At 40.0% G+C, this 60,948-nt stretch overlaps 2 protein-coding genes and 1 pseudogene across 2 annotated transcripts; all 3 read right to left on the bottom strand.

Annotated features, from left to right (window-relative positions):
• Positions 1 to 12,749: 12,749 nt before the first annotated feature.
• On the bottom strand, positions 12,750 to 26,817 carry hsf4 (heat shock transcription factor 4). The gene is made up of 12 exons (XM_071923376.1): positions 26,692 to 26,817; positions 23,095 to 23,203; positions 22,466 to 22,593; positions 21,094 to 21,218; positions 19,081 to 19,156; positions 18,888 to 18,955; positions 17,682 to 17,781; positions 16,281 to 16,399; positions 14,758 to 14,988; positions 14,526 to 14,643; positions 13,941 to 14,006; positions 12,750 to 12,809 (listed from the first exon to the last, which is right to left on the bottom strand). The coding sequence occupies exons 1-12, from the start codon at positions 26,815 to 26,817 to the stop codon at positions 12,750 to 12,752; spliced, it is 1,326 nt and encodes a 441-aa protein (XP_071779477.1).
• A 4,106-nt stretch (positions 26,818 to 30,923) lies between these two features.
• Positions 30,924 to 45,229, bottom strand: LOC139930255 (cytochrome P450 2D15-like). Its single transcript, XM_071923374.2, has 11 exons — positions 45,068 to 45,229; positions 42,625 to 42,787; positions 41,739 to 41,891; positions 41,070 to 41,230; positions 40,549 to 40,617; positions 40,348 to 40,452; positions 39,938 to 40,076; positions 39,643 to 39,728; positions 39,370 to 39,471; positions 32,075 to 32,216; positions 30,924 to 31,111 (listed from the first exon to the last, which is right to left on the bottom strand). Exons 1-11 carry the CDS (start codon positions 45,227 to 45,229, stop codon positions 30,924 to 30,926), a joined length of 1,470 nt encoding a protein of 489 aa, XP_071779475.1.
• A 4,612-nt stretch (positions 45,230 to 49,841) lies between these two features.
• Positions 49,842 to 59,634, bottom strand: LOC139930257 (cytochrome P450 2D28-like; annotated as a pseudogene).
• Between the last annotated feature and the right edge of the window lie 1,314 nt (positions 59,635 to 60,948).

A 60,948-nucleotide genomic window follows, 5' to 3' on the forward strand; every position in this document is an offset into this window, starting at 1 on the left:
CATTGCCATGGATGCTCCAGACAATGACTAGTGACATATGTATGACAGGCCCAGTTTCCAAAGTGGTGAATGAATAGAGACAGAGATCACTGTGTTTAACTGTCTTTCAACATATCTATATATATATATATATATATATATATGTATAGGAAAAAGTGTTTCGCTTGACCAATAATTATTTCCCTTTTTTTCCTAGTTTGTCTGGTTGTTGGTGACTCTCATTTGAGATCCCCTGTCAATGGATTTGTTGGCATGCCGAGTGGGCGGCTCTTTTTTGAGCAGATGCCATTGCATTACATAGAGATAAACCATGCTGGAGAGCTTCCACTCTCTCCTGACGTTGTGTCCCTGTGGCCACGGGCAACTACCTCACATCCAGTCCTACCACTGACATGGCAGCCAAGGTTTTTGGGAGTCTTCTCAAAGCTGTTTTGCATCGCTAGCCAAAGGTAAATTCTGATTGTGTTACTTATCCTAAAAGAGAGACTGTCCAAACATGACTGTAATAAGAACATTCAATAAATATTTTACAGTTCACACAATGAATGAAACAGCAAATGTTACAACCGTCCTATTAACTTACGCCCAGGTCAGCACCAGGAACCTATTGTGCAACCCTCACACAGCAAATTTATCTTTTATGTTTGTCTTTGTTCTGGACTTCCCTGGATATCATGGAGATATCCCTCTGAGTTTCAGCTCTGAGAGGAATATCATTGTGTTGCTGCGTTAATGGGAGTCCGATACTTCATGAATACTAAAATGACTTCCTGAAAACAAATTAAGAACAGCCTGTCGCCTGTTTGTAATAAAAATTACATTGTTGCAATGAAAAGTCGACAATGATACAAAGTTTTGTACTGCTCAATCTTATATAACACAATGGGTATAAACTGCTGACTTGAGCATGACAGTGAGACTAATGTAAACTCTCTCTACATTCTAAGCCTGATAACATTAACAGGCACATGTAGCACATGGTAGGGAGTATACCAGATCAACTCCTGATCATCTATCAGGTGCACCACATCCCCACACCACAGAAGCTTTACAGTCAAACAATCATAGAGCAGAACTCTCAGATACAGGGAAGTAATTAGTATTCATGAAGTATCGGACTCCCATTCAAGCTGCAACACGATGATATTCCTCTTTGAGCTGAAGCTGATACTCAGAGGGATTTCTCCATTCTGTACAGGGAAGTCCAGAACAAAGAGCTGAAAATGAAAAAAGGTATAAATTTGCTGTGTGAAGGTTGTACAGTAAGTTCCTGGTGTTAAGTAAGTTAATAATGTTGTCCAGTTGTAAAATTTGCAAGAAGTACAAGAAGTGCCTAATTTTAGTGACTAGTGCCTTTTAATTTGCAGAATAGTGACTAGTAACTAAAAATTCAGTAGTTATTAGTGCCTTTTATCGAGTATAGTGCAAATGAAATTAGTCACTACTAACTTAAATTAAATTGTTACTGGTAAAAATAAAAAAGTGACTTGTACCTTTTAAATTAGAGCTAGTATTTATTATATAGTGACTAGGGTCAATGAGACTCAATGCCCTTACTGACGATCGCCATGAAAACATCAACTGCATGTTTGTGAAAGTCCTGAATAAGGAGCAATACCTTTATGCTGAAGCCTCTAGTTTCTCTGGAATGACTGCTGAGCTCCACTCTGCCCTGTCACCTAACATATGGGAGCCAATAGTCAGCGCAGCTTCATCAGCATACAAACTTCTCTTGGATATGGACAAAGGAGACCTTCCTCCCACAGAGAAAGAGTCTCCTCTCATGACCAAAGACACAGCGTTAGAGTATCCATCCACCCAGCTCAGCATGTTGAGGCTCAGTCTAACCTGCTCCGCCTTGTTGAGGCTCCAGTGACTGATGACTTCAAACTCATTGAGAGATTGAGGCTGCTTCAGCACTCCCCCAGTGGTTTTGACGATGACTACCACCTGGAGGCAGTTGGAAAGAGATACCTCTATGCTCCCCCAGGTGACACATCTGGATTTGTGGCTGACTGCTGCTCACCCTGTGGATCCACTCTGGGCTGCCTGGATGAGTGGGAGCCACTGGTCAAGTCCCACTTTGACTTGGAGAAGGAGGGATTTGGTGAGGAGCTCCTCTACGCTTCATCACAGCTCTCTAGATTTGTAGTTGACTGCTCCCCACAGCATGGGCTGACTCTGGACCAGCTTGACAAATGGGAACCTGTTGTCAGCAGCACTGATTCTCACCTGATGCAGTTCCTCTCAGTCCTCCTGGAGGAGGAACTTGGTGAAAAGCACATGAATGCTTCCTCAACAGTGAGTTCTACAAGTATGGCTGCCTGCGCTGCACACCATGCCCCTACTCAAGATCATCTTGATGAATGGGAGCCAATCGTCAAAGCTGATTCTAAACTGATGCTGTTCCTCCAGGACTTGGAGAAGGAGGAAACGGTCAGCTCTGCACAGACTGAGGCCGCTGCTGAAAGCTCTGTCACCGTCCTGCATCAACCTGAATGTTGTGAGGGAACAAAAGTCACTGTCCTCTCTGCTGGACCTGATAATATCTCCACCTCAGAGGAGGTTCTCCCCGTCTCTCTTGCTGAATACACCCTGATTCACCTGCTTCAGGAAGGATCAACCAACCTGCTTCAGGAGTCCCAGACAGCAGCCATCCAGGTTGAGGTCAAAGCTCCACCAAGCCTTGTGGTTGAAACTGTAAAGGACTCCAAGGATCTGTCCGGTCTGACCCTGGAAACGACACTTTCACTTGTCCAGCTGGTCAAACCTACAGGACCTCAGAGTTCCAGTGCCAAAGACAGCCTGTCGACAAAACCAAAGAAGAAGAAGCGTGGCTTCTTTTCTTGGCTATCCTGCATATTCCGGAGGAAGAACAAGAAATGTGCTGACAACATGGCTGCAACAGCAGAGACGCCGCTCCAACAGACCTGCCAGACAGAAGGAGATGAGCCAAAGCCCTGCTTGACTGCCCTCTCACCTGCAGTCCCCTTCTGAACTGCTGTCATCTTCCTATCCACTTTGAACAACTGAATCATTTTATTTCAATACATTTATTTGCACCCTACTGTTATAGTGTCTTTGCACATTTCTTCAAAACACAACTTTATTCCTGTAGCCTAAAGCAGTGAAAGTGTAATGGAATTAGTAAATATATGTTGGCCACTGACATTTTCTATACCTCTGTTACTAACAATATAATCAATATTTATTCTAAATGTGCCTGTTTTTTCACTGAGAGTCTTTTAATATAGGCTACCACTTATTTTCTGTAAAAAAAATAAAATAAAAATAAAATAAAATAAAAAAACACATCAAATTATTATTATAAGTAAGTACAAGGTGTGCAGACTGTAAAATAAAGCAGTGCTTGTTCCCCTCTTGTTCACTGTAATTATAGAGTAAGTACAAGTTTGCCCCACAGTAAATACAGTTGAACAGAAAGTCACATTCATCCATCTGGTAATCGATGTGAGGAGAGGAGACCCTAGACCAGCTGTTTGGTGACATTTCTGTAACAATATAGCATACACAAAAAATATGGAACTTCAACACACAGTAACAGACTGAATTGAACATACAAGAGCTTTATTGAATGTAATATATAGTATGTTGAGATGAAATATCAAATATGTAAATTTCATAATATAAAATGTAAAATAAAAACCTTCATAATCCTTTTATAAAACAATTTAGAGTCTAAATACTTACTCCATAACTACAGGGAACAAGCACCAATAACATTTGTTTAGTACTACTAATTACATTATTGTACCCTGTAATTATTTTTTAAGTATGCAGTAATTACAAAAATAGTTACATCATAACTAACTTATAAATCTCCCATAATTACAAAATTGTTACCCGTTAATTCCCGGACTTGTTTTGTTACCCTGTAACTACAGCATTGTTATTTTATTAGTAACCCATAATTACAAACTAGTTACACTGTAATTAGCGGGCTGTAAAATAAAGCGTTACCGAAGCATTTACTTGGCCGTCTATTTTCTTTTAATGTCATGTCATAAGTTTCTGAGACAGACAGACAGACAAACAAACAGGGGCAATAACATAGCCTCCTTGGCAGAGGTAATAAAATATGTCAGTTTTACCATCAATTGTTGACACATGCTTCCATGTGCCATTTTTCCCTCAAGACGCCCCGTAAACACCACTTCTTGGCAACATTGGTATCATAGATAACCAACTTCCAACTTTATCAGTCTTATTTACCATGCTATTAGGTTGTTCATGAGTGCCCAACACATAATTACAATACTGGTTTGCTGAAGAGGAACGCTGCTTTGGCTTCAGTGTAGTATGGAGAGGTGCTCATTGAAGCTTGGGTGTTTTCTGCCGAAACATAATTACAATACTTCCAAAAGCACATAAAAAAGCTATACAGTATGGTAAATACAAAAGAAATGAATATTTGTCAGCATATCAGTTGGTCAATGCAAATCATGTTAGCAAATGGTTAATTACTGTTTAGATAGTAAGTACTCACACATTACTTAAGCATTAATTATGGGACTGTAATATAAAGCCTTACTGGCCAATTTATCAGTAATACTAAAAGCACACATTCAGAATATCAAATCTAAAAAAAAATGGTTTGAAAATATCCTACTTTCTCTGATGCAAAATTTTCCATTGTACATTGTTCATTGTAGAATTATATACAATTTTATCTTCTACCTTATATTCTAATACCTGCCTCCATGCGCTCATAACAGTGTAGCCTGTGGTAACTGATGTGGAAGTGGTCTATATTCAGAGGTGGGGGGAATATTCAACGGACTATGCCAACATGTCCATCAAAAACTTCAAGACACTGAACATCAAAGGAGAGAATCCCTGCATGCTCTCTTTGTCTAGCAATGCGTCCCTTTCTTGCCCTCTTTCTCTTTCTCTCTCTCTCTGTCTTTCGTCTTCATCTCTCTCCCCATCTCCGTCTGCTTCACCCTCTCCTTCTATGTCTCTTTCACTTCTCCTTCTCCTTATCTCTCTTCTTTCTTTGAGGGTTGTGTGAATGTAAATGCAAATCCGAGTGGTATCTTTCCCCCTGCTTTGAGCGAGGGGCGCAACAAACCAGCAGTTTGTGATCTGCTGTCTGCATTTTAATGACAGTACTAACCAAGCAATGCAGGATACATTATATGATGTAAAATATCTGTACATTGTTAAAAGCAATATTCCACTTAGTTTTAACATGGGGGTTATTTGGCACTTGACCGCCATGAAAACCAGAATATAAACTAATCCCCAAGATCAGATGCAGCTGGACGAGTTTGAAGTGTTCAGGTTTTTACTTCCAATTCATTTGAATGAGGCCACGAAAATACAATGAAAACTGACAGTTAACATGTTGGTGAACAGATTCAACAACAGATCCTGCTGCTGTGATTTTCAATGGACTGTTGGTCCGGTATTGTAGAACATAATTTCACCAGATAGCATTTTTATTGATAGACGAGAACATAGCGGAGGGATACCATTTAGGAGAGATAGTTCCTGTTTGGGAGACCGGATCTACTTTTATTTTTAAATACTAACCAAGAATAGAAATGCAATATGAGGACGGACCAGTTACTGCTTCATTATCTTAAAAGCAGCCTCTCGTAAAAGCACACACACACACACACACACACACACACACACACACACACACACACACACACACACACACACACACACACACACACACACAGGGAGGGAGAGAAAATGCAGCAGAATGTTGGGGAAAGCAGCTCATGCAGTGTGGTGTGTGTGCATGTGTGTGTTCTTGTGTGACTTTGATGAGTCTCTCTCTTCAGTGAGTGTGATAACATCTACCCAACACTAGATAGCAGCATTTTACAATTTATAACAAACCCCTACTTCAACACGGGACCAACACTGGCTCTAATCATTATGTGTCTCACTTCAGATAGAATCAAATCAGATTCTATTTATAGTCTTCAGTGAAGATAGTAACAGAGAGAAACCATCAAATATGAGTCAGATAGAATCAAAAGTGACTACAGGTAGAATTAACTTTAGCAGAAATTTTAGATTTTGTCTTTTGAATAAAATTTGGTCTTTGCCGTATTTTACTCTAATAATGAATTTTAATTTTCATTTAGTTTTAGACATCAAGATCTCTGGATGTTTTAGTTTTTCCTTGCATCCATTTTTAGTTAACTTTCCCTCCTATTTCTCTATTGTAATATCTGTATTGGCTGAAATAGGCGGACAAAATGTTTCAAAACAGTGATCAGAATCTCTCTGTGCTTAAGGACTTGGGACAAACACTGCATTAGAGATGGGTCCGGGGAAAGGTAGATAAGCAAGGGAGATGGTGGGAGGTAGAGAACATGCAATCATATTTTCTCTGTAAAAGTAAAAACATCACCAAATATAATGCATAAAGTGAAAAACAACCGTCTCATTAAATTGAATGCTTGTTATGCTTTTGTTGACAAAAATTTGAAAACATTTTATTCCATTCTTGGGCTGGGAAAAGTAACACAGGTGTGTGTTGTGAAGACACACAGATGTGTTAAAAATGACACATCCTTTGTAAGAGTGTAGTTTGTAAAGTGTCTGCACTATCATGGTAAGTGTGTAAAGTGGAAAGTGTCTATATATACTGTATATATATGTATATTCTCAAGCTATATGTCATGGGCATGTTTATTGTCATATAGTATAGACTGTTGTGCTGTTTGGACATGATGTGTTGTTCTCCCAGTGAATTTTGGGACTTGCCCTTCGTTCCTTGGCTGGTCCTTGGCTGCCAAGTAAAACTTCAGGATCTTTACCTCCATCCTCGTGTTCTTTTGTTTTGGAATCATACTTTGGCCATTAGATATTGCCTCCAACTCGTCATTGAGAACACATTTTGAGAAAGACCCAGGGTCTTCATGGCGTCTCCTGGCAGGAACATGACAGCAGAACAGGGCTGTGTTTAAATCACTTTCAACTCCATCAACTCAAGAGGTGGATTCACGTTCAGTGTCAAAATGCTGAAAATCTTGCAGGATGAGACGATATTTTTGCATCAAAGCATGCGGAAGGTAATACTATCAGAGTCCTGCAAAACCCTTGCTTTTCGAGTTCTCACTTTGTTCTTATTTTGAAACTGATGCCCTGCTGGTTAAGGACAAAAACATTGTCATATTATATTTCATAGGAGATTAGGTTTGCTGCACACTAAAAACTGCATTTCACATCCCTGTTTCATTAGGTTCGCCCATTCGCTCCATTGGTTCCACTTACTGCTGCAATGAGAATATAATAAATGAGCTAAGACAAGTCTGTATTTTGCCATGCAGCACCTAGAAGAAGCCCAAGCTGTGCAGAGGTCACTTCACGTTTTTGTATGTTTTATATTTATATATAAAATGATGTTTCCCAAAGTTTGGAACATGTCTTTCATTAACACTAACTACTAACTAAACTGCGTAAAATGTGGAAGTTTGCCATCATTCTTTTGTACTGTCAAGCTCTCTCTCTCTCTCTCTCTCTCTCTCTCTCTCTCTCTCTCTCTTCCTCTCTCTCTCTCTCTCTCTCTCTCTCTCTCTCTCTCTCTCTAAAATAACACATTTTTCACATTGAAAGTACAGAGGGTGCACTTCTCAGTAGTTTTTTTTTTTCTGTCCAATTTCTTCATTGATTTCCATAGTAAAATTAGTGATAAGAAAATGTACTGAAAGTGCACTCTCTTTATTTGATACAGGTATTAAAAATCAGAAAGAGCAAGAGGGGATTTATCTGTAGAGGTGGCAAGAGGATAGCTGATAAAGGAATTACCCAGATTACTTGTTTTGTAGGAGAAAATGTGTTCACAGCATTATGCAAAAGATTAAAAATTATTTAATCAGGAACTGATGGCAGTGACTTGCCAAAAGCATTAGGTGATGCTAAGTATAATTTAAGCTAATAAAGTGTAACCAGAGTAACTAGGGCTTTATATAACAAATATTTGATATAATTTTAAACATATTCCATTCACCATAGAAAAAGAAATCTCTAGACAGACCTAGTCATCTGTTCTTGCTCCCTGTCCCACAAAATTCAGATCCCATTGCATGCATAAGGACACGCATGTGCGTGTAGAAAGCGCCCATAACAGCCATGCAGAAACATGTATACAAACTAACCAAGCGTCTCTTTGTCTGCTTTCTTTCACTTTTATTTGATTTTAACAACTTGAATATTGCCATTTCATACATAGGTGGCATACATGTTCAATTCCGTTGACTCTCTGTAACAACACACTGTAGTCATTGCAAAAATCCATTAAAAACAATTCACATTTTCAGCAGCTTGTGGCCCACTTTACCAAAAGCATCTCAGCAGTGCGATCCTCTCAGTCCATTTGCTGACAGCAGAACTCAGATGATAAGCTGAAACTGATAAACTGAATGAGTGATGTATGTGTATTGATGTGTTGATGTATTGACTGTGGTGTGAAACTGCTGTATTGTGTAAAATGATTGTGTGTATTGTATTTGTATCTTATCTTGTGTGGTGGGATCATAGTGCGAAGATGCTTTTGGGATGCCAGGCTTTGTTACAGTAGAGATCTATTCACTCAGTTAACAAAAATACTTCATCGTCTATCTGCAATCCTGACAAGCGTAAATGCCGTTTGAACACGCATCGGATCATTCCCAGTGCAAATGAATGAAATGGAAAACGGAATAAATTAAGAACACAACAGCAACTGAATGTGTGTGTATCACTCCTTGGAAAAAAAATTCACCAACACTCATATTATCGAGAGGAACAAGAATAAATGCTATGTCTAAAATGTACTGTGTACTCTCAAATATCATACAATTATTATTCTTAGTGCAATTTCACGTGTAATACACCACAGTTTGATTATTTTCCGCTCCCTTCTCTCCCAAGCATGCACACTGAAGAAGGTTCTGCCAGAAGAATGCTAACCTTAATAAAAATAAATAAAAAAATATGCACGGGGCAATTTGCATTAGCTTTGAAAGAGAATTCAGCATTATGCAATATAATATTTAGTTAAATCTCAAAAACACAATCATGCTGGCTGGACTTCAAATCCAAGTAGGATTTTCTCTAAATATATTAAAAGAATTGTAATAATGCCAATAAGTTTTGATTATAATATCACATTCTGTATTCATTCACATTCTCCCTCTGCTCATTTTAATGCAAACATCAAAAGCTTAAAGGAATAGTTCGCCCAAAAATGAAAATTCTGTCATCATCTACTCACCCTCATGCCAAATGAAACACAGGTGAAATTTGTTAGTCCATATAACACACAGGGAGGTTGCCAGCACAACTTCGTAGCAGCCTTCTCCAAAACATCTGAAGTCAATGGGGACCAGTTCTTCAGAGTTCCAAAACAAAAACAGCCAAACAATCACACTGTGAATAGAAAGACCTATACACCATTATTTGTTGCAAATCAATCAGCTGTAGTTAAGATTTGCACTAAATTATGGTGTAAATATAGGTCTTTTTGGAACTCTGAAGAACTGGTCCCCACTGACTTCAGCTGTTTTGGAGAAGGCTGCTATGGAGTTGTGCTGGCAACCTCCCTGTGTGTTATATGGACTAAACTTCACCTGTGTTTCAACTGGCATGAGGGTGAGTAGATGATGACAGAATTTTCATTTTTGGGTGAACTATTCCTTTAACTCTAATTCTATCTGTCTACCAGAGGCAATTCGTTTTTTTACATGTTATAATTATTAATGATAATGATAGTAATAGTTGTAGTAATTGCAGTAGTAGTTATACTTGTAATATTTAGTAATAGCAATATTTTCTAGCATTATAATATGTCATGATACAACAAATTCAGCAGTACATCAATGAGAAAATCCTACACTTTTCAGAAAGCTAATGCAAATTGCTGCCTTGATATTTTCTTGAATAAGAGGCTAACATCCCCCTTTTGCAGCGCATGCTTTGCTTCCCATGGGCTGTTCTACTACTCCACCTCCACCACTCACTGTCTCCTACATTCCTATGGTCATCCATGTATTGCAATTTTGTGAGTTCTCACAATTCTGTACAGTATTGCACAATAGAGTATCTTCAGCTCTGGGAAGAGTTTCCCAGAAGAATCGTTAGCACTAAGTTCATCATGAACCATCGGCCTGTAACCAGGGCTGGGGAGTAATGCTTTATGTTCAGTGGAGTTACAGTAATCTGAATCTGAGAAAAAACACCACTGTAATGTTACAGCTGTTGGAGAAAATAGCATCAGAATGAAATTAGAGATGCTTTTGAAAAGTTGAATTTTGGCGGCAAAGTAACCAAAAGTCACTTTCCATTAATGAGTTTTAGTAATCCAGTGGATGAATCTGCAGTTCTGATTCCATTTTCAAGCAGGTATTCAGATTCAGATTCAGTTCTAATAGTAACAACCCCCACCATACATGTAATGGAACATAGTCACTTTTTGGAGACTGGGTTCTGGACGGTTGTCCATTCAAATCCTCTTACTGTATTGTTTTTTTTTCTGTCTGACAAAGGAGTAAAGGCAGTATCTCACTGTCTTGACTCTTCATCTGTTTTTTTGTGCTGTGTGTTCAATCACGGTAGCTCCTGGAGTCTCAGATTATGGTTCGGTACTCAGGATGGGTTATGGGCCCCACATGACAAGAGTAGTAACATTCAAAGACCTTTGGGTCCCAGGGTGAGGGACTAAACTTTGCATTTGAGTCTTGGAGAACCCCTGCTGTCCAGGCCAGTGTCTCTTGCAGACAAGGGAATAGATGCCATCTTATGTTGGCAATGCAGTTAAAGGGTGCTGGCAATTTTCAAAGAGAAAATATATGATCGGTTGTCATAACTATAGTGGTTGTGCAAAAAATGCAGTGTATGGTGCTCATGGTTTTGTCAAATGAGAAGTCCATCTTCTAATATTTCCTCAAAACTTCACATTTAAACGGACAGAGGAGAAGCAAGCCTCCCTAACTCTTTGTCTATATGTCAGGCCTGTGCAAAGATACATTTGAAAATGGGCGCTATGTAAAACTTCCTACCATGATAAGCCTTTACAAAATAAAGGTCTCTTAATGGATTTTGGAGTGGCTTGAATCCATCTTTTTGCTCATTACAAAAGAAGACCCTTTTCATATTCCAAGAGCCCCGACCATTTTTAACACTAGAGGCCAACTATCATTCTAAAGCCTCTCATCTATCTTACCACATTTAAAATGGTTTCAAATGTATGAAGTACTTGAGGAGCCCGTCACCTTTCTACACCCTTAAACAGACTCAAAAATAGGCACATGACTTGCAATATACGCTACAACACCCCCCATGATTCTTTTTTTTTTTTCAGTGACTATTTTGCCAAGATTTGCTCTATGTAAATATCATCTTTGTTACAAATATAGTATTTTTGCTATAAGAATAAGATAATAAAAATCTTGATTTGTATATAACCTTAGTATAGGCTCTTTATAGGAAGAAAAAGTCACCTCCACAAGCAGAAACTCTCTCTCACACGAAGACTAAAGTGCTGGAGCCAGGGCAATAGAACGCAGGTTTTGCATTCTCCAGCTGGCTTAATGGTCAAGAATAATGGAATCTAGATATAATCAAGTTCTGAAATGACACACCCCATGTTTGTGCTTAGAAAAAAAATGTCCATGTCGAGTAGTCATCTGATTGGTTGATTCGTCTGTCCGTCAACACATCACCGGTCCCTCCAGTTGGCTCTGTGGCTGAAGCTCCGCCAAGGCCTTCAGCTGATTGGCCGATCAGGTTGTCCCATCGTCAGTGATGGAAAACAAAATAATTCCAACGATTCCCTGAAACAAGCTAAGCAGAAGGTTCTCGTTTGGGTTTGAGAAAGCAAGCGATAGACGATAGAACCGGGACAGACGTCCTAAAGTAGTGTCATTCTTCATGCAGACGGTGGGCGTGGCCTCAGAGCTGTGAGCTGATAGGTCCAGTGGCAGTCAGCTGACCAGGAAATGTAGGGTTTGATATGCTGAGTTCATTTTACAAAAATTAGATGATCTAAATAGGCTTCTCACTGCTGCATTGTTTGGGTATGCGGACGTGAAAAAAAAAATAGAATAAAATGAAATAAAAACATATAAGAAACAGCCTGCCAGGGCCGTGGAATCAAACTCATGCAGAGTGGAATGAGAGGAATGGCAACTTCTCTGGCCTGAGGAGAGAAACAGACAGTACAGTAGAGTCAACCTGTGGGCATACATCACACCTCCACCTGTAGGTAGGTGAATTCCTACAGGTGTTGTTCAAGTTGTATTCAAGTTGTATTCTGTCATCAGTGACAGTTTCTGTGACAGTTTTAACTTTTCATAGGTGTTTTTTCCACATGTGAACATTTTTTCCAGTTAATTTCACATGTAAAGACATGATTCACAGATGAAAATGTCATTTTTACATGGGAAATTGGAAAATCCACATATGAAAACCAACAAAGCACATGTGCTTTGAATTCACAGGTGGATTTTCACATGTGACTTAGCTTGTTGATGAAAATGTGAAGTTGATTTTGCATCTATGTTAACCTGTCATGATGTTTGCAGTGACATCATTTCGCTAGATATTTGTTTGTGAACATTCAGAAAAGCAGTTCTGTGATAATGACCTTTCAGTCAAATTAGCATTGTAAGATCACAGTATATCCATCTTTACCCACCTATTCTACCACTACACCAGTAACTAAATGGCATGGGATTGTTACCTACTAGGTCAGATAGGGCAGTCTGTGGCTTGTGATTGGTCAATCACTGCTCCTCACAGCCAGTAGTTGGGAAGGCCTCCGCTTCCTGGTTCTGAAACATGTACTGTAAAGGAACACACACACACACACGCACACACACACACACACACATCCTGTTGTTGCAGTACTTATACTGTTTCAGAATCAATTTACTCATGTAGTATCCTAACCGCTGACCCTAAAGGCCATTCTGAATTAACAATTTATTTCATTTCATGATCCAATACCAAGATATTGAGAAAATGTGTGCCTTTGTATGTACACACACACAAACATCCATATATGTACAGTACACTGTGAATGTGGGGAAAATGGTAAATGTTTAAATTCACTGGCAACTTTGTGATATATGTATACATTTAGTGGAATAGTAAATGTACACATTTCCAAAGATAAATCATGTAAATCTGTAAATTGCATAAGTCTCACTCACTGATTTGACTGTGTTTTGTTGTGGGTATTAAAGGCCAGACATTTTGATATGTTGCAGTAGGATTTAATCATATTCATTTTGCACATTAATCATGGGTCTTGTTCATTAATATCTCTTGAGAACTGTGTTTAATAATGCAAAGTGTGGAGAGCAATGCTAAGTTGTCATGCACGCCCTCCCTGTTAAACCCCATCATAGAGTGAGAATGCAGCATAGGCCAGTCCAGTGTGGATACTGCGTTCTACCCATGTTTGCAGTATACTGAATACTGTATCTAATTGTCAAACTGGACTATTTGATCTTCATTGTCTAGTGCACAACTGTCGGCTCTTATTGTGACTATAATCAGAACATTGTAAGCTGTGTTGTCTGGTCAGTTGTCAGACTACGGTATTGTGTATCAGAATCACTTTTGTAGCTTGGCAAAAAACCTCCACCTGGTGGAGCTTTTCCACATTGCATTAGTGTGTGTGCCTCTTAACACATTGGCAGATAATGTGAGTGTTGATAGCCTATGGGTTCAACATAGATTTAGTTTGGTCAATAAAAGCATGCCTGGTTGATTTTATAGGCTTGTCTAACCAAAAGTGAAATATGCAACTCATAGTAAACTGTGCATAAAAAGATGAAGACCTAAGTGCACAAAACCATGCTTCCTTCTCAAAATTAGGCCTACAATTTCAAAGAATCTACAATAACTCAATGAAATGAATAACATGTTAATAAGGCTGAACTGTATCAGTGTCACACTATAGGACTCACTGATTTGAGGTTGGACTCCATCTCTGTAAAGTTCCACTCAGTCAGAGGCAGGCTTAAACTGAAGGGCTGGAGTCGAGAGAGAGAGAAGAAACAGGAATGAGACAAACATATTCAAAATAGGATTACACACCCTAGCCGTGCCTCCACACTGCCAGCAACATCATCAACAAGTCACCAGAAGTCCATTCATTTCCTATAGAGCTGAGCGACCAGGGAAATTTGGCCGATGTGCCAACAAGCTTGTTGGCTGAGAAAAGCTGAAGTCATCGGCCGTGAACGGCCAAGCAGATTTGCGTGCTTCCTTGTTTCCAAACCAATGTGATTTTGCTTCATGAACAATAGTTCTGCTTGGCAACTGCAAATACAAAATCTCAGAGAAGTTGATTACAGCCATTCAAAGCTTCCCAGTTCTCTGCATCTTTTACTTGAAAGACGACAGGCATGAATGTCTCAAAAACGATGCTTGGAAAGCAAATACCAATGTGGTTGTGGTATCAGTTTGCGAGCGTGGTATACACCAAATTTATCAACATATCAGAACATATGTGTGTGTGTGTCCACGTGTGTGTATACAGGCCTACTGACATCCATAACAGCAGTGGTCCCAGGTTCCACAGCGGTCTGTTGATGGCTCCTCAGTAGCAGCTGCTGCAGCTCCTCCAGGCTCATGTCCACATTCTCCACTGCATCAGACACCTCCACTCTACACACACACACACACACACACACACAGAGTAATATATGAACACACAAAGGAAAGGCAGGCAAAATATGTCTCTATGTGTCTCTATGTGTGTGTCCAGGTGTGTGCTCCTACCTGTCCAGGGCGGCTCTCTTGCTCCTCCTCTCGCCCATAGAGGCGGCCGAGCCCCTCCCCTCCAGCACGGACTGGACCATTGCAACGGGGAGGACGGGGGGTTCGGAGGAGCACACCTCGCAGGAGGAGGTCAGCGGCACGGCCTCCCCTCCTCCTACACCTCCTCCCTTCCCTCCGCCTCGCACTCCTGGGCTCACAGGCTCCTCTTTGATGAGCATCATGCACTTCTCTCTGTGGATACAATACATGTACAATTACTCTTGTTCCTGGAATTTAGGAGCTTTTTTGAGTGTGCAATTTTACTTTTACTTAAGTATGTATTGACTGAGGTATTGTACTTTCCTACATTTTAAATAACATTCATAACAGAGTACAAATTGTGCAGGCTCTCCATGTCCATTGCATCAGAAACTGGCCAACTGTGGAGCAGTGATGGCATTTGCAGTGATGGTACAGTCAGTTGAGAAGAAAAGAGTAATTGGCTTTACTTTATTTTGGAAAGTTTTCTTTTTTCCTAATTAAAAGAATCTAGTTTGAACTCTGTCCTCTCAGTATTTTAGAATTGCATGGAAATCGTATCTTATCTTACAGTGTTCTCTATTGTACAAAGTAACTCAGTAATTTTTATTCTGAGTACATTTTACTTTTACATCTTGACTTTTACATTTTTACACCAGTAACTTTACTTCTACTTCAGTAAAACCTCAGTAACAATTCAGTAACAATTCTTCCAATCAAACTTGCATAGGATATGTTCATACTTTTTCCTTATTCACTATCAGTGGTCAAAAGCTGCCTTAGTACCCAAGCATGGGTCACATGAAGATTAGCAATTGTTGAGATTAAACTTTAAAGTTTTTTGTGTTGTTGCCAAAGCATCACTAACTACCTGTAGCATTAGATGGGCTGAAAAAACATTGTATGCTAGTAGGACTAAAAACAGGGTAAATTTTTCAGAATTTTTCAGAATACCTTTCACCCAAGCATACTTTACTTATTTCACTTTTCAGCCTCAGGAAGTCTGCCCATGTTCTATCATGCCTGTGATTAATTTCATGCATCGCCTCCAATAACTATCTCATGGTCCACTGCTGAACACTGACTGCACCTCCTCTAGACAAAGACAGATTCTTGTGCATTTACTGTACTTGGCAAACAAACTGATTCTGATACACAATAGTCTGCTAAATGTGTGTCCCCTGACAAAACGTTTCAAGACTATTGTTCCATATTGTACCTTGTCTAAGAAGTTTTGTGTTACAATATCCTGTATATCATTCTGTTTGGCAATAGAAAGAATAGCTATTGTAGTGAATGATGCAGCACTACTGCAGAGTAGATACAGGACAGACTCTGGGAGAGGGATTCTAAGATGGGAAATGGTAACGTTACACTGGAAAATAATGCATTAAATGATCAAAAACTCTTCCAAAATCTCCATTAAGGGCTTCATCAATCCATTCAGTAAACATTGCAAAAATATCAATACCAATATGTAATTGGTTAATTTTCCAGTCACTCACCTGGTCTCATCAGGCTGCATCTGGAGGGCCATGCTGGCCTGGGACATGTCGGTAACGTCTGATATGATTGGTCCCCCTGTCAGCCCGCTGGTAGAGCAAGAAGCACTCTCGCTGGATGGCTGAGGAAGAAGAGGAGACGATTGTGATACTTTTTTTTTCTTAGCTGTGAAAACTCTCCTGTTTACATTTCCTTCTTTGATCGCCCGTTTTACTCATTTAGAATTTATGAAAATTATTGATAACACAACATTGCAGATATAGATGTTTCTGTAGTGGCACACTTCCTTACAGGCAACAAAGGAACATACAACACCTTTGCTTCAAACATGTGAAGGGAAAGCAATAATTTGCCTTGGAACTGAATGGGGCCTGTGTCAAATTTTCCAAATGATGGCAGGTATCTCATTTGGATCAAAAGTGAACCAGGCATTGATTTCTTTGTAATTGATTGTGTTTATATCCCACTCCCCCAACAGGCTTTATTTCTAAGCATGAGAGTACAATCATGTTGAGGTTTCCATATTTTTGTCTACTTATGTGTATGATTATACTACAGTGTGTATGCACTCATTGTATTTCCTGTATGTAATAATCCTTTTTATGTTATTTCTTTTTTATTTCTTGTTCTTTTCTGTTATTTTCTCCCTGTTATTTAGTGATGTCATCGTATTATTCTCCATAGTCCTTTTGACCTTTTCTTCACTGTGCTGTACTGTTGTATGCTGAATCCTATTTTGTATTCTTTCATCAATAATTGTTCACAAAAAGAAAGTGAAAATGGAATTCTGATAGAGGAAAAAGGAAGACTGGTGAGTGTTGGTATGGTTTGTTTGTACATCCACTCCAAGTCTGCAGCACCCGCTTGTCTACGTGTGTGAGATGTACAGGCTATGAAGTTTACAGTAGTAGTAGTGTACTGTAGTATGCAGTATATGTCTACTTGTTATCTAATTACCATTCAAATCTACAGGATGGTGAAGATTACAGTAAACCGCTCCCAAATCTATCACCATGCACTGCTTCCTGTACATGGGCTTTGATATGAAATGTTTCCCTCTAGTGTTGATACAACAGAACAGCCAGACTGGTGTCAGTATGGTGTAAAAGGAGATATCAACTCAAATAGTGTATTCACTATAATATAGTGAATACATTATGTTTCAAACTAAAAAATAAAACATCAACAACTGCTGATTAATTTTACCTTTGTAATTTTGGGTGCTAAATCAGGTGTCATTTCAGTGTATGACTCTGTACTCTGCCTTCCCTTAGAAATGCATACCATCGGTGTGTATGTGTGTCTCAGTGGGGTATAAAGAAATACAAATTTCTGCTGCTCAATTTTTGTGACTATGGCTGAACCATGTAACTAAACTGTGTAATATGAGCATGCTTTCTTACCGACTGGATGTAGAAGGGCTCATGGAGGGGCTCCATTGAGTGACTATGGCTGAACTTGGAGGCAGGAGGGCTGGGAGAACCATCGTCCAACATCAGGGGCCTGGAGGGATAATCAATATTCAATCAGTTACACATCTGAAGTGAGAGCAGCTGTACAGAGGTGAATGACAGGCTGACCAGGATCGACTAACTAATGATTGTGTTGGTGTTTTCCTTCTTTTTGACGGGCTGGGGATTGAATGGCAAAGATGTTTGATTTTTATGACCCTAAGGTTGTTTTAATTCAAAACACACTGTCACTGTATACTGTTCATGCATGACAATCATTCTAAAGGTTTCTAAGGTCAGCAGCCAATGAAAGTAATCTGTCATTTTAACATTTTTTTGTATAACTTTCCTCCTTTTGGAGCATCTTTGGGTTTAAGAAAACTTCTGAGTTGAATTAGAATGGGGACTTCCTAGATTATCAATTAGCGTGTGAATATGCACATTCATATTGAGATATTATTCAGGCTACTTGAGCATGTCATTTAAGAGTTGACACATATACGTAAATGCTATATCCTGTTTACAAAAGATTAGGTCATTTTTAGACAGCTGGAATATTCTGATATTAGCGTAAATATTGAAGAATATAAATACCACGAGGTTTGTGACACCTTGGATGGTTGCCATAGAAGTTTAATGATATTCTCATGAAAATTAGCACTCTTTTATGGGTGGAGAGAATAGAGATTGCTTAAAATCTATGGTGGACAGTGAATGAGACTTGCTGTGGCAGTATGCTGGCTTTCTGAGTCTTGTGTATCAGGCCAATATAAATTTCCTTACTTATTGCTTTACGGCAAATACTCTGTATCTAAGCATGCCAATCCTTTCTCATGCTGGGTTTGTTCGCACACCACACTCAGCAGTACAGCTGAACCAGCATTTTACACACACAGGCTGTAGCAGGGTCATGCACTCTGCTCTGCCTTCACTGTGTGTGTGTGTGTGTGTGTGTGTGTATGTGTGCGCGCGTGCGCATGTGTGTGTCTGACTGACTCAGCACTCGTCTCCATTCACAGCGTTTGTTGAGTTGGATTGTTCAGTTTGTCAGCTGAGCCAGCCCTTCCCTCTGCCCCACTGTGGCCCTGTTTGTCTCACTTTTGTTGATTTGCTCCACTGTGTTTGCGTGTGTGTGTGTGTGTGTGTGTGTGTACTCACAATTTTCTCTTCAGGCCTACAGAGCTGGGTGTGTTGGACTGCATCTGGCTGAACAGAAACTGAATCAGCTGGCAAAGAGAGAAAAAGCACAGCATGAATCAGCATCCTCTCTCACTCTGTGTCACACACACACACACATATATACATACACACACACACACACACACACACACACACACACACACACACACACCTTGTTCATGACCTTCTGTTGCTGTGTGTGGTTCTGTCTCAGTGAGACCACCTCCCTCCACAGCACCTCATTCTGCCTGGAGAGAGGAGAGGTGGAGGAGGAGGTAGAGAGCAGAAGAAGAAAACAGGGAAACCAGACGTTTTATTGAATTGTATAAATTTAAAGGATTTATGGTTTCTTTCACCTTGTCAAAAATCCCAAGCAGATTTACCTGAAAATAGTTAACTTCATGCTTATACACACGTACATACAGTGCCTTCAGAAAGTATTCAACCCTGTTGAATTGTTTGTAAATTTCTTGAAAATGAAAAATAGAAATACCTCATTTACATAAGTATTCAACCCACTGAGTCGATACATTATAGAAGCAAAACAAAGCAATAACAGCGTTGAGTCTTCTTGGATATGTCTGTATCAGCTTGGCACATCTGGATTTTGCGTATTTTCTCCCATTCTTCCTTGCAGATTTGCTCAAGCTCAGTTCACCTGTATGTGGAGCATCTGTGAACAGCTAACTAAAAGTCACTCCACAGATTTCCAGTGGGATTTAAGTCTGGGCTTTGCTAAAGGACTTTCACATTCTTGTTCTGAAGCCAATCCAGTGTTGGTTTGACTGTATGCAGTTGGACCATAATTCGTCAGTCCAATCTAAGGTCTTTAGCACTCAGGCTCTCAAACAGGTTGTCCTCAGGTATTTTTCTGTATTTGGCTCCATTCATTGTTCCTTCTATTGTTAGAAGTCTCCCAGTCCCTGCCGCTGAAAAGCCCCCCCACAACCTGATGCCACCACCATGCTTCACAGAAAGGAGAGTTGAGAGTTCAGTTTTCGTTTCATCAGACCACAGAATCTTTTCCCTCACATTCTTTCTTCACTGCCTTTTTGTAAACTCCAGTCTGCTGTCATGTGCCTTTGTTCCAGGTGTGGCTTCCTTCTGGTCACTCTGCCAAACAGCCCAGATTTGTCAAGTGCTGCGCTGACTGTTGTCCTTTCAGCAAGATCTTCTGTAGTTCTGTCAGAGTTGTCTTTGGGTTCTTGGTCATTTCCCTGACAAAGGTCCTTCTTACCCCATCGCTCAGTTTAGTTAGTTTAGTTTAGTTCTAAGAGTTTGAGTAGTTGTATATATATATTTTTCCATTTCCTAATGATGGAGTTTAGATGTTGTTTTCTACCCTTTCTACCCTGATCTATGCCTCCTCACAACTGTGTCTCTGAATTCTGTGGACAGCTCCTTGGACTTCATGGTAGAGTTTCTGCTTTGACATGTCATCTGTGGGACATTCAAAACACCTAATATTAAATCCAAAGTGGATAAAAATCCACTTTGACATCATGGGTCGTGCGTAGAGCAATAAGAAAAAAATCAGAATCTTAAACGATTCTGATTTCAGGCTGTAACACAAAAGGTCAAGGGGGTTGAATACTTTCTGAAGGCATTGTCCATGCCCATACACACACACACACACACACACACACACACACACACACACCTGGTCATCCCTTCTAAGGATGTTAGTGGTTGTTGGTGAGTGTGTGTGTAGTCAGGTGAGCAGGTGAACATTCTCTCCACTCATTAGGGACAATACCGAGCACAAAGCAGCAGGGCAACACAATGGGTACACAGCAGCTATTTTCAGCAACAATAGGCTCTAGAGAAAAAGTGAGGTCATCCAGTGGGTGATTTGTTCCAACTTAACAGGGGGAATAACGGACAGGTAAATTGCTGTTCTCACACTTTCCCCCCTAAAATGCGCAGTGAAAATGGGCATTTGAACTATAATGCATCTGAACTCCATTTTCTATACAAAGGCTATAGAACAATTCACAGTATCCCTCTAGGAGATTTTAGGCCATGCAATTTTCATTGGTTTTAACATGACATGGACAAAATCAACTTTCAAACCAAATGAATGTGTGATGTGCAAAAATGGAACAGGGTCGGGGTCAATAGGTGAAATGAATAAGGGCTCACACACACACACACACACACACACACACACAATCGCTCTACTCACTGTTTCATGTCTTGCATCTGACACTCCATGTTGTCCTGTTGTGTTCTGAGAAGTTGAACTTCATACAGCAGTTTACTGAGGTCCTCCTGGCGCACTTTAGTCTCCTCGCTCTTCACTATGGAAACCTGGACACACAAACACACAGTACGAGCGAGATTTGGTCATATAAACACAAACAAGCAGCCATTCCCTCTGTATGTGGTGTGTTGCTGATGTAGTAAGTGTCTGTTCTGTCTCTGTGAGCGGTGTCCTCATGGGACTTTGCCACTGTATACACTGAGTTTATAAAACAACACCTACTTTTTTCCATGAACTGCATTGAACAAGTGAATCCAGGTGAAACAACTGAGATATGGATTGTGCAAAAGAGGGTGCAATTCAATATCAGGTTCCTAATGTTTTGTAGACTGTAGTGTACAGTATGTCTTCAGCTATTCAGTGGTAAAGGATTTTCCCACAGGCAAGCAGGGACATATACTGTACATACACAGGTAGAAGTAGAAACAGGGAGGCAGTCACACACACAAATAATTGGATGTGTTGGATGGAAAATTTCAATCCCTTAATAAGACACAGTGTACAAATATCTATAGAGGCATTGAACTTTGGGAACTTTCAGTGTTCACTTAAGCTATCTCATGATGAAAAACAAAGTAGTTCTACGCTGTAACTTTCTCTATAATGTTTCTACAGTAAAATTCTATCACTATCACAGAAAGGCTGCTGTTTTCAATGTGTGCGTGTGCTTTTTGCATGTACTTGTGTGTGAAGTTGGATTTCTGCCATTATCATCTGAAAATTTCCTTAATGTCTTGGCAACCTTACTGAACCATTCATGTGTATTTGAAAATTCTGTTGTTGAGCCTGGAGCAGCCATTTCTTCTGAGCTACCAAAGTACCCCTAATGTGTACACGCACAAACGTGTAGAAAATAAATCTAGTGTCGTGTAAGTGCGGTGAAGGCGTCATTTACACGCCAATGCGAACGTGTGAACACCACATGTACACTACATCTAAATGAAAGGCATTCTGCCAACACAACATGAGTCTAATGTTTTTGTCTCCATTGTAAGTCTATGTACATTTTTTGCGTAATGTTAAGACGCTTACTTACCTAATAGTCCGTTTGCTTAGTCCGACCCAGTGTGACGTTAAAACATTGTTTACTTGTTTCAATTGATCCAGTTCACTTTCACACAGCTCCAATCCAAGCAGACTACAATTTGTAAACAAAAGTCATGTGCTTGGCGCTGTGCTCCGCTACAGTTTTGGCACTAATCACCCCCCATAATTTTCAGTCATTTTACTTTGTGTGTGTGTGTGTGTCTGTGTGTGTGTATGTGTGTGTATGTGTGTGTATGTGTGTCCATACCTTCCTCTTGATGTGTTCCAGTAGGTGTTCATGTCCCTGAAGGAAGTACAGATGTTGGAACTCTGTATCGTCTCTCTCAGGCTTCACCAGACCACTCTGTTCAATGTTCACTACCTTACGGAAACCATCTAGATACGCAATCACAATCACATTCACACGCACACACACACACACACACACTTATAAGTTGATATACAAACATTTAAGATTCAGCAGCAGAACAATGAATAATATTGTCTTACGCCAATAACTTTACCAGATCACTCTACTCTTACAGAAGCTAAAGACACACACAACAACATACAGGAGTTGACACCATACGGTTCCAATCACCTTCACAAGGTAAATCCACTTACATGAACCTCTGTTCATGTAAGTGGATTTACCATGTTCATAACACCTGAACAAGAACTTCAACTCAGGAAAGGAAGGAACAGCATAGATGCATGAGAAGAGAAGAGAAGTAAGGAGAAGATAAGATAAGAGAGAAGAGAGAAGAGAAGAAAGGACAAGAGAAGATAAGAGAAGAGAAGAGAAGATAAGATAAGAGAAAAGAGAAGAGAAGAGAAGAGAAGAGAAGAGAAGAGAAGAGAAGAGAAGAGAAGAGACGAGAAGAGACGAGAACTCACACATGTTGAGCTGTCGAACGAAGCTGGCCATATTATTGTGCTTGAAGTACTTGGGCAGAACTTCCTTGGCGAACCGTCCCTGGTCAAACACATGGAAACTAGTCCCAGTCTGAAAGAAAGGACACATAGCGTTGGTGTCTAGCAGAAACCTTGTATCACTAAATCGGTCCCTTTTAAATGGTTTTAGAACATTTTATAGCATTTCTGATTATACAATATACAGTGGAAAGAGAAGAGAACTGCAGGAAGTGAAAGAGAGCCTGTGTGTGTTTGTGTAAGTTGGCTGTGACATTCTTGTACATGATACATTCTAAGTTTCCTGACCTGTCTGGTTATCCATCATCACTACTTCTGTTTTAGAAGCTTAATAAATTTGGTTCCCAGTCTGAAACCAAGCAAGCTATTACTTACTGTGAATTAAAAGACAAACTTATGGGGTCGAAAGACCTGTCATGTTAGTGACCCCAAACGGCAGCGAGAGATAACTGTTTGAATTTTGAGGACTTCGAAATTTCTTATTCTTAATGGCTTCTTCTTTCTTTCATCTTCTACTTCTAGGTTTGGCCATTGTTGGTGAAGTTTTGTATTTCACTATTAAGTTTAGAAAAGTCACTTCCTGTGCCTGCAGAATATTTCCTGCCAGTGACCATGCCTGACACCAAAATTTGATTTAGGCAAATAGAGTGAGCGTCTCAATTAGGGAACACTCTTTTAAAGTGGTTCACACTGAGCTTCAGTTGTCGGAGCTCCAAATATTGGCATGGTCTCCTGTTTGGGGCCTGTGTTGGTAAGTCACGACTTGAGCTTACCTGTGTCTGTATTCATTGAATTGGGTTTGAGCTATTTTCACTTCATGGGTCTCATTGAGGGCCCTTGCTACTAAGTGTCCAACTTATTCATCCAGCTTCATCCTGTGTTAGCTACTCCAAATCTGCCTGGCAGACAATATTGTTTGGGTGCCCAGTTTTTAAAGCAATTTGGGAGTATTTCTGCCACTGTTATGAATCCTCAGAGTCCTAAGAACTCTCATTCAGAAGAAAACATCAGTCAAAGACACTAACGCACAACTATAAATGGCTTATCACCTCACTACTCCAGGAATACCAGAAAGATCATCATCTCAGACCCCGCCCCCACCCACTGTGTTTCATTTGGGGTCCCCTTTGTCATCGACAAGAGATGGCCTTCACCCAAACAGATGCTGTCTGGGCACCTCTGGGTGTCCCAAGTGTGGTAGGTAATCTTGCCACCCTTTGACTCCTCATGAAGCATTTCCTATCTACCACAGACCCTTGGCAGCACCATCACTGTTTCACCCTACTGCTGCAAATGCCAAAATCCTGATATCTGTTCCTCGTCTTTTCAAGTTTTTACTCTGTCCCCCGCACCTTGGAATCAAGTCTATTAAATGTGAGATCTCGAACAAGCAAGTCCCTTGAGATTGTAGAACAAAAGACTGCGTAAATGTGAGGCCAACAGACAGCAACTACTTCACAACACCATGGAATGCCTACTGGTGAAATATCACAAAGCAGTCAAAGATGCAAGAGCAGCATTTTTTCCCACCTCAAATCTAAAAATTGTCACAACTCTAGGATACTGTTCAATGTAATTGACTCAGCTGTCAACGTTTCCTCCACATACAGTATTGAAGCTTCACCAGAGAAATGTGAGGAATGTATTTTATTTTTGAGACCAAAACTGCTGTTTTGAACTGTTGTAAACCTATTCCACTAACGTTTCTAAAGGAGACTGCTAGTTATATGAAGTGCTCTTTCTGTCTCTTAGAGGTCTTTGACACAGTTGGACCCAGTTGGCCACTGGTACTTTCCCCTCCAATTTTAGGTATGCAATAGTTCAACCCTCCCTTAAGAGACCCAGCATTGATCGGCTGCCATCTCTATCAAAACAAGAGGGTTATTTTGTTCTCGAGCAAGTCGTTTTTAGTCCATTGATGTTGCATTTAAACAACAATGACAAATTTCAATCTCGTTTTAGAGCTCTACATAGCAGAGAGGCAGTCCTACTTAAGGGAAGGCAAGTATTTTGCGTATTTTCATTTCTGAAGTCGGATTTCAGAAGTTGCTACATCAAAATTATGTCACAAATACTCACACAGTCATTTTGAAAATTACAACTTTTAGGGGATTGCTGTCTGTTGGCTCCATGCCTCTCCCTCTCAGGGGCAGGAACTGTTTTGTTATGGAATGCACAAAATCTTACAAAATCGGTTGGCTCACATAGTAACCAGTTAACTAGTGAACACTGCTTTTTTCCAAGCAGAGTCCACTTTGGCCTTATTTGTATGAACCACCATACATTGCTGAGGAGATTTTATATGTTTATGTTATTCATATGCTGCAGTTAAGAATAGTTTTGATGCCTGCATGGACAACAGCATCTTGGCAATATTCATCCACACAACAGGATAAAATGGCAAAAGAGAAAGACACCAGCTGGATTGAGAGCGCAAATGATTAACAAGAAGTCCGTTCAACTGGTTAAACTTTTCTAAACCTTCTGGGGAGAAACCAAGAGAAACAGAGTAGCCAGCTTCCTGAAATTGTTTAGATATTTCTAATTACCTTTTATACATCACAGGACACTTGTATCCTATCCCCATAGATTTACTGTAAGCTACATTTACACTGAGAGATAAGTTTAAACTCTTGTGACATAAACTGCCTAAACAGGGTAAACTCAGATTCTATTTGTTTTCCTCTATTTAGATGGAAGAGGTCAGGCGTATGTGCCAGGAAGAATTAAAAATAAAATATTTAGTCTTTCGGTGGCTATGGTGTCATTGCAGCTCAGTTGAAAATGAAAGTTAAAGTTAATAGTAAGTGGTCTTCATGCTAATGCTCATTGTAATGTTAATGCTGTACTTTGCTCAGAGTATTTCCCACTGCGAGGGAACTGCTTAACAGCCTCCGTGTGCGCTTTGGCCCAAGAAATGCTTGTTTTCTCTCACAAGAACTTGCCTCAAACATAGTAAGCTAATGTTATTTTTTCAGCTTCTTTTAAATCTGATCTGGCCTATGTGTAATTTTCGTTGAGATTTCTTTAGCTTTTCAACGTTGCCTAACTCAGATGGACCTGTTATAGGCAGCATATAACCTGTTCAGACATTGGTGTGATTATGTTTAAAAATCATTCATTTCAACTTTTCAGTTCAACGTCATTCTAATCCATGTCACTATTTGATTTGTGAAAAGAATTGAAATGTCCATCCACAGTCCCTGTCCTACCCAGCTGACAGACAACAAATTATTTTATAACATCTACAGCAAGCAGGTATTAAATGAAATGTTCCATAACAAAATGGGCTTCTCCCAAATAGAAAACCACAGATAGGTGGTGAACACTCGCACTGAGTGTGTTCACTGAGTATGACAATGACATTTTAACAGATGTAAGATATAGGTTATATTCTAGTTTTGTTTTTTTATGTTATAAACTTTTATAAACTGACTTTATGTTTAATTTAACGTGGTCCTTTGGAGCCAAAACACCAAAACACGCCTGTTTTCTCTGCAAAACCAAAATAAAATTTTCACAGTGTTGCTATAGTATTTAAAAGCCTGAAAATTGACTCACGGCACTCCAGCAGATGAGGTGGTTGGTATCTGGGTCCTCCACCAAGGTCCACAGCTTGGTGAGGAAGGCTGGCACGTTGCTGGCATAGCTGCCATCGACACCCATGGCACCGGGAGACTCCTGCATGATGCCACCGCTCTATTCCCAAGATTGGCCACGACAGGAAAACAAATGTGTCTGTGAGAAAGAATATGTTTGAATATGTATGTATGTGTGTGTGTGTGTGTGTGTGTGTAGGTGTGTGTGTGAGTATGTATGTGTGTGTGTGTGTGTATGTGTTTGTAGGGTCCCAGACTAGTCCATATTTGAGAAACTCCGTCGTTTATGATCCGTTGTTGATAATCCCAAGTTTGTCGCCGTCTCTCTGGTTCCGTTTGGGTTGGTCAAATTCTCTCTCTGTACTTCTTTCTTGATGTGTCTCTCTCACTTTGTTTCTCTGCTTTTCACTTTTGTTTTTCACTTGCTATGTCTCTTTTCCTGACTCTCTGTTCTATGTATCTTTCTTTCTTCTATCTGTCACTCCTTCAGTTTCTCTCTCCTTTCTTTCTCCATCCCCCCTGAAACAGCAGTCATCCAACTGAATGTCATCACAGATCACAGTAGGTCCATGTCAGCACACACACACACACACACACACACACACACACGTACACACACGCACCATTCAAACCCACCCCCGGCCTCCCGCTAACAATCAAGAGACCGCCCAGTAAAACAATACAGTGTCCATATAAAAGCTTAAACAATAGGCCTACACCACTGTCCAACCAACAAAACTATAGGGCTCTGGCCAGTGGCCATGGTGAATAGTGTGGGGATGAGTGTGCATGTATGCCACAGGGAAAAAAAAAGTGAAACAGCTCCCTTTTTATTTCTGAATAAATGTATAAACTTATGGATGTTGCTGTGAAGTGGACATCCGTTTAGAAACAGTTTTTATATACATGTATATAAAAATCATTATCTAAAACCTTATTTTCCTGTGAATGCGTTGCCTCTGGTTCTTTGTGAGTGTTTTCAGAAAGTCAAGCTGCATTGATTGGACCCCTGCTGCCCCCCAGTGTCATTCAGTCCTATTTTTCATCCTCTATTCATTCTCTTTCTTTATTTTCCTCATCCTACATACTATATCCTACCTTCATAATAAGATAATTAGCATTTTATAATCTGCCTGCGTCCCAAAAAGAAAAACAACCAGTCTGAAGGTGTACAGCTATAATGGGTTATAATGTGTGTGTGTGTGTGTGTGTGTGTGTGTGTGTGTGTGTATGTGTGTGTATAGTTTATGCACTATCCCATCCTTATGTCATGTCTCTTTATGGAGCAAAGCAGAATCTACCCCAGGCGGTAATTTATTATTGAATGTTCCTATATGACTTGAAGTTAATTTGTGTTAATAATTACATTAATACTGTATTAATTGTAAATATCCCTGTGATAACTTCTTCAGTGGATGTATTCCTTAAACTGTAATAATGTTGCCCTCTTGCTTTCAGTTAATTTAAAAGGAAATGTCCACTATTTCTGTGTCTAGCCACTGCCCTCCAGTGGGAGAAAATAGCATTGCAAAAATCTTTTTTTTTTTTTTGTCCAACTACAAGTAATGTCTAAAAAGGCCTAAATAGCCTACACAGCATTAGATCACTACCAGTGAGGCCAATCAAATCACTTTCAATTCAGTCCAATCGAAACCTCACAGAAACAGTAATTCTGACAAAGTTGGACACAGCTCTGATCATTTCTCACCAATAGAATCTCCTCCTTTAGTGTCCTCTGGTATCCCAACTGTGCCGCTGTTTCTGTGTCATGGAGAAAATGGAGAACCATAGCCTTGAGTTCATAATAACGATTATAGGCTCCCCTTGTAGTTGTTACACTTGAGCCTCTTTCAGATGCTCATTGTTTGCCTGAGCATCTTTGACTCTGATCCTGTTGGTTGAATGACAGCATAGCCATTTCGTCAGAATTTTATCTGACATCCCCGCAATGTGTTCCAGTGCGCCGTTATGTGTAACTTAAGGCACCATCCTCTCCTCTGTAATGTTATCCTCAACAATGACTGACTGACACAGTACTGTGATAAGACATCCTGTAAGCATGTACACTGCATGTACATAATATTAGGGACACTTCCTCTTTTCATGAAGTACTCCGATGAGGTGAATGCAGGTAAAAGCCATTATCCCTTACTGATTTCCCTTATTAAATCTCTACCAATCACAAAGGAGCAGATGTGGGTAAAGAGAAGTCAGAGAAGGATTTTTAAGCTTTGAGACAACTGAGATGTGGATTGTGAAAAAGGGGGCTGCAACAGTATAACAGAGGTCTGGTTAATATGTTTGGTATAAACAGTTATTGGGAGAAAAAAAAAAGTTAATTTAAGATGTCATTCCTTAAGAATGATGTGAGTTATGTGATACAGCCCTGATGGTGGTTAAAGGATAAGGCTGGTGTTTTTTAATGCATTTCTTACCGTCAACAAATATGAAAATAACAAAATCAGCAATGAATTTGTTTTGCTAACAAGTCTCGTCCATGTAGCCAATGCCCAATAAAGCCATGTCTCAGTAGCCATAGAACTCCATTGTATTAAAAAAACTATTAAAAACACGTCAAAGAGCCATGCGGTTGCTCTGGCAGCATATTTCATCATCACGATGCACCGGGCCAGCCGACTTTTTCCTCAAACAACTTAATAAGCCGACCGTAAACACATTTTCCATCTCAGGAAAGTCCCCGGCGTAATGAAGAATTTGTTCCCATTTGAATTTGATTTGGTAATAACTACAGCCTGACTTTTCATGGTAACAGTTAGCGATTTTTAAAATTGAAACTATGTCTTTGTGAGCTGTATTTCAAGGTTTTTAGCTTACAATTGGAGCCAATGACTTCCGGGTTGAAGGCTAAAAATGGTACGTGGGAAATCGGAAAGTGATGGGAGCAGAGAAAACGCATTGTTGATTTTATTTTCATTATTTTCATTTTAACATGCTTACAATTGTTGGAAGTAATGTCTACCTTTCCCACTAGGTGGTGGTCTAATTACACACCTAGAAGAAGAAAAACACAGAATTCAGTCTGAAAGTGTAGTAGACTAGATAGTGATGAAACATAGTAAATCCTGGAGTAAGCAACCAGTTAACTTATTGCAATGTTATTAGATTGGTCTCTGAATTACAACGAATGAATGAATTGCTCAATGTTTATCCATAGTATCACAAGGAACAAGAGAGAATACGTAAGTTCTTAGTGTGAAATGTGTTTGGGACAGCTGGTGTTGACTGCGTGTCAAACACTGTAAAAAAAAACTTACACTACACTGAAAAAACTCCATCTTAACAGGTCATTACTTTTCTTAAAATGCAAAGCGATAATATCTGACAATGGCATGAGATAATTTCACTTGTTTCCGGAATTTTCTAGAAATGAGTGTCAGTATGTTGAAAGAAGGCAGATCAAACCACTAGCATTAAGATAATGTCACTTGATTCAAGAAAATTCTCACTATTTAGTACTTAATACAAGATTAAATAACTTGTTAATATGGACATTTCTTTGCAGTGTACATAGTCTATAATATTTTACTGTATTGCTTTACTGCCTGATAAAGATTACTTGGGAAGAGAAATGCAAACAGATCAGCTCAGTCTTTGAGTTATATGAGTTATAAATGTCACAAAATAGACTTGAGAAGCTCTTGCACAAAGATGCAGTATATAATGAAGTAAAAGAGCAACTTTAGATTAGTCAACAATGGCAATCTTCCACAAATATATTCATTAATGTGCTTTTACTTGTTTGCTTTGCAAGTTATAGAAGGTGGGAAAGTAGTCACTGTATATTATCAAGTAACTTTACTCTGGTCATGTAAAACCCACAGCTGAAATGCAACGAGTTCACATCCGTTCTCTGGGGGTTGTCGAACGGCATTCTGGGAAATGTCGGAAATCACTTACTGAAGTAGAAGTAGACCAGGCAGGTTGAGGGAAAGTGAGTACACCAAAAAGGTAAATTACAACATTTCATCAGAACATATCTCCTGGAATACATTGAACATCACAGACTGATGATACATAACAATGTAAGAGTATCTGAGGGTGGAATTTTCCTTTAAAGTTAATTTCAGTGGAATTCCTCTCTAAGTCTGTCTTGGGATCACAAAATTATTACATTTCGTCTTATGTTTGAATTTGGACTACGACACAAACTTTCAAGGCCTGATTCAAGACCTGTTATGCACTCTCTCTGAATCGGACCACCATGCTGTAGGGTTTGGGGGTCTGGGTCGTCCCAAAGACCAGAGTGTAGTCTGGCTGTCCTGCGTCCTCTGGCCAGCTGAACTGGAACCTCCTCAGCAGAGTCACCATGATCAGGAAGAGCTCCATACGAGCCAGGCCCTCTCCAAGACACATACGGGGACCTGTGGTTTAAAACAGCAATAACATCAGCATGAAGAATATGAACTACAACCACCTTTTCCCCTAGAAGCATATGCAGACTTGTGGTTTTGTGAAATGAGCACGGACTCTGAAATGCAGATTACGTGTTGTAGACACAAATTATGTGAAGGTTACATTGCTCCATCATGAATTGGATTATGAGAACAGCACGAATTGGACACGCCATTTCCACCTGTGCTGGTCATGTGAAAAGGTAACAGTGAAGTTTAGGCTAACTAAAACAATTTGGTTATGGTTAGGGGAAGCTTTTGGTCATGGTTGAATAAGACACACTTTCACTAAAAATGAAAACTTCACTTGTTGAGGTAGACCAGTAGGTCTCCTGTTGCTGTAATACATCTTGACCGGGGTCATACGAAGAGGCAAGCACATGAAACTATACAACTGACGAATCCACAAAGGCATTATGGTTATATTTATTCGGAGTCTTCTGTTTAATATTCTAATTGATGGCCTTGGGACAGCAATATGTTCAATGTCTGAGCTCTTCCAAGAACTCATGTAACAATGCACATGTGTTTGAGATCACCTATCCTAAGTCTAAAGGCGTCACCACATATGTACATTGCTCCTATCTCTCTATAAATTGTATGTTTATTCTTCAGTTTGTTGAGACGAGCTCAACTTTCACAACATTTAAACACTCACTGTAGAAAACTTCTTGGCATCAGTTGGGAATTCAACCTCTGTTATTGGAGTTGAAGGCAAATGTATACACCCATCCACCACTGTGACCAGAATGTCCTCCTTTACACCGCACTATTTCAATGCGAGACTACTACCTGTCATGCCTCCCTCTTCCATGTTGTGGTAGGACAATCTATTTCTCTCACTTTTCATGCATAGAGCATGCATTTGCATTTGAAGACATCGTGCTCATTCCACAACATTTCTGGAGGCCAGGCTCTAAGCAGCTCACGCACCTGTAGAGAAAGGCATGAAGGCCTCCGGCTTGACAAACTCTCCCTGGTCATTGAGGAAGTTTTCAGGGTTGAATTCGTGTGGGGATTTCCACTGTCCCTCCTCATACAGCACCGAGGACAGGTTTGGAATGACAATGGTTCCCTATAGAACAAATAACAACAACGAAGAACAACAGTTAGAGTTCTATTAAAATTTGAAAACACAACCAAAACCATACTCGTTGCCTCTCCCTCCTCTGCTATAGTCCTTAGTCTTGTATGCCCTAGACACAAGACTGTAACATCTGTTACGTCATGAATTATATATAATTTACCTAATTATTACCTAGAGAACATCAAGTCTGACCATGTCCCTGTGTCAGCAAGAAGTAGGTCACCTAACTCAAATTGACTAAACTCCAGTATTGTCCTGTTGTCTGTTTCCACAACTCTACAGTATATTGTCTAAATTCTGGTGTTATCAATTTAGAATTGATTTGCTTCTTGAAACTCTGAGTCTGACTGAGTTCCAGCCATCTAAAACGTAGTTTTCTGATCCTTCATCACTAAATGATGTACTCAGTATTTAAAAAATCGTCTACGATCTATGCTTCTTTTTTGTCTTAAAGAGCTTTTACTTTGTGGAGTGCTAAAAAACACCATTAAAAAAACATTAAAAAGAGGCGCTAGCGAGCAGGCTATGGAGTAGGCTGTGTTTTTGACAAGCTCTGCTGAAATTCGGTTTAAAAGTTTTGTTTAGGCACTCTACACCCACGAAAGGCTACGAAATACTGTTCTAAGTTTATTTTCACTTTTCATTAGTTTAGTTTTGGTATTGCCGCGCCAATGGCCAACAATTTGCGAAAGTATAAATTCACTGGAGGAACCTCCGCTACTGGGCCTAAAGCCGCGAGCTCTAGTGCTCCATCTACCGGGAGCAGCAGTGACTCCCCCCAATGAGATGATCAAATGGAGGCGGCGGACCTGAAAGTCAAAATCCTCACCTCGTTGAAAACGGACATCGCTGTACTGCTTAGGTCGGAGCTAAAGACTGTGCTGGCTGAGGAATTTGAGGCTGTCAAATCCGAACTTCACGCACTAAAAACAGAAGTGGCAAATAATACTGCAACAATTCGCTCTGATGTGGAGACGATGAAAACAACCATATCGGAAATGGAGCGTGGGTTATCATCATGCTCAGATGACGTGACTTCGCTGCAAACCAAGGTAGGCAAGCTCGAGACGGAGGTAACCAGCCTACGGGAAAAATGCCTTGACATGGAGGGAAGGATGAGGCGTTCCAACATCTGAATACTTAATGTCCCGGAGACCCCTGGCTCAAATATTCCAGCGGCAGTCTCCAAACTACTGAAAGAAGTTTTTAACATGGACAAAGATGTTTTGATCGACAGATCACACAGGGGTCTCCAGGCAAGGAGACCAGATGGTAAGCCCCGTGTCATTGTGGCGAAAGTGCATTATTATCAAGACTGTGTCGAAGTCCTTCGCCGTGCCAGGGAGAGCGGTCCTCTCAAGTTCAACGGAACCGCCATCTCCATATTCCCGGATTACCCCCCGAGTGTTGCACAAGCTAGATCTGCATTCAGTGAAGTCAAGCGACTGCTCCGTGGACGAGATGGCATTCGGTATGGCCTTTCCTATCCAGCACGTCTCCGCGTCACACATAATGGAACTGAGAGACAGTTTCAAAGCCCAGAGGATGCCATGGTTTATGTGAAAACCAAAATCCTACAAGAAGCGCCAAAGGACTAACCATGATTTAAGTAAGAGTGATTTAATCTCACATCAGTGTTATGTTGACACTGTCCTCTCTGGTGAGTAAACAATGTAACTACAATGTGACTACAAAAGTTATAAATACCGCCCATTTAATTTGTTAATTGTGTTGAAGTAAGTTAATTGTGGAACGAACACTGCCAATTCAGCAGTTAATTGTAATTAAAGCAAGGAAGATAAATGTCAGTAACACTTACTACTGGCCACCCTTTGTTTTTCATTTTTGTTCTCTTAAGACACTTACATTTACTTAGCCATGCAACCCTGGCTGGTCGGTATGCGATACTTTTCGTTCTTGTAAGTGGTACAGTGATGTCACAGGGCCAATTTTTTCCTTTTTTCTTTCTTTGATTTGACCTTAATATTAAGGAGATGGTAAACTGCTGATTTATGTTTGACATGCTTATCCATAACCAAGTGTTCAGTGAATCGATACCGGTATGGGGGTATTATCACTGGATTGGTTTCAGTATATCTAAAGACATCTGGAGACCAGTGAACAAAACTGAGCCAAAACACAAATGTATTATTATTATCACTGCTATTATTACTATTATTTATTTTGTTTTTGTTTTTTTTAAAGTTTTCTATATCTATAGAATATAATATGCCTTTGGGTTGAAAATATTTAGATATACCAACTTGCTGTTCAATGTGCCTTACATTAAGCTACGTTCTATATACAGTAGGGTCTTGTGTATTAGGGCTAGCACATCCCTTTACAAGCACTTAAATGTGTGGATACTTTTGCGAGGGGTTTGGGAGTCACCTCGTTCCGATAGGTGATGGGGGTTGGGAATTTATTGTACCAGACTTGATTGATTTTCTTCTTTCTTTCCTTTCTCTTAGTGTTTTTATTGAGGGGTCCTTTCAGCGTTCTAGAAAACTCAAGTCCATTAAATCTCAATACGCCTTTAATTTTTTCTTCTCTTAGATAAGACCATGGCTAACTTACATTTTCCAAGCGGATCAGCTAGTTGCGATGTAACCTTTGTAAGCTGGAATGTTAAATCTTTAAATCACCCTGTTAAACGTAAAAAGGTACTATCTCATCTGGAAAAACTTAATGTAGGGATAGCCTACCTTCAGGAAACGCATCTGCGAACTTTTGACCACTTTCGAATCAGGGGAGGATGGATAGGTCAATTATACCATTCTAATTTTCATTCCAAGTCCAGAGGGGCAGCAATCCTTATCAATAGGAACATCCCATTCGTTATGTCAAAGGTTGAAACAGACTCTTCAGGCCGTTACATAATCGTAGTAGGCAGACTATACAATACACCAGTCATCCTGGCTAATGTTTATGCGCGACATTGGGACGACAACTCATTTTTCACAAAAATTTTTGCCCAGCTCCCAAATATGGATACACACTATCTTATTCTCGGAGGGGATATGAATTGTGTACTATCACCTACCTTAGACCGTAGCTCACCCAAAACGGTGACCACATCCAAAGCAGCTCTTGCACTTCAGTTATTTCTCAACACAAATGGGATATCTGATGCGTTCCGTTTTCAGAATCCTACATCTAAAAGCTATTCCTTCTTCTCACCTGTCCATGGGACATACTCACGCATAGATTTTTTTTTTTTGGATAGGAAACTTCTCCCATTAATGAGTAAGTGTGAATATCAGGCAATAGTCATTTCAGACCACGCCCCTTTACTGATGACCCTACGTATACCAATCTCTCACATTAACTATCGTCCTTGGCGTCTCAATTCATTATTGCTGTCTGATGAAGGTTTTGTTAATTTTATCTCGACTGAAATAACTTCCTTTCTTGAACATAACCAGACCCCAGGAATGTCTCTCTCAATAGTGTGGGAATCAATGAAGGCATACCTCAGGGGACAAATCATATCGTACAGTGCACAACTCAGAAAATGTCACAACGCAAGACTCGAGCAATTAACAAATGATATTCTAAGTCTAGATGCAACACTTGCTCTTGCTCCATCTAACGATTTATTTAAACAACGACTAGTTCTTCAAACTGAGTTCAACCTTTTATCAACTAGACACACCGAAAACCTCATTAATAAAACACAGAGTAGGACATATGAATTTGGTGAAAAGACTGGGAAAGTTCTCGCTCATCAGCTTCATCAAAAAACCGCAGATCGAACTATAGCTGAGATAAGTGAGATTCAGAGATTAATCAGTGTTTTCACAAATTTTACTCAAAGTTGTATACTACAGAATCTCTTGGGAACGACTCTTTGTTTGATTCATTTTTTGGAAAATTAGATGTTCCTACAATTAATAATGAGATTGCAGTTGGTCTAGAAGAACCATTTTCGATAGAGGAGCTTACAAATGCAGTCAATTCCATGCAAAATGGTAAATCTCCGGGACCCGACGGGTTCCCAAGTGAATTTTTTAAAAAGTTCGCCAACCAACTTGCCCCTATTTTGCTTTCCGTATTTGAAGAATCATTTATTACTGGCTCCCTTCCTCCGACCATGCGTCAGGCGGTTATATCACTTATCCCTAAGAAAGATAAAAACCCTCTGGAATGCAGCGCATTTCGACCTATTTCACTCTTAAATGTGGATAGCAAAATTCTTTCCAAAATGTTAGCCAGCCGTTTAGAAGCTGTTCTACCCTTAATTGTATCTGACGATCAAACGGGCTTTATTAAAAATCGCCATTCTTTTTTTAATATACGACGCCTATATAATATCCTTTATGATCCCACTCCACCCGATATTCCGGAAATATTAATATCGCTTGATGCCGAGAAGGCATTTGATCGGGTGGAGTGGGATTATCTTTTTTACACCCTCAAACAATTTGGTTTTGGTTCAAGATTCGTCTCTTGGATAAGGGTGCTCTATTCTTCCCCATTGGCAGCTGTCCGAACGAACAGCAATCTCTCTTCCTATTTCCCACTCCGTCGTGGTACTAGGCAGGGCTGCCCCTTGTCGCCCCTTTTATTCGCTATTGCAGTCGAACCGTTAGCGATCGCGCTGCGTGGTGAAGCCGGCATTAAGGGAATACAAAGAAATGGTTCGGAGCATAAAGTATCCCTTTATGCTGATGACATGCTTTTATACCTATCTGACCCCTTAATTAGTTTACCAAAAACACTTAGTTTACTACAAGACTTCGGCAAAATATCTAGATATAAAGTTAATTTACAAAAGAGTGAGATCATGCCGGTGAATACTGCAGCCAAGTCAATTGCATTTAATTCATTCCCCTTAAAGTAAGCACACACAAATTTAAGCACTTAGGAATCTGGGTTACACATGATTTTAAAGACCTCTTTAAAGCTAATTTCCCCCCACTGCTACTTCACCTGAAACAAGATTTGGAACGCTGGAGCTTCCTACCTTTATCATTGGGAGGGAGAATCAATACAGTCAAAATGAACGTGCTGCCCAAATTTTTATATGTATTTCAATGTATTCCTGTCTTTTTATCAAAATCATTTTTTTTGTCTATAGACAAATTGATATCTGGATTTATTTGGAATAAGAAAAACCCTTGAATACGTAAAAGCATGTTACAGCGGCACCGTCAGCACGGCGGACTATCTCTCCCTAATTTTCAATTTTACTATTGGGCTGCTAACATAAGGATTATGTTATATTGGAAGGAGTTTCCATCTCATGGCACTGCCCCCAAATGGTTACAATCAGAAAACTTATCCTGTGGCCCCACTTCCTTATGTGCACTGCTCTGCTCAAAACTTCCCCTATCTGAACCTATATCCAGGTACACTTCAAATCCGATCGTGAAGCATTCTTTTAAGATCTGGACACAGTTCAGACGATCCTTCTCACTCAACGACTTCTCAATCTATGCTCCTATAGTGAGAAATCACATGTTTGGGCCATCGATTATAGATGGAGCTTTTGATGTTTGGGTTAGGAGAGGGGTCACCACAATAAGAGATCTATTTATTGATAATACTTTCATGTCTTTTGATCAGCTAATGCTGAAGTTCAATATCCCCCGCTCTCATTTTTTTAGATTTCTGCAACTCCGTAGTTTTGTATCAGCATCCTCCACTTATTTCCCATCACAACCACCCAGCTCTCTTTTAGATTCCATTTTGAAACTTAATCCATGTTCCAAAGGGACTATTGGGATAGTTTATTCCTTATTAAACTCACATAATTTGGAACCCTTGACTTTGTTAAGGAATCAGTGGGAGGGAGATTTGGGGACACAGTTTCCTGATGAAGTTTGGAAGAAAGCTTTAGATAGGATACATTCCTCTTCAATTTGCTTACGACATACAATTATCCAGTTCAAGGTTTTACATCGTCTTCACTGGTCTAAAGCAAAACTAGCTAAATTCACGCCTAGTATTGATCCTATGTGCGACCGATGCAGGCAAACGCCAGCCACCCTTTCACATATGTTTTGGTTTTGTCCAAAACTAAATGATTTCTGGCAATCGATATTTAAAACCTTTTCAGATGTTTTGGAAGTACCCATAGAACCTTCTGCTACTACTGCAATATTTGGAGTAGCTCCACAAGATACACATCTTAGTCACCAGGCAAAAAATGTGATAGCTTTTGCATCTCTTTTAGCTAGACGACTTATACTGCTTAAATGGAAGGACAAATTCCCTCCAACCTTTAAGCTATGGATTAAAGACCTTATGTATCATTTGACATTGGAGAAAATGCGCTATTCTACAAGAGGGTGTGCTCAGAAGTTTTATACTATATGGCAACCATTTTTGACCTATATAGAAAAAATGGACGCCACTGATATTGTAGTTTTGTAATACTGACCCCATATTATATGTTTTTCTCACCACTCATTATTTATTATTATTTATTTATTTAATTTTATCGTTTATTGCATCTTTTAATTGTATTTATTGTATTTTATTTTTTGTATCTTACCTATGATTCTTGTCACATTGACTTTATTTAAATGTACATGTAATTGTTTGTGAAATCTATTTTGTTTGATTACTAAATGGTACAATAGGGATGGGGCTCTGTTGGAGCAGAAACATGGGGGGGGGGGGATATATTGTGTTTATCCAACTGTATCTGTGATTTATTGCATTTCGTATGACTTTAAATACCAATAAAAAGACTTTGAACAAAAAAACATTAAAAAAAAATCTTTCTCTCTGATGATTGTTGGTGCATTCTAGCACAAACCATTGTCGGTGAGGAAAATATAGGAGATAATAAGGTAAATATTGGACATTTGGACCCACGGTGCGATTGTTTGGCTACAAAACCCTTGGATTATGCTGCACGAGCTGTTTGGAGAAATTTGATGGGCATTTTATACTTTTTTTGAGCTGTAACAAGATGGCTCTGTTAACTTCAATAGTTTGGGAGAAGGCTTAGATGGAACTGAGTGGAACTGAGTGACCACGAACTTCAGGGTTAGGGTGGAGTTTCGACTGACATGGGGGTGAATAGATCATGACTGAAATTTCATTTTGGGGTTATTCAGTAGGATATTACCATGATACGTCTGAAGTCGTTTCATTTTTATCTATGTCACCAATTTTGATTTCCTCTTACCCTGGGTATGGAGTATCCCATGAGCTCTGTGTCTTTAGTGGTGCAATGGAAGACACTGAGAGGAACAGTGTCAGCTATCCTCTGGACCTCATGGATCACAGCCTGCATGGACAGAGACAGCCATTAGAGTAACATGCTGCAGTATAATCTACAGCAGTGCCATCACAGAACACCTCCCATTGTGGCGCTTTCTGAATGTTGAAAACATTCAGAAAGCGGAAGTAGTGCTCTGGTAGCTCTGATTGAAAAGCGTGAGTTTTGACTACTTTATACCTGCATGTAGGGCATCTGGTGTCTGTCTTCAAAACTGGCTTGATCCTTCCCATCCAGAACCTTGTCTATTTCCTGCTGACAACGCTCTGAGAAAGAGAGAGAAGAAGAGATGGGACAGGAGAGAAAGAGTGAGAGAGGTAAGAAAGACACACAAAGATAGAGAAAGAGCAACATAAAAAAACATAACCATGCAAGATATTTAGCAACATATAATGTGTTATTTGACATTCGATATGGTAATATGAAAGACTCTGCATGTGTGAGCATGTCATAATTCATAGCACATAGTACATACCCTGTATCTGTGGATGGGTCGACAGGTAGAGGAAGGCAGTGAGCAGGGTGTTGGAGGTAGTGTCAGTCCCAGCAAAGTGAAGATCCAGAATATATGAATAAAGCTGATCTTCAGAAAATGATGAGCCATCATCTCCTCTCTTTGGAGACAGGGAGGGAGAGAATAAGTGGGTAAACACTATCCCTTCTATCTGTCACTAGCTATTCTCTCATTTGGTGTGTTATGTTACCCCATCCTAATGAACTACTTTAGCTAAAATACAGTATGTCACTGTTCAACAACATGGCAGTTACGTACCAGCTACTACTGTCAATTGAATAGAATCTCTCCACACACACTTACACAAAGACAGAAAGACAGACACACGCATACATGTGTGTGTGTACACACACACACACACACACACACACCTTTTCCAGTTCATCCAGGTAGCAGTCTACGAAATGTCGTGGTTTACCAGGAACCCTGGTCTTTTTGTTCTCAGCCACCAGCTCGATGCCTTTTTCCTGGGCAATCTGGCCAAAAGAGTTCATGTTGAAAAGAACTATAATTTTCACAGGTTCATGTGTTCATTTCCCTCATAATTTTTTTCCCAGGCCTATGGAACATACCTTGAAAAGCTCGAAGGCTTTCTGGAAGGGTAGTGGCAGGTTGCGCACCATTGGAATAGAGTCATAAATCTGAAGGAATAGAGAAAGTATACGTTATAAAGTCAGATAGAATGAACGGTGTTTCTCTCAACATCATCTCCAAAATGCTCCAAAGTTGACTTCGGCATACCAGGCTCAGTGCTAGGCCCGTTGCTATTCTCCATTTATGTGCTATCTCTTGGCGAAATTATCCGTAATTTCAACATCAATTTTCTCTGCTATGCTGACGATACTCAACTCTACATGCCTATTAAACCTAATGTGGTGTTGCTAGTTAGGCTAGGCTAAGCAGGCAGGCTCAATTCAAGTGCATTGTTTAGCTTCTTTCGTTCTGATCTCTCTTAACAGCTAAATTAAAACAATTCAGAAAAAAATAACCATTCTAATACTGCTCCTATGAACTGAACTGAACTGAATGAAATTCCATAATGTGATGACGTTATTGTCTAGTTCTATTCTTATTATTTCAAGCTGTGACTCACCATCCCCCAGCGCCCATTGATTATCTTGGAGGTGTCTTTGAAAATGTGAACAAACAGCTTGAGGAACTCATCGTCATAATCATGCTGGGTATCAAACAGGACTTGGCAGATGATGTTGGAGGCTGCATTATGGAACAACACCTGAGGATTCATGGTTTTACCTGGAAAACAGATGATGATTAGCAACTTTTTTTAGTAGCAGATGTTTCACAGACATGATCTTGACCAAAGTGAGTCACTAGAGGTCACTGGTAGGTTTAACTTCCCTCTATAACGTTTCAATTGCAGGGCTGGGTGGAGTTTTCTGGGCCACACAAGATATTCATTTATGCTATTAAATTTAAGCGAAAATATTAGAACTAAAAAATAAGAAGACTGCATTTATTTGACACTAGAGCCTGGCCCAAGAAATCAACCCAGTCTGTGACATATTGAATTGCACAAGGGAGACAAGAATTACAAAAATGTTGCTTTAGGGAAAACTGAGAAACGCTGGCTATGAGTAACCAATGTTTGGACCAGTGGTGGAAATCAGGCAAATGAGTAAGCTTTGGTCAGCCTTGTTTGGTACTGTAGCGTAAGTCAGGCTGATATGTAAATGCTGAGTAGCCATGGTTGGTCCTACAGTGGTAAACACTCATCATCATGATTGCTCCCTCTCTATCATACCAACACTCTCCTCCAGGACCTTCATCAGGCGTTGTATCTCTCCCAGAATCCTCTCCTCCATGGACTTCTTCCCCAGACCAAAGTTTCTCAGGGTCATCAGACCAAAGCGTCGGTGCTCCCTCCAACCAGGCTCATAATCTGCTAGAATCACTCCTGGAGCATGAGCTAGGGGCAAAAAGGTAGACTTAGAACATAGAGCGGAAAGGATAGAAAGGGTTCACATTCATTCATTAAAATTAATTCATTAAAATTATGAATGGTCATTTGGCTGTTAAACTTAAGATGGATGCTGCACAATGGTGAATAATATTGTCAGGTTAATCAAGTTTTATACAGTTCATGAGACTGCCAATGTGTCATTAAAACCAATGTGAAGTGTAGATTACATTTACAGAGGCAATAGTCCCACACTCATTTACCACTGACATTTCATAAGGCTGGCTCTAAGTGGTTTGACATATGCAATGAGTTTATATCTACCAATAAAGTCAGAATACAAAATGATTAATAATGATTAATTAATTAATAATAGTGAAGTTAAGAAAAGTCAACTTTTGCTGTTACAGTATGAGATTATTACACTGATGTGCTAACAATAACAATGCATTTCATGAAATCGCCATCGTGAAACACGTCACACATGTTAATTCTTTTGAGAAAAGCAAATAAAATATACATTACAAAAAAAGTTTCAACTCCATACCCCTGTACTGAGCAGTTCTGATTGAATTTCTTTGTCTTTTTAAACTGAGTCCTAACCCTATGGAAGAGAGTTTCAAGTCAGAATTCTGAATTAAACTCAGAATTCCAATAAATCTTTGACGTGTGGCCCTAATCCTCTTCCACATAACCCAAACTAATGCAATAAAAAAAACTTGCTCTGTACCTTTCCGTTGTACTGCGTGATTGACCATGAGGTTTTGTGGTCTTCCAGAGAAGTCAGCGGCCTTGGTGACCAGGGCTTCTTTTATGGCCTCCAGCCCATTGATGATGACCACTGGTCTGGGGCCGAAGAACAGACTGTAGATGTTACCATAGCGTTTGGCCAGCTGAGGGCAGAATGACAGCATAAATTATGATTATAATTTTGGGATTAGGTAACATTTACGCCACGCTGTCTGTATTTTTTCATACATCAAAGGTTGAAGCCATTTGAACTTTTCAGACCTCAGTGTACGTAATTATCCGTTAACTGTTCACTAGCGTAGAGACGGTGAAGGTGGAGGTCCCCTTTTCTCTCGATTTTCACAGTGTTTCGCAGTGTTTCACTGATGTCAAGTCGAAATCCTGCACTCTCGCATGGGGATTCTAGTGTGACAGATGAGTGGACTGCCTCCCCATCCCCTGATCCCTTCCACCATTTGGTCCCTGCCCGCATCCTGTGACCCCTGACCCCTCCATTCCTCTTCAAACCCCACCAAGACCCTGTCAGGTCCCACCCCTCTCCAGTAGGTTTACTCACTACATGGCGTCATTTGTTTAATAATGGTATATCTGTTGATTAATGCTTATAAGGATAAAATGGAAAAACTGTACTTCTGGTATGCAAAAGTATAAAAATCCAAGTGAGGCATGACTGTGAGTTGTATTTCTATTCACATGCCTTTATTTAGGGGCACAGAGAGGTTAAAATAACACCAATTTCAGTAATATATCTTCTTCAGTGTACTTCAAATACAAAGAACACAGACAATATATGGGTGACACCCATGTAGGAACTGGTTGTCATGCCACCCCTGAACAGGAAGGGTCATTACATAGTTCACTTGTGAAATACATGACAAAAAGTAAAACAAAAAAAGCTTTCAGTGTCTTGACATATTGATTAACATCTTAATCTCGGTTACTCTAACATAATTGAAATGTAAAGACATTTCCCCAAAGTCAATGATAATATATAATAATATAATTACAATGTAATTATTATTATAATATATAAAAAACTAATTTAAGTCTTATTCAACACTAATTTTGACACATTTTAACTCAGCCTAAATCAATTGCATGTACACGTACAACAATGTATTTTAAAATCTGCATATTTCAGTGCAGCTCAGATAAATAATTTATTTCACCAAGTGGACAATATTCTAAGTAGTGAAGCACAGATTGTCCAGGCACCATATTCACTATGTCAAAATACAAAAACTAGAAATCAAGTAAACATCAAGCCCAGGTAATAGATTTTCATCTGAGATATAAATTTAGTATGCAGTAAAAATAACATTACTTCACTGTCCCAGTACTTAGGAGTCATGTCCTTCACTCTATATAAACGGCCTTAACACCAAAAGTGTTAAAAAAAAAAGAATAGTTCTATACACGACTACAAAAGCTTTAGCCAGGTTATCCAGTTTGTGTCCATTGAAAAACTATCTGGAATTACCCTAAGAACTGACACAATTAGAGATTGAAATGGAGCCAGTTAGAGATTCTAATCACAACCTTTGCAACCAGCTTGTTCAAGTGACCCTCACACAGACTCAACTTTATATGTGGCTATAGAGTCCAGATGTTATCAAGTTAAACAAGCTCAGCTCTGCTCTTTGGACTGTGATTGAATTAACTTTACTTAACACTCTCATGCAACATTAGATGTAGGCTAACCACCTCCTACTAATCTGTAAATAAAACAAAACAAAACAATGACCCAAAGTGTTTACTCGCGCAAGTTGAGGGAAAGAAGCTAAGCAATGATATTTATTGCTGCTGCTCACCATACCAACATTTCATCACCCCTACCTCCACCCCAGCAAGACCAGCAAATTCAAATAGAAAGGTAGCGGATACCCAGCACAAGCAGCACTGTAAACGAGTAGGCCCACCGAGTTCATCATGTTTTGTAACGAAATATCCAGGTAGTGTATAAACTAAACAAACTCCATTCAAAAATCTATCAGTTTCATATTTATGTTCACTTACAGGCAAAATAACATCCCTCATAAAACATGACTCAAGGCATTTTATGTATTTTAATCACCACTCTTCAATTCGGTATACATAGTATGCACCGAACTGCATTTATTTTGATGCATTTAAAATTTTTAGACTGGATGCACAGGATATTGCCACAGTTTTCTTCCACCAAAATATACTGCTGAGCCAGCAGGCGTGAACCCATGAAGCATGAGCCATGAAGATTATACTAGTCCTACAAAGAGTTATAAATATAATTAGTGCCTGTGTAAATCCAGCCAAATTAATATTCTGCTCTCCAGATCTCCAGCAGGATTGTCCATCTTGAATAATCCATCCATCATCTGATAGTGCATTCAATACATGGATATCATATACAACTGAGTTCTATAAGTAGCATTATTCAAAGTTACCCTCTCCAGATCTGCAATGGGACTCTCCAGACTGAGCTGCAGCAGGTTTCCTAGGATGGGGATGGGTCGGGGGCCTGGAGGGAAGTTTTTAGTCCTGTGGTTCTGCAAGAGGAACAGGAGGAGAAATACAGCCACCCAGACTAGAACCAGAGATCCAAACATGATTGAATGGTGACTGATTTAGTTGTGCATTGCTCCCACTCTCCCATGCATATACACTCTGCCTCTCTTTATAAACACACACAACCTTTGGATTGTCCTGGTCATGTGACTTGAGTGATTCTTGGCTCTAATTGGAGTCACTTGTTAACCAATGATTTGACCTTCAGCCTGCCACTCTGTAAATACCTCAAGTGTCACCAGATCTCCATCCAACAAGGGGCATTTATAGGAATTCTGGGTCACCTGAGATGTTACAAAACTGGACCTAGCAATTAGTAGAGTTTGGCCATTACAGTTATCAGTGACAGCTAGCTCCACAATCATGCTCCATAGCTACTGCGCAACTACAATGGTGGCCCATTTCAACAATATGCAGGACACTGTTACATGCTGTATGTGAAGCCGTCATTTCATAGTTCTTGAGAAGGGAACAGCAATAGTATAAGTTGTCCAAACTCCTGCTTATTGTTCAGGTAAGACCAGAAGACCAGTGTGTCCTCTAGGCTTCTGGTTCTGAGCGGTAGTGGTAGTTTTTTTTGTTATTTTCAATGGGGAGAGAGTATTTACAGTGTGCAGTGCTTTATCAGAACACTGCCCCTGTTTTGTGATGCCACATTGAATGCTACAAATTGAAAACATTTTCCTCTTGGTCTGAAGCACTACATCTCAGCACTTTACAGTAACTTGCCAGAAAAAGAACCCTAGTGGACACAATAAGGCTCTAATGAAGCTTATTAATCCAGATCTTCAGGGGCCATCTCCAGCTTGGGACTCAATAAATCATCAGTAACTTTCTCCTGCTCCTGCTGTTTTTGCATAGTATGTATATATGCTGTAATTTTCTGTCAGAAAGTTCTAATGCTGTAATTCATAGTTGTTTCATAGGTTTTTTTCATAAGGGAGAACGGATAAAACGAAACACATTTTACATTTTGTGCTACTATAGCTAAATAAATTTACGGTTACATTGGGCATCCATGGAAATTAAAAAATTTCTATCTACCGTAAAGGTTACACAACTTTTTGTCCTTTTTAGTCCAGCATGCAGGGGCAGACAATCTATCTCCCCATTCTGTCTCTTCTGGTCCATTTTGTCTTCTATCACACACAGTAACAACATAACTTATGTTGACTTCAACATAACATGGTTATTTTTTCAAAAGGATAACTGTGCACTACTTGGCTCAATACAACCACCAACATGTTTATGTGGCATGTTTGTATGCGTGCAATTAACTTCCCTTCTGATCGATAATGATCGATATCTGCTCTATAATACCACTTGAGCACATATAGGGGTTTCAGTTAACAGCTTTCAACCCCACCATTTTACCCCGCAACCACTGTTCCATTCTGGATTTTTCTGGTAACCATTCTGGGTCCTCAAAGGCCTCTTTTAAAGAGACTGATTATAGTGGACGCAGTGCCAGACTTACCTCGGTGTGACCCTCTGACACACCTGCCCTGCTAGAGCTGCCCCAGTCAACTGTAAGTGTTGTTATTGTGAAGTAGAAACATCCAGGAGCAACAACAGTTCAGGTGTGAAGTGGTAGGACACACAAGCTCACAGAACGGGACCGCCAAGTGCTGAAGTGCATAGCGTGTACAAATCGTCTGTCCTTGGTGGCAATGCTTACTACCGAGTTCCAAACACACAAACACAAACACAAACCTAAGATCACCATGCGCAATGCAAAGCATCGTGTGGGGAATCAGAGTTGGTTCAGAGGAATAAGCCCCCCCCCCAATATTTTATTATTTTCTTTTATTATGGAGATACATTTCAGTAGCCTACTTACCTCGTTTTTCAATACTTCCCTTTTATCACTTACCAGGGCTGCCAACTTTTCAGAAAACCTTGGAGTGATTTCATTTTTGTACTTGAAGTAAAGAAACATGACTATTTACAGCCATTTCCCCAGTTTCACAACTTCTGATCCTTACCCCAACCATTAAAAAATGAACATAGAAATAAAACTGTTTTTGGCCACCAGAGGGATCATTGACCTGGTGGCCAAAGACCGCAACCTCAGTATTTTCAACAATGTGGACAGGATGGAGTCAGTGAGTGAGTGAGTGAGTCAGTGAGGGACATTCACTCTTCTAGGCCGGTCCCCTACACTACAGGGTCCAGCAAAATATTGACTTTGTGAAAAGACAAGCCCAATAGTCTATTTTACATCAAACAACATGTACTGTAGTAGTAGTAATAGTGTTAGTAGGCTAATACTCACCACCTGTCAGATTGTTTTTTGAATTCGAAGCCTCCGATGTAGAGCACTAGTGGAGTCTGTCCGAAATGTTTTCAAAGCAGGCTGTAAGTTTGCGGCAAAATAGCGCGTCAGCTAACATGCTTTTTTTTTGTTTTTTGGGGGGGATTTGACAGAGTGAGAAATAGGAGGTGTGGCGTGAGAGCGTGTGAAGAGGGTCATTTGCGTGAGTCTCACACTCAATGCGTGAGAGTTGGCAGCTCTGTCACTTACTCTGTATAATGCATGTCTTGTACTTTGCAAGAAAGATGGTTAATTACCAAGAGTACCACCAATACTACTTACCACCTCAAGAGGGCAAGCGGAGTGAAGCTGAGGGGTCCTGTTCTGACGACGTAGCTTCCTAGTGCTATTCAGTTGGACACAGTAGACAGAAGTGAGACCGTGCTTAACTGATTGCCTTCTGTCTGTATTTGTGTATTTTGCAGGTGAGCAGACATAGATAATCACTTCAGAAAGAAACATAAAGTGTTGTAAGAATGTGGGAAGTAGAGAACACTGCGGGATAAGTGGCCGATATAATAAATCCCGAGAATAGATGGTTAGCATTTGCCGTGGTTGTTTGCTAGCACGGCAAACTGCTAGCTATTGTTATGCTAACTGTGACGTAGACTTAGTTTGTTACATATGTCTGTTATTTCATTGCATTGTACAATGTCCTACAGGAGTATGAATGTGAATATGTGATAGGGAATTATATTTTATTTGTATTTTATTGATAGTTACTCTAGAAAACACGAGGTAACGTTAGCTTCCTAGTGCTATTCAGTTGGACACAGTAGACAGAAGTGAGACCGTGCTTAACTGATTGCCTTCTGTCTGTATTTGTGTATTTTGCAGTTTTAAGTAAACTCTCCCAACTCCTTCACACACTTGTGAATGGCCTCATTATTCAAGTGTGCAACAATCGGCTGGAGTGATGTAAAGCTCACCCGCCATTACACTCTGGAGCAGAGGAAACACATTCTCTGGAGTGATGAATCATGCTTCACCATCTGGCAGTCTGAAGGATGAATCTGGGTTTGGCAGATGCCGGGAGAACGCTACCTGCCCAAATGCATAGTGCCAACTGTAAAGTTTGGAGGAGGAGGAATAATGGCCTAGTGCTCTTGTGGCTGAATGGAAGCATATCCCCGCAGCAATGTTCCAACATCTAGTGGAAAGCCTTCCCAGAAGAGTGGAGGCTGTTACTGCAGCAAAGGGGGGACCAACTCTATATCAACAGTACCAATTCAAAATGCAGTATCAATCACTGTCAGCAGATGGCAGTATTACATAGAAACAAGTCCAAGTCCAAAACATAGAGAGAAACATTGAGACTTTCCAAGAACACAAAGACAAACATGGCTTAGAAAACCCAGATCTCTTGACATTTACAGCTGAGAGATTACTTCCAAAAGGAGACCAGAACAGAACCTTCCACAAAGGTGAATGGTGTGATTGAAATAACTAATGCATACAACAAGAATAAAAGTAGAATATCAGCCCTATATCCAAAAAATGATCAAGAGCAGAGTTAACTTGAGGCTAAGAGGGAATCAGAATTTGAAAATGAAATTAAAGATGATGAATGATGCAATATGTGCAAAATACAACACACCTCCATCAGTTTACGGTTGTGGAAGGAATTCTTTTTGGAGAACATAATTTGCTTCTTTATCACACCTAAGGTTAAAAATAGACAAGTCGGTATTCAACAACAGTGTTGGAAACGTTGTGGTCACATTAATGTAAAACATAACATAAAACATACATTCACAGACACTCACTGATTTTCCCTTACCTTAACTGATGAGAAACAGTTGAGTTCACTCAATGAGTTCTCAATGAGTTCACTGGCATATCCACATGATATGCACTTTATTCACATAGACACTTTATTCGCATAGAATTCCACTTTACTTAATAGCATGAATGAGACTGTTGTACACGCATTACAGTTCTATGGTTTCTGTAATATTCCCACATGCAATGAGTAAGCATAAGAATTAACTGGCAATTTGTTTGATCTGTACTTTCAGTTACTTCGGTTTGTACTTCCAGTTACAGATTACTTTCAGTACAAAGAGAAAAATGCATAAATTAATTTGATTTGTATGCTACAGACACAAGAAAAACGATTGCACTGTGAGTTCTGCCACAGTGGAAATGCATGACAGGAGGTGAAAGTGTGCACTGATAGTAATGATTTATAGTGGCATTCATAAAGCATGTAATCTAACAGTGTAAGAGTATACGAGGGTGGAATTTTCAGTTGAATTCCCCTCTAAGTCTATCTATCACCTTTCGGTCTATGTTTAAATTTGGACAGTGACATTAACTTTCAAGGCCTGATTCAAGACCTATTGTGCACTCTCTCTGAATTGGACCTCCATGTGGTAGGGTTTGGGGGGCCTTGGTCAGCCCAAAAAGAGGAGTGTAGTCTGGCTGTCCTGTGTCCTCTGGCCAGGTGAACTGGAACCTCCTCAGCAGAGTCACCATGATCAGGAAGAGCTCCATACGAGCCAGGCACTCTCCCAAGACACATACGGGGACCTGTGGTTTAAAACAGCAACATCAGCATGAAGAATATAAACAACTACAAAACAATTGCCATTTCCCCTAGACTGGCTCGTAATGACTGCTGACTATTCCCAAATAAATTGTTGGTATTATTGCTCTGTTCTTGCTATATTTGCCAACACTACACATAAACAATTAAGATACAACACATAAAATACTAATTAACATCAACATTTTCATCTGTACCGCAGTGAGATATTTTCTGGTGATATTTTCTCAATCAATCAAATCTATCAATATATCTTTTCATCTATCTATGAATCTATTAATCACCTCACCCACCTGCAGAGAAAGGCATGAAGGCCTCTGGCTTGACAAACTCCCTGGTCATTGAGGAAGTTTTCAGGGTTGAATTCATGAGGGAATTTCCACTGTCCCTCCTCATACAACACTGAGGACAGGTTGGGAATTATAATGGTTCCCTGTAGAAATAACAACAAAGGTTGGAGTTCTAGTAGAATTTGAAAAAAACACACCTCTCTCTCCACTGCTCCCTCTTCCCCATGCCTCTAACCAGGCCCTCCTTCTAGCAGATACCTCCCTCAAACCATTCAGGGTGCACGTGGTTGTCATTGGTAATAAAGATGGGATTCAATCTCGTTGATCTTACAGCATGAATTACTGTCCATCAAATTGATGACAGTACATGTAAATTATGTTAACAGTTAACAAATAGATCATGATGTATAAATGTTGATGTATAAATACACCTGGATGAGTGTACAAATTTAACCATGCTGATTCCTAGATTCACCTAGATTCCTCCTGATTCCTAGAATTCTAGATTCATGCTGATTCCAGGATTCCTGCATCCAAAGGTTTAAAGCCTTATATTATGCTCCAAAGATTAAAATAATAAAGAAAGGACACTTGTCTGATAGCTTCTAACCCGCAAGAGGATGACAAGGATGCCAAATGGTGCCCATATTTGTTTGTCCTTGCAATTGAAATGTTGGCCATGGGCATTAGAAATAATCCAAATATAGTGGGTCTTAGAATCAAAGATTTAGAGCATAAAATCTCACTGTTTACAGATGACAATGTTTTCTATAACCAAATCAGTGGGCTGACTCGCTATGTGTTTGGTTCGACTGACATGGGGGTGAGTAGATAATAACTGAATTCTCATTTCTGAACTCCTTTAAGAGTTCAGAAGGATATTACCATGATACTTCTGAAGCCCTTTCTATCATTTTATCTATGTCACCAAGTTTGATTTCCTCTTACCCTGGGTATGGAGTATCCCATGAGCTCTGTGTCTTTAGTGGTGCAGTGGAAGAAGACACCGAGAGTAAGAGTGTCAGCTATCCTCTGGACCTCATGGATCACAGCCTGCATGGACAGAGACAGCCATTAGAGTAACATACTGCAGTACAATCTACAGAAGTTCCATCACAGAACACCTCCCATTGTAGACTATTCGGAAAAACGTTGTTTTCAACATTCAGAAAGCGCAAGTGGTGCTCTGGTAGCTCTGATTGAAAAGCGTGAGTTTTGACTACTTTATACCTGCATGTAGGGCATCTGGTGTCTGTCTTCAAAACTGGCTTGATCCTTCCCATCCAGAACCTTGTCTATTTCCTGCTGATAACGCTCTGAGAAAGAGAGAGGAAGAGATGGGACAGGAGAGAAAGAGTGAGAGAGGTAAGAAAGACACAGAAAGATAGATGGTAACTTACAAATCTCCATTTCCAAATAACCATGCAAGATATTTAGAAACATGATGTGTTATTTGACAGTCGATATGGTAAGATCAGGGATAGAGGGAGAGAAAGAGTTAGAGGGATAACAGAGGGATGCAAAGATAGAAAAAGCAACAAACAAATCATTGTTACTGGTAACGTATAAATCTCAAACCATTGGTTATATGACAGTCTACTGTAATATGAAAGATTGTGAGCATGTCACAATTGTCAGATTGATAGACAGACAAATATAAGGAAGGAAGGCAAGCAGGCAGGCAGGCTGTACATACCCTGTATCTGTGGATGGGTCGACAGGTAGAGGAAGGCAGTGAGCAGGTAGTGTCAGTCCCAGCAAAGTGAAGATCCGCAATATATACAGAAAGCTGATATTCCGAAAACAATGAGCCATAATCTCCTCTCTTTGGACACAGGGAGGGAGAGAATAAGTAAGTAAATACTATCCCTGCTAACTGTTACTAACTATTCTCTCATTTAGTGTTTTATGTTACCCCATCCTAATTAACTACTTTAGCTAAAATATGTGACTGTTCAGCAACATGGTTCAAAAAAGGATTATCCGCACACTCAGTTAGAGCTCCTTTCTTAATGCTTTATGCAATGTAACGTTTCGACCCTAAGATCTTTGTCAGGCAAACACCCACATGAGAACAAAGGCAGTATAGACGCCCCACAAGTGACACACAATTGCAATCAATTACAACAGGGTCACAGGTAATCACATACCCACAGTAATGTACAAACTATGTTACAGACATTAAGTTGCCTAGGCCCCACATAGCAGTGCAGTGGGGTGCCACAGCAGCTAAGGCAGATGTTTATTTGTGACTTTTCAGACTCATTTCAGCCTCTTGGGCGAGTGCACCTCCTGCTCAGTCTCCCACTGTCATTTAAGTTTTTAAATTTTTTAAAGTTGATATATATTTATTTTGCTTATTTTATTTAGTTGTGTGAGTGTAAAGTAGGGCACTCCTGAAAAAAACACAGAGGTGCTCAGTCAATAAGAACTTTACAAGAAACTTAACATTCCATAATTTGCTCCAAACTGGCCTGTGTTAGTAACAGGATTTGTAAACAGTAAGGGGCTGTGTCCACCAAGCGACCTCTAGAGCGCTTGAAGCGCTGGTGCTGAGCGCTTTGGCAGCACCAGGTGAGCGCTGGAGCGGGGAGCGCTGAGAAGACGTCTCTAGGTGTTGTTGCTATGATTAACGTTAACCTAGCTAACTTTAGCTACAAAACAGCAGGATGCCAGCTCTTGGTCCCACCCCTGCTACACCCTTATTGGTTGGTAGAACTCTGAAGTGAATGATGAGTGGTGTGCTTCAAACAAAGCTCATGGCACTAAGCACAAAAAAGAGGTGAGGTACTGTTTTGGGTCGTAAGCGCTGAAAGCGCAACCTTTTCATCGGAAATAATGAAAAAACAGCGGCAGAGCTTTTTTCACAGGTCTTTGGTGGACACGGGACCTAACATAACACGTCTTCTGCTGCCCTATAAACTTTAACGGTAGGTAACGTTATTACCTTGTGGCATTTAAAGGATACAGCTGGTGTTTTTAAATACATTTCTTATTGTCAACAAATCCTATGAAAATAACAAAATCAACAATGCGTTTGCTCTACTCCCATTACTTTCCAACTTCCCACGTTCCCTTTTTAGCCTTCAAACCGGAAGTCATTGGCTCCAATTGTAAGCTAAAAACCTTTAAATACAAAGACATAGTTTCAATTTTAAAAATCTTACCACGAAAAGTCAGGCTATTGTAGTTATTACCAAATCAAATTCAAATGGGAACAAATTCTTCATTACAACGGGGACTATTTTCGGTGCTACGGAACTACTTTCCTGAGATGGAAAACGTGTTTATGGTCAGCTTATTAAGTTGTTTGAGGAAAAAGTCGGAGCACAACCCCAAGAAGGTTTACAAAAGAAAACTACGAGATAACAATGAAAAACGGGGAGAAAATAACAAGGAAGTGGCTAACGTATTCAGTCAGTGCAAATGCTGTATTTTGTTCTAGCTGTCGTGTCTTCGGAAAAAGAGACACAGCTCGGCAGCAATGGCTTTCGGACGTGGAGAAATATCAGTAACCATCTGAAAACTCATGAGCGCAGCAAGGAGCACATAGAAAATATGGAGAAGTGGCGCCACCTTGCAGAGAGATTAAAATCAAGCACCACCATCGACTCAATTAACCAAGAGTTAATAAACCTGGAGATCAACCATTGGAAAATGGTCCTTAGGAGACTGTTAGCCATTGTGTGCCATTTGGCTGAACGGAACCAAGCATTTCGAGGCCACTCAGAGCACCTTTATGAGCCCAGAAATGGCAACTTTCTGGGTCAGGTAGAACTAATGGCCCAGTTTGATCATGTAATGAATGAGCATTTGAGGAGGATTAAAAACAAGGAGTACAAGGACCATTATTTGAGCAAGCAAATCCAAAATGAACTCATATCACTGGTCGCACAGAAAACAACAGATGCTATTCTTGATCAGATCAAGAGAGCTAAGTACTTTGCTGTCATCATGGACTGTACACCTGACAAAAGCCACACTGAGCAGTTGTCCATTGTCATGCGTATAGTAAACTGTGAAACAAATGTTGGTGTTTCCACTGAGGAGAATTTTGTGAGTTTTGTTGATGTCCATGACACAACTGGAAAAGGACTGTATGATACTTTCATAAAGCAGAAAAACTAAAAGTAAACATCTCTGACTGTTGTGGCCAATCATATGACAATGGAAGCAACATGCAGGGGAAACACCTGGGTGTACAGAAAAGAGTGCTGGACACAAACAAGAAGGCCCTGTGTGTGCCCTGTGGGAGACACACCTTAAACCTGGTGATTGGTGATGCAGCAAAGTCCTCTGTACGGTCAGTGAGCTTCTTTGGACTTCTCCAGAGACTATACAACGTGTTCGGCTCCTCTGTGCAACGGTGGGAGATTATGCAGGAGCATGTACAGTTGACCGTCAAGAGTCTGTCTACAACCAGATGGGAGTGCAGAATAGACAGTGTGAAGGCCCTCCGGTACCAAATGCCTCAATTTGTGGAAGCCTTGGCACTTACCACGCATGCCCTGGAGAAAAAGGATGCTGAGACCATGTCCACATCTCAGGCCATTCTAAAAGAAATGAAAACATGGAGTTTCATATTGTGTGTTATTATTTGGTATAATATATTATATCAAATAAACCATGTCAGCAAACTCCTGCAGAGTCCCCGAGTCTCAATAGAAGCACTGAAAAGAGAAACTGATGGAGTAAGAGACTCTCTACAAGAGTACAGGGACACAGGACTCAAAGCAGCACAGACAGATGCGAGAGAGATTGCAGAGGAGTTGCAGATTGAGATGAAACTGCCAGAAGAGAGACAACGGAAGACAACTCGCCAGTTCCTTTATGAAGGAAGAGAAGAAACACAGTCCACCCCAGAAGAACGATTCAACCGGGAGTTCTTCTTGTCACTTGTTGATACAGCACTTAGTAGCCTCAATGATCGATTCACCCAGATGGAACGTTTCTTTGCTCTGTATGGGTTCTTGTATTCAGTAGATAACATGAAAAAAGCAGTCCAGGATGTGACACTGGGCCTTAGCTGCAGGAACATGGAGATAAAAACAGAAGATGTTGATGGTGAGGAGCTGGAACTGGAGATAAGGGCTGTAGTGAAAGCCTTCCCAGACCGCATTTCTACCCCAACAGAAATGCTGGAATATATATACAAGGAAAACCTCCTTGATTTATATCCCAACCTGAGCATTGCACTCCGTCTGCTTCTCACCCTCCCTGTTATTGTTGCCTCTGGGGAAAGGAGTTTCTCAGCTCTAAAACTCATCAAGACTTACCTGAGGTCTACAATGTGTCAGGAGCGGCTGTCAGATCTTGCCATTATATCAAAAGAGCAAAAAGTCAGAAGAATGCTGGACATGGAGGACCTGATATTGGCATTCGCAAATGCTAAAGGCCAGAAGGTGAAAATTAACATCTAAACACCAGCACACACACAGTAAGTATACAGTTGTACACTAACCTTTCCCTCATATAAACAAGATAGTTTTAAATTTCAAATGTTTCTAATTATTCATTGAGATATTTTCCATTGGATGTGATCCCTCTCCTCCTTAAGTTATTTACCTGCCCCTTTCTCTTTCTCTTTGTCTCTGTCTCCCTCTTCCAATTTCTCTCTCCAGATTGTCCCAACATAGAATGATGTCAGCATCCAGACCTCCATGACCCTCCAGCCACCCCACTGACCTGCTGCCTGTGATCTGTGACCTGGGTGAGTACTTAGCATCCCTTCACCCTGTCTTTAAATCCTCACCCCTCCTCCATTTTCCATCTCTGAAGACCAATGTCACTGAACAATAATGAGTTAAATAGTTTTAGTAGATGAGATAAGGCAATAGATAAGAGCAATGTGTGTGTAGGTTTGATTATTGTAAGTAGAGGGAAAATTCTTAATGTATAAGCATGCCTTTTGTCTTTCCCCTCTCCAGATCTGTACTGGGTTGTCAAAGTAAGCCTGACACAGATCACCAATCAAGCAACAAAGCTGGAAAGAGCCTAAATCAGAAGGTCTCACACACACACACACACACCCACACACACACACACACACACACACACACACACACAGTTGTGGACTTCGGACTTTTACCCCTAGAGAATAGTGGATGTTCAAATGCTTTATCAAAAAGCATGTACTATACTTTTGTCTTGAAAGAATTCAAGATTATATACTTTTTATACTATACTCTTTTTCTTGCCATATTGTCTTCTTCTAACTGACTGAAGGTCATTTGAAGTTCTTCAGTTAGAACAGTTAGAATTCTCATTTGGGTCTGTCCTTCTGTGGCTTTGTTAACTGACAAAGAGTTGCCTCCTTTTGTTCACTAGCTATGTTGCGTTAAGCAAAATGGAGAAGGGCCTCACACATGGTCTTTGCCTGAGGCCTCCAAATCACTAAAACCGCCCCTGCAACTATATTCAATAATTTCTGCCACAAAGCAAATCCTCCACTGGTTGTCCACACTGATTGTGTTGTGTCTTCAGTCAAGGACCACTCACATTTAAATTACTTTAATACACAGATGTCAGTATCAATGATGACAATATGATTTATAAATATAATAAAGACTGACCTTTTGGAGATACAAAGCTTTTCAGCACAGACATTTTTCCCAGGCCTATTGAACATACCTTAAAATTCTTAAAGGCTTTCTGGAAGGGTAGTGGCAGGTGGCGCACCATTGGAATAGAGTTATAAATCTGTAGGGAGAGAAAAATGTCCAAATTCTTCATACTACATAGCCTTCTAATTGTATGCAATTTTTAGTATATGAGATGCAGATGTAGTATGTGAAACATATCTGTAAGAATACTGGACCTAAATGTGAAGTACGGATCTCATGGTTGCTACACAGTTCTTTTTTCCCCACAGTTCTTTGCGCCAAGTCATTGCCATGGAAACAACGCAGTCGGCAGAAGTTCTCCAAACAAATTTGGCAAACATATGTTTTGTGTTTTTTTTTCCCCATTGTTGCAATTTTACCATTAATTACTTAAAATGCTGTTAATAAATTTAAAAGTTTTAGTAAATTTTGATAGAAAGTATATTCATTTGATATCCCAAATAATTATATTTTAGAATTTTTGGCACAGGAATATATGCAAAAAGTCAGGCGAATGAATATTTTTTATAGCCACTGTAATGACTCGTACACAATTCATTTGCCGAAGTGATGTGCCTGAATTCTCAACACAATTTCACCACCCAATGTACTGCACAGTGTGTATCTTGCAAGCAGCCAAAACCACAGGTGAATTTTGAAGCCAATACGGAAGTGGCGGCAGCGGCAGTCGGCACTGTGGCTCTCTCTCGCATTGGCTGCTCTGGCTCCAAAAAATGTCAACATGGCGGCGACTGTAAACACAATCTCCAGGCTTCAAAAGAGCCCTTCAGGAGCCAATGGGTGACGTCACACTCACTACGTCCATCTTTTTTTTTTTACAGTGTCCTATGTCCTTGACGGAAGATGACGGACACATAACAAAGTCTTGTTTGTGCTAGCAAGCTAGTGCTAGCTAACTAGATCTAAGGTAGGCTGGCTAGCTACAGCGCTATCAACTTAGCTCTAGCTTGCTCTAAAAAGTAATCCGTCTTGTAAAGGCTGGTTATTTATACTAAAACTAGTACCAAACAAAAGGGGGCGAAAAATAATAATCACATTTTATTTATTTTACAGATCATCACTACAAATGTCTTGAATAAAACGTTCAATAATAACATGGGAAAAAAACATGGGACTAGCTTGCCTCTGGACGGAAAGCTCAGTTCAAGTGCAGTGCTTTGCTTCTTCCATTCTGATCTTTGTTAACATCTGAATTAAAACAGTTCTGAAAAAAAACTACCATTCTAATGCTGCGCCAATGAACAATTTCCTTAGTGTGATGATGGTATTGTGTAGCTTGTTTCTTATTGTTTCAAGCTGTGAGTCACCATAGCCCAGCGCCCAATGAGTATCTTCGAATTCTCTTTGAAAATGCGAACAAACGGCTTGATGTACTCATCCTTGTAGCTGTGCTGAGTGCTAAAAAGGACTTGACAGGTGATGTTGGAGGCCGCATTATGGAACAACACCTGAGGATTCATGGTTTTACCTGGAAAACAAATGAACAATGATTCTCTGACGTGATCTTGACCAAAGTGAGTCACCAGTGGTCACTGGTAATTTTAATTTCCCTCTATAACAACTTTTCAAATTGCAGGGCTGGGTGGAGTTTTCTGGGCCACACAAGATATTTATTTATGCTATTAAATTTAAGTGAAAATGTTATAACAAAAAATAAGAAGACAGTGCATTTATTTGACAGTAGAGCCTGGCCCAAGAAATCGACCCAGTCTGTGACATATTGAATTACACATTACGAAAATTGAGAAACACTGGTAACGATCAACCAATGTTTGGCCCTGTAGTGGACATCAGGCAAATGAGTAAACCTTGGTCAGAGATTTGAGATTTGATTTTGAGACCTGTTTCGCCATACAATGGCAGTGAATGGAGAGAGATCGCCACTACTGGAGCAACAAATAACAGAGAAGCGTTGATGTTGGGCTTATATCATGGCCAGGAAGTTACAAAATCAGTACAAAAGTACAAAAGGTACTACCAAAGTTCAACATAACTTTAATTAGTAATCCATGGCTATTCCTGTTTGGATAGTGAGTGGAGGCCAAGATCATGATTGCTCCCTCTCTATCATACCAACACTCTCCTCCAGGACCTTCATCAGGCGTTCTATCTCTCCCAGAATCCTCTCCTCCATGGACTTCTTCCCCAGACCAAAGTTTCTCAGGGTCATCAGAGCAAAGTGTCGGTGCTCCCTCCAGCAGAGATTATAATCTGCTACAGTCACTCCAGGAGCTAGGTGCAAAAAGGTAGACTTTCAGAGCGTGAAAGGATAGAAAGGGTTATCCACATTCAAATAAAAAATTTGAATGGTCATTTGGCTGCCAACTAAAAATGTAAAATGGTGAATAATATTGTCAGGTTAAAGTTTTATACAGTGCATGAGACTGGTAATGTGTTATCATGATAAAGACATTGTTTCACTGAAAATTCCAGTGGCAGTTGTGTTCAATAGTCCAACTTTCTTAGACTTATCCATTCTTCACACATAAAATAAACCATTTTCATTGCCATTCTTGCATAACAAGAGGTACTTGAGCTTCCCAATGCCTCATAATCACCATGATTTATTAAACATTTATGCTAATGAGGCATCATGATTAATATCATGCGGCGAGCCCCCAACAGGGCTAACGCTCACAGGGAAGAGGCGTAGAAGAAGAGTGGCAGCCATTTTTAAGACATCCATGTCAAAAAAAACTAGGACAAGCCACACAAAGTTGAGATTTTATACTTTATTGCAAATATGTTTTACTCGTGTAACAGAAAAGCGTTCAAGGACGTCAGAAAGCTTGTCAGATGGTCTGGAAACCTTGCCTAAATGAAGTCAAAGTGTCGCAAAGATTGTATCCGCACGGTTTTTAATGGAACGCCTCTGGACTGGCACCCACGCAGTGTAGTGACAGTCCCAACAGGGCTAGGTCTGTATCAGTGTTAAAGTCAGAAAGCTGTCTCTGTAACAGGACCTCTCTGGCGATGGAGGTGATGAGAGCCGTCCTGCTGTGGTTGAAAGAGACTTGTCCAGCCTTACTACAACAGTACAGGATCCGCATCAACAAAGTTAAGTTTCAAAGTTATGTGACACTGAGAATAGGAAACAGGACAGTTATCATTCCCTCTACTCATTTAGTTAATGTAACCTTGTTAAAATGTGACAGATCATGGTACCCCACCTGTACCAGAAGATTTGCAGCCAAGAATTAATATTGTTCATCCTATATTTAGGTAGCTAGTGTTAGTGTGTGGTGAAACCTCGTCTCCTCAGTCAGTAGCATAATAAAACTTACCTACACCACCAGTCCAATGCTGATACATTTCAGCTCTGGTTGGTGTGTCTGTTCATTTTGACAGAAACATTGGCAAATATCCAATCTGTGAAACAGTTTTTTCTATCTTGATACTACTTTGGCTGCCCAAGAAATAATACTGGCTGTTGAAATGCTGAGTCCGTTAGCTGTTGTGTTTGCTTGTCTACAGTTAGCTTGGTCTGCAATGATTTCCCATTGGGTACTATTCCTCTTTCCTGTGTAAACCAGAGATGCATACCTTCCCATGCTGTGTTCTCCAATGATTAACAGGCCTAATCCATGATTCGCGTGATGAGGAGTACTGGGGACAAATTATTGCAAAACAGTGCAGCATGTTTTTAGGACATTTACCTTTGAAGATCATTAAAGACCATGGCTTTGAGACTATTGAAACTGATCATTAACTAACCTAATCATTTGCTTGTTCTCCAGGAATGGAAGTGGGAGGAATGGAAAGTAATCCAGATCTTTGTTGAAGGGAATAAGCAACACAGAGTTTATTGTAAACTAATAGAAATGTTCAACCGTGATGCCTAACCCAGTCCCTCTACCTGGGTAGTACCCAACCTCATCTGAGGCCAATTATCCTCTTAATTGGTACATTCTGGTTGTTGCTTCCTCAATCCTAATCTCAACCATAATACTGAGTTCATACTGGAGCTGAAGCTAGTGATGTTACG

This window comes from Centroberyx gerrardi, chromosome 4, assembly GCF_048128805.1.
Source record: "Centroberyx gerrardi isolate f3 chromosome 4, fCenGer3.hap1.cur.20231027, whole genome shotgun sequence".
In the NCBI taxonomy this organism is placed as follows: Eukaryota; Metazoa; Chordata; class Actinopteri; order Beryciformes; family Berycidae; genus Centroberyx; species Centroberyx gerrardi.

Bases quoted from the DNA above. Each gene is read 5' to 3' on its own strand.
- LOC139930255 (XM_071923374.2), bottom strand. From the start codon at position 45,229: ATGTTTGGATCTCTGGTTCTAGTCTGGGTGGCTGTATTTCTCCTCCTG. The intron at 39,729-39,937 runs GTATGTACTATG...TCTCTTTCTCAG, and splicing joins GACCCATCCACAGATACAGG to AGCGTTGTCAGCAGGAAATA. The intron at 31,112-32,074 runs GTGCGTGAGCTG...TTTAAACCACAG, and splicing joins CTTCATGCCTTTCTCTACAG to GTCCCCGTATGTGTCTTGGA.
- hsf4 (XM_071923376.1), bottom strand. From the start codon at position 26,817: ATGCAGGAGTCTCCCGGTGCCATGGGTGTCGATGGCAGCTATGCCAGC. The intron at 19,157-21,093 runs GTGAGTAGAGCG...TCCTCTCTCCAG, and splicing joins CAGATGCAAGACATGAAACA to GCAGAATGAGGTGCTGTGGA. The intron at 17,782-18,887 runs GTGAGTACACAC...TTATCCCTCCAG, and splicing joins GTAGGCCTGAAGAGAAAATT to GCCCCTGATGTTGGACGATG.